This window comes from Papaver somniferum, chromosome 1 (assembly GCF_003573695.1).
Source record: "Papaver somniferum cultivar HN1 chromosome 1, ASM357369v1, whole genome shotgun sequence".
Classification (NCBI taxonomy): Eukaryota; Viridiplantae; Streptophyta; class Magnoliopsida; order Ranunculales; family Papaveraceae; genus Papaver; species Papaver somniferum.
In genome coordinates, this window is record NC_039358.1 from 179,692,473 (window position 1) to 179,764,561 (window position 72,089).

Here is a 72,089-nt window from a genome sequence, read left to right on the forward strand (position 1 = left end):
TGTTAGAGGGCTTAACGCCTTCAGGACGTCACCATACTCATTGTTCCTTGACTATGTAGAAAGACTGTGTGCAGATTCAGGCAGCTCTCTAGACATAATTTTTTGTTAGAGGGATTAATGCCTTCAGGACGTCGACGCTGCACGTTGTTCCCTGACTATGCACCCTTCAGAACGAATATTATGCTTCAACTATCTCATATCTCGATTCTGCAAATAGATTAATTCTATCGTGACATTCATCCACTGAATTCTTAGAAAATAATCTATTATATCTCATTATTCTGTTCCTTGAATCCTCGGCTGGATTCATGGATTAGTAATGGATAACCATTTTATCTCATTACTTCGTTCCTTGAATTCCCCGACTGGATTTCATGGATTAGTAATAGATACTCAATTCATTTTGTTACTTCGTTTCATGAATCATTCTCCGCTGAATTTCATGAATTAGTAATAATTACTCAACAATCGGGCGTCTGGACTATCACCGAGTAAGCCCCAAGAAAATGGTGCAAGTGTACTCAACGATGATGCACGAACGAGCACCCAAATGCACGAATGAGCATTCGAAAATATGGACAAGCGAAGAATCCTACACAAAATAGGAGAGAGAAAATAATAATAATAAAATAAAAAGAGGCGCCTATGGATCGGGCCCACAGGCCGGTCCCCCACGCCTCTTCCTTTATTTTTTTCTTATTTTATTATTTTCATAATCTCATGAAGACTCCTCATTCGAGCAAATTTCCTTGTTTGAGCAAAACTCACGGTTTCTCCATATTTTTCTCAAACGATGAAAAATAATAAAAATAGGGAAGGTGTCACGGGATCGGGAAACCTAGCCAGCCGGCCATGCCCTAGCTGTGGCCGGTCCCACACTTTGCAATCCCTTGTTTTCATAATAAATATTTCCCTCATCTCATGAAACTCCTCCGTTTGAGCAAAAACCTTGATTTCTTCATATTTTCTCAAATATTGCTCAAACCGTGAAAAAGCCAAAAAGTTAAATGGTCACATGACCGACTAGGCTATTCACGAAAAATATTAAAATATTATTATTTTAATATTCTCAAAATATTGATCAAACGAGCAAAGTTCTACATGCTCATTCGAGCAAAATCAAGGATTTCAGTCAAAGATCAAACTCTTCTGAAAATCCAAAATATTGCTCAAACGCACACCAAAAAATACCAAAACTCTCACGACTGAGACATGGACATTACGGTGACACCGACATGCTTCCTTGACCGACCAAGGCCGTCCCTAAGGCTTGCAAGGAGCCGATCCCACACATCTTTATAATTTTGACCTAATTTGCTCAATTGCTCATATTGGGTCCAAACTCTTTCCAACCAACTTGGAATTTGCTCAAACGACCATCAGCTGGTCCCACGACCACCAAGGGCCTGTCTCATGCCCTCTTGGTCGGTCCCTCACTTCTTCATAATTAGGTTTTATCACCTAATGCTCAGACGAGCACTATTCTAATAAATGATTAAACCAGCATTTAATCATCCCTTCACCAATTGGTCAACAAAGGACTTTGGTGCATGCTCACACGAGCACTTGGGAACTACATGGTCTTTTATCATCCCATGTAGCCGGTCCCTCCTTCACTCAATGATTGATCTTCAATAAATCACCAACTGATAAGCAATTGATCAAAATTAGGGTTTCGAACTGAATGCTCTGCAAATCGTAATTTTGAACAAGTTTAAACTGTTAGAGCATAGCACGGTCGACCTCGCATACGTTGCTATATCAAGCATGTTTGTCAATGTTAGTGATCAAAACTATGAGTCTTGATTTCTAGTCTATTATAGCTAAGTCTCGGACTAGGATAGAAAAGTGTAGTTGAGCTCAAGGACTTCATGGCGATTCATCATACAACAACGATGATCTACTCAAGGAACCGTGGAACTTCATCAACAAAAAGGTATGTGGAGACTTGAACTTATCTATCAGTCAAAAGTATATTTATTTTATCTTCTACTTCTTATGAGACAAAAATTCGTATGCTATATAGACTGGATCATACACATTTGACATATCGATCCGAGTATTCACTACTTATCCTTTTCTCGAAATCGTGTGTTGGTAAAGCGTTTCGATTTGACCAAGTTTATCTTCACCTAGTGACGAAAGTCATGAAAAGTTTCAATTACTTTGAGAATTGCTCTGGTGTGAAACGGTCTGTGAATAACGGCTATATAACATCCTCTGAAAATGTCTCAATGATTGGAATGAGAGTTTAGGTTACATAACCATGTATTCCTTAATCCGAAGTTTTTGAACTTTGTTGATTGAGAGAAACCGGAGGAATTGGCTTTGCCAAGTCCGCGAACTCAGTTTGCGAACTCAGTCCGTGAACTGACGGAAGTTCTCTTGCCGAGAATTTCTGCTGGGATTTTCCAAAAACTCGTTTGCGTGTTTAGTCCGCGAACCTAGCGGAAGTCACTTTGCCTAGATTTTCTGTTGAGTTTGGAAAACTCTGCCGGTTGCCTTAAGTCCGCAAACTTGTTTGTGAGCTTAAGTGGTTATGATCTAAAGATGTGCTCTGAACATGAAACTTAAATTACTAAGGAATGCTTTATGCAAACCGTGGCTATAAAGTTCATCAGCCGATTCAATCGAATCGAATTATCTTTGTTTCAATTGTGTCTTGTGTAGTTACATAAGATCTCATAGCAATTGAACAACTCTCTAACTAGTTCATTTGAGTCAATTTAACTAGTTATGGTGAAGAAGAACTAGGTTAATATGAATTGCTCATATGGTTAACCTTTTGGGTTACTATGTTGAACCAACATACACGTACACGTTTGGGCAAGTTTTTCAGAAACCCAGTAAACGTCTACCCAAGTGTGTGTGACAAGCTAAGTTTTCGATCTAACGGTTGAGAAATATTAGCTTGAATCTAAATCAGGTTTTCATCTAACGGTGAATACGGATTGATTTGTAACTAAGGCAAAACCCTGATTTGAAGGCTATATAAAGGAGACATCTAGCATTGTGCAAAACTAATCCCCACATTTCTGTGTGATACTAGTGCGCTCGCTAGAGTCGATTCTCCTTTAACCTTTGGTTTTCTTCTCTAAAACCAGGTTAACGACTCAAAGACTTCATTGGGATTGTGAAGCCAGGACGCTACTACTTTTATCGTAGTTGTGTGATCTGATCTTGCATCTTCTATCGTACGAGTACGATCTATTGATTGGCTTGAGATCGTGAGAGTTCTCCGATAGGAAAGATAAAGAAGTCACAAACATCTTCGTCTCACTATTTGTGATTGCTCGACAAACCGCTTGTGTAGTCAAGAAGGATTGTTGAGAGGTGATTGATTAATCTAGGCTGTTCTTCGGGAATATAAGACCAGATTATCAATTGGTTCATGTTCACCTTGATTTTATATCTTAAGACGGAACAAAAACCTAGGGTTTTTCTGTGGGAGACAGATTTATCCTTTGATAGACTTTTCTGTGTGAGAAAGATTTGTTTATTATCAAGTCTGCGATTTTGGGTTGCAGCAACTCTTAGTTGTGGGTGAGATCAGCTAACGGAATCAAGTGCGCAGTATCCTGCTGGGATCAGAGGCGTAGGAGTACAATTGTACCTTAAATTAGTGGGAGACTGATTGGGGTTCAACTATAGTCAAGTCCGAAGTTAGCTTGTAGTAGGCTAGTGTCTGTAGCGGCTTAATACAGTGTGTATTCAGTCTGGACTAGGTCCCGGGGTTTTTCTGCATTTGGGGTTTCCTCGTTAACAAAACTTCTGGTGTCTGTGTTATTTCTTTTCCGCATTATATTTTTTATATAATTGAAATAATACAGGTTGGCGTTAAAGATCATCAATTGGAAATCCAACCTTTGGTTGTTGATTGATATTGATTGATCCTTGGACATTGGTCTTTGGTACCGTTCAAGTTATCTCTTTTTGATAAAGACTCACAGATTTCCATTTGCTTGAGTAAAGATCAAATCGAGAGATTGAGATATAAACTCTTTGATATGTCTTTTTATTGATTGAGTCTAACTGTCTAGTTGATTCTCATAAAAATTATATTGGAGTTTGTCCATACAAATTGCTAAGCGAAATATTGGGTGGTGTTGTTAGACCCCCGCTTTTTCAATTGGTATCAGAGCAGGCAAACACTGTAAACCTAATAAGTTTGTGTTTGTTCGTTCCTTATAAATTGCCATATGGGAAATTTCTTTGGGAAACTTGCTCCTGACATCTGTAACGCACGCCAGATTTCCTTAAAGATTGTTCAGAGATTATTATGGAGAATACCTTTGGATTCTCATGATAATTCTTATTCATCTAAAAGAGAAGTTTTAGATGTTAAGAATCAATCAGAAGGAAAAAATAAAAAGAAGGAAAAAATATAAGAAGAAGGAAAGACTGAGAAAACGCTCAATACGTTCAAGGATATGAAAACTCACTAGATTGACTCTTGATCTTTTTGAGGAATACTATCGAGATGGATCAATTGATAAAGATCTGTTTGAAGCGTTCGAAGGGGTTTTTAAATTCTTAGAAAAACTTAAATCTGTTAAGTCTAAGAATTATTCCGAAAAGGGTCCTGTATGTGTTAAATCTGTTAATACTTCACAACCCAGAAATCGGAGGTATCCTTCTTCAGGCCAGAACAAACGAAGGAAAGAAAGCTCTAACTGTCCTGACTATCATCATTACTTTGATTATACCACATGGACTATTCACACATATCAACCTAAAATATCGCATGAGAATATCTTTGCACATTCTGCCTCTTGGTAACGAGACTGGCACTTCCCCTTTGTATATATCTTGTAGAGGGGAAAGAAATAGATTGTGTTGTGTACATATGTGCTTTCTACTGCATCCGTTGTTTATGTTGTCACGGGTTGCATAACCTTTAGTGTTCTAATGGCTAAGAAAATCCCATAAGTCTTATGTGGATCACGGTTCGTATTCGGCCCAAGACCATGAATGAGGGATATATGTGTGTATGTGGTCCGCGAACTTTCTTCTCCCTCTTCTTCCCGTCCGCGTACGTGAACTTCTAGGGTTTGTGTTTTGCCTCCATTAAAGCTTCTTTGGAGAAATTGAGAGAAAGGGTATTCAATCCAAGTAAGTATTTCTCTCTTCATCCTTGCTTAGTTCTAGTTCCATGATGAATACTAGAAACACAAAAAGGAGTTCTAAAAGCTCAAAATCCTCTAGCTTGAATCCTCCTCATGATCAAGACTCTCTTAGAATTAGGTTTGTGAATGATTATTGTTCTAGAATATTTGATAAGATTGCTTCAAAAGGTTTTATTCTAGAAAAGAAGTTGGATGTTTCTAGTGGGCATGAAGAGGGTTTGGTATGTTTTTCAAAATTCAAGCTTGGAAATATCTTTGATGGTCTTGGTCAAGGATTTGATTCTCTTACAAGGGTTTTCTATGGCCAATATTCATGATGCGATTATGATAAGATGGAATTCAATCCATGATTGTAAGAAAAGTTTCTTGTTTGATAGAGAAATAATTTCAAGGATTACCGAAATACCGTTGGGTGACGTACGGCTACCTAGACCAAGTGATGAACGTCCATTGTATGATGATATCTCTAGGACTTGTGGAAAGAAGGTTGTTTGGAGTCAAGAAAAGTTCCCGACTAATGATCTTAGTGTTGCTTTTAGCATTTGGAAAACTCGCCATCTCTAACCTTTGTCCCTTCACATTGAGAATGGTGGTGGAGTTATGAGTTTGCGGAATTGGTCTACTTCCTTGTATCCGTTAAGACAAAACTTGATATTTGTGGTTTTATCATCTTTCAAATGATGACGATGACTTCTCACATCAAGATGTTGGGCTACCCTTGTTTGATTAGCCGGATTTGCCGGGATCGTGGACTCAATTTTATTGGAAATTCTCTTGGAGTTCCTAAACTTGTCCGTCCATGTACCTTCCGGCGTATAAGGGAAAATGTTTGAAAGCGACAAAGAGGTACTCCTCTTGATGTTGAAGACCCTACCACCTTGAGGCTTATTCAGAAAATTTACAAGGGTGTGTGTAAGGTTAATGCAAGAGTGAAGTGCTTAAAGAAGCAAGTGTCGTTGATTGGAACCAAGTGTCCCGAGATCAATGAAGAGTTGGATTCAATTCAAGCATCCTGGAAATTATCCGATGATGAAGATGATGAGTAATGCTTTTAATTTTATGCCTAGTATGTCTTCTTTTTGGATTAATTGGAAGAATAACTAGAGCTTTAATAGCGAAGATTGTGACTATACATAGCTATTTTTGTTTTCATCTTCTTATGTTTATTTTTTAGGTTTATTGGTTTTTAAATTCTAAAAATATTTGGAGGATGATATTATTGCAGTATTAATCTGTTTTGAAGTATTGCAATATTTTTATGGGATATGTATTATTTGCGTCCGAGAACTTGAAGGTCCCATATTGTGTCAAAAGTAAAGTCGTTCATAAATTGATATTCGTATTGATGAAAGGACGAATGGACTTTTGACAATTACAAAAGTTATGCCTATGCAGTCATCAAACGAGCAATATTCTCTCAGACGAGCAATATTTGCTCAAACGAGGAATATTGATTTAACCATCAATATTCAATAATTTTACTCAGACACGGGAAATGTTGCTCAGAGTGATAATAATTATTCAACTATCAATATGCAACGATTTACCATATGAGCAATATTTGCTCAGACGAGCAATATTTGCTCAAACTATCATCATGTTGATTCAAGAACTATACGTCTCAACAGACATGTTCAATCCATGAATCACTGAGAATTCGTCAATCATGCTCGATTCAATAAAACTTAGACTCACTGTCTAACCAAGTCGACGACTGACTAATCAAATACACGTCTTCTTTGCAGACTCCACGTTCGCGAAACATCAATCACGTCACATGGGGGATATTAATTAGGGTTTTGGTCTGGAGGCCTACAACATGTGTGTTCATACATGACGAGAAATGTGAGTAAGTCGTGCAAGCAGTTGAGGGAGTTAGCAAAGTAGTGGGTGGACAATCAACCAAGTCTCCGCACGACTTGGAACTGGTTAAACCACGATTTCCCACTTTCCCACTCTTTCACCCGAGCAACCGTCACACTTACTGGAGATCAATGTTTCTACTATTTTGGCAATATAAATAAGTCTCTGAATCCACGATTGAAGGACACACAATTTTTCAAGTAATCACACTCAAGAATTCCATCAATCGACCAAGAACTTATTTAAACTCAACAATTCACATAAAACTTGCAGAAACCCACAACACATCCACAATCCTTGATCATCATTGATCTCACACACTTCTCAGCTTCCCTCCTATAGATCAACCCATCTCCCACTTTGTGATCGAATTGATTCTGGAACGACCATTGACTTGGTTTAGACCGGAGTCCTACATTGATCTCTCGAACTCAAAGTACTCTCGTGCAGTGCATCTGTTTGAGGTTAAGAAGTTATCTCGGTTGAGGAGTCTCGTCCGCACGGTCGCCTCTTCACTTTCCTAAAAAACCAGCAAATCATTTTTCCCCATCAACAGACACCATCTCCACCAAGATGAAGATCCAATTTTAAAGGATAAGCCATAATTAAACCTCCTTTTACCTTTTCTCTACTCCTATTTTTCTATTCTTCAATCCACTCTCTCCACCGCAAACTTTCAAACTTAACCCATAAAAAGTGTAAAATATTTTTCAAATCAAACTAGCTACAACTTTTGTCTTGTTTAGATCTTTTCCAATAACAAAATTTCTCATGTTCTTCTCCGTTTGTACCCAGAAATATTTCCAGGCACAAAACACAATCGATTTGGTGATGCTCCACAAAACAAGCATAAAGATGATAGACACGAATTTTACGTGATTCAGCATAATTTGCCTACAACTACAGACGAATCCCCGTATGGAGAGATATTTTATCGATGTATGGATTACAATGATTTCTGATCCTTTCTAGGGTTTGTAGGTATATTTTTTTCTATCAGGGCCTCTCCTTTTAGGGTTGAGATTCCCCTCTATTTATACACTTGAATACATCGGTTAAACCCTAATTTCGAGATAAACTTCCTCTGCAAGTAACTTGGTCAGCAAGTCATCCAGAAACTTCCAGAATCTTCTTCCAGGGTTCTTGAACTAGATCGATGGAAACGGGTTAAATTGGCATGGGCTTGCGGGTTTGACCATCGACCTTGACTTTGACTGGCAGGGTTGACTTTCGCTGTTGACTGCGACTATCGATCTTTGACTCGCAAACTGCCTTGACTGGAGACATGGCTGGAGACTGGATGGAGGCTGGATGACAACACAACTAACAACATAGATGGAGGCTGGCTGGTAGCGCGGCAAAGTACTTAGTTAGAAACTGGTTGGCAGCACCGCTAGCAACATAGCTGGAAGCGCGACTGGCAACATGGCTTCGACAGTTGAACCGACGGTTGACCGACCCTTGACTTTGACGGTTGATCGAAAGTCGACCTTGACCGATGTCTGATCATTGACTTTGACCATTGACCATTGACCGGTCGTTGACTTTGGCCATTGACCGACATTGACTTCATGGAGCACTGGGCTAGATGGTAGCTACGTCGGTTGGATGGATGGCAGGCTTGGATGGGGGCCAAATGGTGATTCAAGTAACAAATTGGCCCATTATGTGGCATTTTTACTCATGATACAAACATTATCGAACCTGTTATAATAGAACTAGCAACAGATGTTGGAAATCAAATTAAACAAAAAATAATGAGTACAAAAAATAAATTCTCTCTGTTGTTGGATTTGTATACGGGCAAGAAAATGGCTCTGAGTTTATTGGTGGAGAGATTTTTATCGCAGGCATTGTTGTCGACTTTGTAAACAAAACCCCAAAAACAAATGAAAGAAGACTGCACATTCACAAACACGTGACATGAAATTGGATAAAAATAACGAAGTAGGTGCAAACTCAAAATTAGTGGACTAGGTGCACCCCTAATAACTAATTACACCTAGGTGCAAGAACTAAATACCGCTTAAATATAATATATTAATTCATCTTCTTCTAATTAAAATTCTAGCTTCATTCTTGATTTGGTACCCTGTGAAAAGCCACAGTTCGCCTAAAACACCACAAAGAAAAAAAAAAAAAAAAGAAACAAGAAGAAGCTGCCTGACCATAGCTTGACCGCTCGATCATAACAGAGCCGAACGACTATGTGATGCAGGGCGGAAGCATTGAATAGAATTAAAATCTAAAATTCATGTTTCCGAGATACCACTCTCGAGGAAAACACTACTTTATAATTCATCTAAAACTGTTTAATATCAAAACAAATAACTCTTTATATAGATAACTTTTCTCATATTTTCTAAACTACCAAAATACTTATTACCTAAAATAAAAGATATTTTTAAACTAATAAATCCCTACATAGACAATTATATTACTAAAATATTCTTAATAAAAAAAAGATAACTTAATTAATTATAATATTATTTTCTAAATAATAATACCAAATAAGAAAATAATACCAATAAACAAATATATTTCTTTTTCCTAAATACTCCACCATTCTCCCCTTCCCAGAAAAAATCCGCACTCGAATTTTGCCAGTATAATTACTCGCATTTAAGGTTCGGTGAGGAAACTTATATAATCCTCCGGCAAATCCAAAATTTTGCAAAGTTATTTTTGGACACAATAATACATGCAATGAACTAATCGTACAAACTTCATCATCAAAATTACTAAAATATTCTTAAAAGATGAAAATAACTTAATTAATCACAATATTAAATAATAATAATAATATAATACCAGAAAACAAATATATGTTCTTTCCCTAAATACTCTACCACTACGGGACTATAAGAAGTAATTCCGCAATTAATACTGACCATTTCCATGTCCTATTTGATCGTCTAGTCATCCCACAGTCAATTTGATATCTCCATCTGACATGTCTTATATCATGCACAAAATTGGTCAATTAGCCTTAAAAACAACAATTTATGGGTGAGAAAGACATGTAAAGTTTGATATTGTTCTAATATCCTAGAATCTAAAAGATATTGTTTAAATATCCTGACCTGGGTATTTAACCCAAAACTCAAATTTAGTTTTCCCACATTTGTCGAAAATACCCTTCCTTCTGCCTAATTGTTATAAGCAAAACACAATAGATTTTTTTATATAAATGTCGTCTTCTTCGTTACTACCGTCGTCTTTCTTCGTTGTGACCACCGTATCCACCATCATCACCACAACCACTTGTTTAATCACTTCTTACAGTCAATCCAACCCTACTAACTCAACTATTGAAAATCCAATTTCACCAAATCTATGAAGCTAAAAGAGGGAACAAATGCAACAAATTTACGGAATTTGAGATGTATTCTGATTCGAGAAATTGTGTGAAAAATCAGTGTGAATGTGTTGTTTCCGTCGTTGATGTTTGTAGTCAATTGAAAGGGTTTCAAGTCCAATTCATGTTCTGTTTGGAGAGGGGAAGAATGGGTTGTGGTTGGATAAATTTTTTAAGAGAGATTAAGTAGTTCTTATGGGTTCTATTGGAAGAGCTGAGACTGAGACTTGATTTATAATTAAAGAAGAACAGAAAATATTTTAGTTTTCTTTTTCAAGCAACCGTTAGACCTGAGAAAAACAACTGAAAAACAATAGTTGTGGTTGTCGATAATGATTGGAAGTGAATAACCAAAATCTTGAATGATTCTGTGTATATGAGTGCTTAGGAGACTTTTCAGGGAAGGAGTGTTATAAGTAGAGGCCGAAAATACCACATCGTACTCACCTCTTCATCACCATAAAAACCCCTTCAACCTGTTCGATGGAGTTCCTGGAAGAAGAGCAAAAAAGTGTTGGAGTATTAGGACATTAGTGAACTGAGTAGAGAGTGTATGGTGTTCATGATTGATGTATGGTGTGTATCACTTTGAAGTAACACTAGTTGATTTCCAGTAATGCTTTCTGGTTTCACGTTTATGATATTGTGAATGATTCAACGAAAAAAAAGATTGCTTACATCATAGACTAAAGTTGGATGAAACCAGCATACTCTGATAAAAACTGATTTTTGGGCAAGATGAAATTAGTTTCATCTTGCATACTCTGACAACAACAACAACAACAAAAAAATCATCTTGCACGTATGAAAAAAAATGGTTGGATGAAACCAATTTCATCCCGTAGTTTGACAAAAAAATAAAAATTCTTCAGGATGTTTCTGGTTTCATCCTGCATAATCTGACAAGACTATATAGTGCAGGCTAACTTAACTAGATTTTTTCCCGATTAATTGACCTGTAATTAAGATACATATACATTGTTAAATAAATTTAAACTCATCAACGTAAGAAAAGATACATTTTTTACAAACAAAAAACTTAAACTTAAACTACATCAGTAGCTTTTTTGTAACGACCTATTGCTAAACAACCTTGTATTGAAACAACGATATTAGTTCGTTCAACTACCGATTACTTCGTTCATCATTAAGTATTTCTTGTATGAGATCTACTCGTTTTGTGCTCATCATCTTCCTTAGTATTGCTTCGCCATTCCACGATCATGACTGCAAAAATAAGTCTTGATTCAGTTTGTATTTTATAAATGAAAAAAGTTCAATAACAAATGTGAACACACGATGAAACATGGATGAAACCAGTTATACTCAGTATTAGCATAAGATATATTAAGGTTTCATTCAATGGAAAACACATTATGAAACCAGTTGCATCCTTGTTTAAACTTGGATGAAAACAATTTTAGTTCAATCCAAAACAGGATGAATCCAGTTTCATCTTGGTGTAAGCATGGACGAAATTAAAACAAATTCAAAAGAGATTGTATCAACACTTCAGTAGATCTATAAAAATCATAAATAACATATCCAATTAAACACTTGAGTTTCATTTGACAAGATGTACAAAGGTTTCATCCAACGACAATTAAGATGAAACTTTAAAAATAAAAGAAAGAATAATAACAATGTCAACACATGATGAAACATGGAAGAAACTAGGCTTATCCAGTGAAAACACATGATGAAACCAGTTTCATCTTGTAATAACGCAGGATGTACAAACATTTCATCCAATGGCAATTAAGATGAAACCAGTTTTTGCGTGTCAGTTTTGGAGACAATATAAGAATCACATTATCCAACTACGTAATGCATAAGCAAACAAACACATAAGATGGGTTTATGCCCCTGCATCAACATACACTAAAATATTTCGTCATATTCTAAGGCCATAGAAACTCAGTAAACATTCCAAGTCCAAGAAAAGTTGTTATTTTCTAGGCTTAGTGATATATACATAACCTAGCTATAGAGATGCTATATGGATCACATTTAGCTAACTAGGTAAGGCTATATAGATCACATTTAGATGTAGAGATGCTATATATATATATATATTATAAGCCGTAGAAACTCCCACATACATTATTACAAACACGCTACAAACAAGTTTTACCATAAACATATTTTTGGCCAGGGCGAAACTGATTTCATCCTCCATATTTTGAAGAAAAAAAAAGATTGGTTAGGGTGAAATTGGTTTCATCCTTCGTATTATTAAAGAACAACTTTTTTTTTATCCAGGGTGAAATTGGTTTCATCCTTCATATCTTGAAACATAAACATTCATAAACCTATCGAACCTGCACACTCTGACGAAAGTAATTTTTGACGGGATGAAACCAGTTTCATTTTCTACCTATTTTGACATTCTTACAAACACCCGATGAGCATGATTTCAATAATGGAGAATAGCTTTCTTCTTATTAATTTTTAACCCATACAATACGCAAACCAGTTTCATCCAATACTTATAACCATTAAGTTCATTACAACAATCAACCAAAATTCAATTACATCCAGTGAAATGAAAATAAAATTAACCAGTTCAACAAATCAACTAAAATCCAGTTAAGTGGAAATAAAATCAACCAATTAAACAAATCAATCATGAAATATTGAAAATAAAATTAAAACAGAGTTAGGGTTTGGAAACTTACTAATCCTAGGAGACATTTTGTGAAATTGATCATTTGAAACCCTAATTTTGCTAGGAATTTTTCATGTTGTAGCTAGTGTTGGTGTTTGTAGACTGTAGAGAGACCAATTTCAACGACGATGTTACTGTTAATGGTGCAGACGGTGGACAAAGATGATGATATTGTTGATGTCGTTGATGGTGAGCAGATGATGGATCGATGGCAGAGAAAGATGATTACGGTGGAGCAACGATGGAGAAAAATGATTTTGTTGAAGCAACGACGAAGAAAGGTAATCTTGGTACTGCTGATTTCTTTTGGAGATGTTGGAGAGAAAGAAAAGATCGGCAATTTCTAGGTAGTGACAAGATCTGTTAAAGGATAAATCTGCCAGTTTAACATTTAAATAATTCCCGTCCATTTCACTCATGTGAAAACTTACCCGTCCATCTGAACCGGGAGGTACACTGTTCTGGGAAAATGACCCATTTCTGTATATCATGCTAGTATCTTGGATGCACATAAAACAAAACAAGCCTAGCATGTTTGGATGTGTACTTTAGAAGTAACTTTTTGATTTCTAGAAATCAAAAAGCAAAAAGTTAGCTTGTGTATCAAATTTCCAAATGATTTTTAGAAGCAAAAAAGTTAATTTTTTTGTAAAGCAAAATAATGACTTGTGCAATTCAAAATCTGACTAAAGGATTTGGCCTCCTTGGCCAAGATATCTGCTGCATTATTTGCAGCTCTAGGTACATAAAAAAAACCTAAAAAATTCTGACAAAGATTAAATTCACTATTGACTTCATCCATTATGGCTTGATTCTGCCATTCAATTCCTGATTCTTTCCCATTCAGATAGTCAATGAGGTTTTTTCAATCTCCTTCTACCAAAAAGTTGGACAGTCCATGTTCAACTGCCCATTTCGCTCCATGTCTTATACCTATTGCTTTCGCTTCTTCAGCGGTAGAAGATGAGAATGGTCCTGCCCTGCTTTGCTCAAATCCACCTGCATCATTTCTGAGTATTAAAGAAAACCTGCAGACATAGTTATAGAATTCCAGGATGCATCTATATTGATCTTCAATTGATTTTTCTTTGGTGGGGACCAAGTACTAGAAATCAAGTTGTCAGTTTTCACCCGAGGAACATAATGGTTACCTTTACTCCAAAAGTCTAAGTATCTTTGTATTTCTACACTTAATTGAGCACTGGATTGATTAGTTTTTTTCAAAAACTCTACTACATCTCTCCTTCCATATGAACCAAGCTTTTGTTAAAATTAGTTTTATAAAGATAATTGGATTTAATTTTCCCATCCATTGCTTACAAATATCCAAGAAGGTTATAGAACTATGAAAACAAGGTACTACCGGGTTTGGTTCTGCAGCCCAAACAACTTTAGCATATGGACAAAAAATCAGAAGATGTTCTATAGACTCTTCTTCAGTGCACCCAAAAGAACAGTTTGGATGAACATCCTCCATAAATTTAGATAATTTCAAATTTATGGAGAGCACATTTTGTAAGCATTTCCATGCAAAGATTTTTATTCTGTCAGAAATATCTAGACTCCATAGCCTTTTCCAGAAAGAATCGGGTTGTCCTAAGTTATAATGATTCACAGTTTTCTCATTCAGATTATTATACATGGATTTAACAGTAAAATACCAGACTTAGTAAGAAGCTATCTTAGAGTATCAGGTTTGCCTTTTGCTATCCTAGTATTAATGATTTTTTCAGCAATATGAATAGGGAACATTTCCAAAATTAAGGTAGAATTCCACTTCTCTGCGATTGGATCAATAAGATCTTTCACAAGTGTTAAATGGTTGTTTATGTCTGTTTTCCAGTTACTGAGATTATTTTCCAAGTTAAGGATCCACTTGTCCTCCCAAATATTAGTATTGTTACCATCCCCAATTTCCCAATACTATTTTGTTCCACTAATTGGATACCTTTATATATGCATTTCCAAATCCAAGAGCTAGTTGTTGGCTTCCTTGCCTTGAAGGGTGAAGTGTTTCTAAAATATCTAGGTTTTAATTGAGATAACCATAGTGCTTTTGGTTCCGCTAAAAGTCTCCAAGCTAGTTTAGTTATCATAGCTAGGTTAAATCTATGAGCATTTCTTAGACCTAACTCTCTCTTGTGTTTAGGTTTACAAAGACAAGAATAAGATCTAGGATAATATCCCTTATAGTCTGTTTCTTTGTCCCACCAAAAATCTCTCTGTAAGGCATCTATTTTATTAGTAGTTTTCTTAGGTAATATGAAACAGCTCATTTGATAGCTGACCATACTTGCTAAGGTTGTCTTGTTAAGGACAAGTTTGCTTGTTTGAGCAAGCATTTTTCCCATCCAAATTTTTATTTTATTTTCCATCTTAGAAACTAAGTCATCAAAAAGTTTTATTTTTTCCTTAGTAATGAAAAGAGGAGTTCCTAAATAGGAATCTAGAGGGTTAATTTTTTTTATTTTTAAAAGTTTACTTATCATGATCTTGAAGTAGATAAATCTAATGTTAGGATGGATAACCCCAATCCTACATTTGATGGCTCTACTTATCATGATGTAAGGGTTTCTAACTCCCTAAGTTAGTTCTTTTTGAATGCACCTAACTTACAAAAATAAAATAAAGTAAAATAACGACTTGTGCAAAAATGCATCTACTTACTTCTGATATTCAACCGCGCTATAAATAAAGGATGAAATCCCCTGTCTACTTGAAAGTGGAGACAGACAATTCTTACTCGCCAAAGAAATTAAGTCAGACAAACTGACTGGTTGAGACACCGGTAGGGCAGTCAATGGATAACCGAATATTCGATATCCGTTCGAGTCCTTCCGAATCATTAGGATATTATCCGAAATTTCGGATAACGGATATCGGATACGGATACCTTATCGAATATTCTTACTTTAACGAAACGGATAGGGAAAAGGCATTATCCTATAGAATAATATCCGATATCCGTTAAAGAATGCATATGCAAAAAAATTTATATTTTTGTTGAGTAATATATTTAGGCCTTGTTTGGCAAAATTTATGATTATCTATTTATGATTATAGATAATCAAAAATAGATAAATGATTTTAGTATAATCATTTTTATAATAAATTTTCACAAACACCTTTATCAAATAATTGATTATCTTTAAAAAATGCTCCCTAAAGTAGTGGAAAAAATAATGATCTAGAACTTTTTTCTAAGTTCCCTAGTGTTTTTTTAACCCTCTCTTGATAGTTTATAGAAAATAAGAGGAATAAACACAACTCAATTTTATTAAGAAAAAATAATTGATTATAATAATTTTTAAACAACTTTTTTTTGTTTATGGAAATAATGGATTTTTTCAATTATGATTAAAATAAGCAATTATTATAATGGTTACCAAACACATATAGAATCCATTATAATCTGCATAATGGATTATGGGATGATAATCCATTAAAATAATGGTTACCAAACAGCCCCTTAGTAGTTAGCTTGGTAGTATGTGAAGAGTGGTAGAAATAAAAATATTATGTAAGAACAAAAACACAACTAATTTTTATTGCTTGTGAGAAAAGCGGAGAATTTTTCAATATTGATGGAGAAGATTTGAGTTTTGTTTAAATCTAATTTAATGTAATGATTTTAAAGTCAAATTGTGCATTTGATCAAGGTATTTGGTTTTGTTTAGTTGAATTTCCTTAGGGTTTCTTTGATTTTTTTTTTGTAATTTATGAAATTAGAGAAAGACTAAAAAATAACTTACATTGTTTTTATTATAATGAATTACTATCGGATATTACCGGATAACTGACATTATTATCGAAAGGATAACGAAAATAATTTCGAATATCAGTCGGATATTATCGGATATCGAATATCCGGTAATCTATCGGTAACGGATATGGTAGATGCCATATCCGTTTCGATAGCTACCGTTGACAGGCCTGGACACCGGAGCATAAAAAGGAGAAAGCGAGGGAACAAATTTATCTATTTTTTATTTTTAGCTACAATGTTTTCTTTATTACAAGATCTTAAATCATTATATACCAAAAAAGGAAAAGAAAGAAAAAGAATGTAATTTTTTTTCTCTTCAAATCTCATCATTCTTAGTATTATTATCCTGACCTAATTTCTTCACGTTTAGAGAGAGATTGATCTGAGTATTATTTGTTGTTTCTATTTTCTAGGGTTTCGAATCTGAACCAAATATAACTTATTAGACAGACAGAGAGAAAGAGAGAAATAGAGAGAGAGGGACGAAATGGATGGAACCCAAGAAGCGGCAGCTACTGATACGGTGATGGGAGAGGCACCGTCTGGGGTTACAGCCGGGGAAGGACCACAACCACCATCAGCATCCGAAGGTGGTGGTGGAATGGAAAATATTCCAGCGACCCTAAGCCATGGTGGGAAATTTATTCAATATAACATATTTGGGAATATTTTTGAGGTTACTGCTAAATACAAACCTCCAATCATGCCCATCGGCAAAGGCGCCTACGGAATCGTTTGGTAATCCTCATTTCATTTGTTTTCTAATATACACCTTGGAAGAGAAGCAAAAAAATTATTGTTTGAATTATCATTCTCGTTTTTTTTTGAAAATTTAGTTCGGCTTTGAATTCTGAGACTAGTGAACAAGTTGCAATTAAGAAGATTGCTAATGCTTTTGACAACAAGATTGATGCCAAAAGGACTCTACGTGAGATTAAGCTTCTTCGCCATATGGATCATGAAAACGTCAGTGAGTACATTCATTTATGATTTTTTTTTCATTCATTACAAATATATGCAATGATCAAATATTTTTAATATCCATTGGATTGAATTTAATGTCTACTGAGGGGGCTACCCTGATTTAAAATGTCACTTGGATGTGCAAGAAAACAAACATTTTTTTTTTTTTAAAATCTCACCATTTCATTGAAAATCTTGAATCTTGTTTGACATGACATTGGTTCAGTCACATTTTCCTCTCCTGCACCCACCTTACAACTTATTCTCATTCTAATACGTTGCCCAGTTTTGTGCCAACATACATTTGCCACTGTCGTTATAACATTATTTAGTTCCGATCTTTTGTAATTCCGAACCTTGCTTTTGTTCATTGTTTCTTTCTATTTTGATTCTATCTAAAGATATTAACCTTACTTATGTTAAACTATTACCATATATCAACATCTTAATTGAATTTGTGATCCGCATTGTACACCTCTTAGCACTTGAAACTTAAAACATGAAATTGGAAACCACTGTCATTTGACGTTTCTAATGTTCAGTTGGTGTTTCCCTCTGCGTTTAGTGATAAAACAACTAGATTGGGTGACCGTCACACATGTGCATTGAGTGGAAATATGGTTTGTGTTATTTCAATTGAATTTAGGTCAGTGAACAATAAGACGTTTACACTCTACACCTCTGACAGGTTAAATTGTTGGTCTGAGAGGCATAACGAGCATTTTTTTTCTTACTCGTGACTCATTTGACATTTAGATGTATATTATGATTTTCATTTTTTACGAACACGAATGCCATGTATAAGCTCTCTTCTTTTTCTATATTTCTCTCTATCTTTAAGTATGTCTGTGCTTTTCTTTTTTGTCTGCTGAAAGTAAAGCTGATGTTTGGTAGACAACCTGTTCGATACTATACTCATCTTTTGGAGACAAACCCCGGTGTCCTAATTACCTTTTCTAAGCACTATCTATAATCCTTTTCAATGTACTTGGGGGTATCTGGATCTAGTTTTAACTTTAATGAATCAAACGTCCACCTAAACTTTTTTGAATCTTTTTTCCCAGATTAAAAGTAGATTTTTGTTGGGAGACATGAAAGTTATACTGGCCATCTCTAATTTTGATTATTGCAGAATTTCCCTTTTTGTATTGGTAATTAATAATTGCTTTCAGTTTTTTCCCAATTGATATACGTAATTCTCTTTTAGGCAGCCAAGTACCACAATGGTAGCAATTATAGTCTTGTAACCGAGTAATAGTCGAGAAATTTCTCAATAACTCGTTGTCTTGTTGTGAATTGGTTTCTTCAACTATTGAGTGACTCAATCAGTGGAGAGTGTGAGTGTCTTTTAGATTTTGAGTCTAAGTCTACAAATTAAAATCTATAGCTGTGAATATTGGACCATTAGGGAGTATTGGAACATAAAAAGCAAGTTTGAAACCAACAATGTGTAAACTCCTTTTTTAGGCTATCTTGTTCACGCCCATTGTCGAACTTTTTATATTATATCAGCAAAGAACCTTATGCATTTTGACTGCTCACAAATTTAGAAAAAGCTGATGCTGTGTTAACTGATGGAAATTGTATTTGCCTTATAGGTAGTGGCAATCAGAGATATAATACCACCACCTGATCGAGGGGCCTTTAATGATGTTTATATCGCATATGAGTTGATGGACACTGATCTTCATCAGATTATTCGTTCAAACCAAGCCTTATCCGAGGAGCATTGTCAGGTACTTTGGTGGCTTATGATTATTACTTTTTTCTTTTTTTTTTGTCATTAATAGGTTGTATTTTTGTTTTGTTTGTCCAGTTGTCCACCGACCCGTAGTTAAAAAAACCCAAGATTAGAACTGACCTGTCAATTTACTCATCCAAAACCCTCGAGTATGCTTCTTGGTGATATATTGTGGATTTCTGATTGAAGCATACAGAATTTTCATCAGCTAAACAATCTCTCTGCTGAGTTCTGGTCTCATGCATAAATGGGTCTCTAACTTTTGGTACCTCTGATACAAACTGAGCAAAAAGATACAATAAGTAGGAAGCACAACCCCAAAAAATTCCACGAATGCTTCGAAAAAAAAAATCCACGAAACTTCTGTTAAGGAACCTAGCACTAGCGGTTTCAACAATTCTTGTACTATGCTTGGACAGTAAAACCTATACGCGTTGGATCTTTCATGTTATCCAAAAAAGAAACCACTCGTGGTTCTAAGATCCAAATTCTGTTTTCCGTGCATTAAATATTCAAGCTTTCACCGCGCAACCCCGAAAGTCTCACAACACTTTACTCGCATTGTATATATAATAGTCAAATAGATATAAGATTTGTTTCTCTTTCTTTCTTATAGACCAAGTTACTATCCTTATTCTTAATGAGGAAATTGTAGTAATATTCTGTTATGAGCAAGCAATTAATCTCTCTAATATATATAGCTCTCTCACTATAAAAAAAAACAGAGCAATATGAAAAGGCACTCAGCGTTGATACCCATCATATGAGATTCATCTCAGGGCTCATTCAAGCTTGGGCACTTTGTACAAAATGGAGATTACTCTAGAGACATAATGGATATTATGCTCCAGTCTTCAGTCATGGTGCCTAACTAGAAACTTTTTTGAAGGTTAAGTTCCTAGGCAATGTAACAATAACAATGAATTCTTCAAGTTTAATCCCTTTATAATTTTTGATGCTTGTTTAATGTATGGGGCCAACTCCTAAGCATGTTCATACAGTTCAATAGTCATCATCCCTGATGCCGGAAACCCATCAATCCCTCAATAGTTCATACCCATTTTCTGTGTTTACTATGTGTATAGTTTGTATATTTTTTTTGTTCGACTTCTATTCCTGGATTTTTACTAGAAACACAATTGACACAGTTTCTCTTCAATGTTTTATTGTCCAGTATTTTTTGTATCAGATACTCCGTGGATTGAAATACATACACTCCGCGAATGTTCTGCATAGGGATCTGAAGCCTAGCAATCTTCTCCTGAATGCGAATTGTGATTTAAAGATTTGTGACTTTGGACTTGCACGCATCACTTCGGAAACTGATTTTATGACAGAGTATGTTGTAACAAGATGGTATCGAGCACCAGAACTCTTATTGAACTCATCAGAATATACTGCTGCAATTGATGTGTGGTCTGTAGGCTGCATTTTCATGGAATTGATGGACCGTAAGCCTCTTTTTCCCGGTCGAGATCATGTGCACCAGCTACGTTTACTGTTGGAGGTAGTAGCATTATTCTATATCAGTTATTACCTTCAGCCCACCCTAACAACTATTTGACCGTGAAGTCCTATATTACTTTTAACACTGCATGTATGCTCTTATCAAGTATGCAGAAGCACCATGGTAAGCTTAAAAAGAGTTAGTGTTAGAATTCGCTTAACGTCTCACTTCAAGTATTCATACTTTAAGAAAGAGAGTGTTAGACTACAGTCACGCTCTTAGAATGTCTGAATGGATTTTATTATAGAACTTTGACGAGTAGGAAATTGAGTTATATGAAATGTGACACTTTTTTCGCATGATAAGTTTAGTTACAGTCAGTGTAACTGTACGACATAGTGTACTTCATGTCGGCTTTGTCAAAATTTCTCCACCTTTCGGACCATGTGTAGTCATTTTTCTTTTTTGTTAGAAGTACAGTACAAACTTATGTAATGACTAGTTTGACCTTCACCATGCACGGGGAGATTGTGTTTACCCACTTAAGCATCTTTGAAAATGTGAGATTTGCTATAATTTGTTGATGTTGAGAAATCTAGTGAATATTCTGCTTTTGCCTCAGATGATTAATGTTCTGAATCAATCTGTTATTACTAACCCGAACATTTAAACATCTGGTTTCGCAGAACCCACACATCTAGCCTGAGATTTTCACTTTTCTAGTGCTTGCATTTGGTTTCTAATGGCCTTACCTGGCATGCTTGGGATTACTTTTACTTTTTTCATGTTTGTTAGTTCTTGCTATAATTTAATTAAGCATATGGATAGACATAGATTCGGGTAGCCAGCGTAATTTTTTTTTTTTCATGCTCTTTATACAGAAAATCTATGAATATTTCAACATCTCAAAATATATGCTTTTGGCTGATTATCTGTCCTCATTATTGCTGAGAGTAAGAGTGTTTCACATGTACAGCTTATCGGCACTCCATCTGAAGCTGACTTGGGATTTGTGAATGATAATGCAAAGAGATACATCCGACAGCTTCCTCGTCACACTCGGCAGTCACTCACTGAGAAGTTTCCTCATGTTCATCCGTCTGCTATTGATCTTGTTGAAAAGATGCTAACTTTTGATCCTAGAGTTAGGATTACAGGTAAGCTTGCTAATTCGTGGCTTCTATCTTTCTTAAGAGTTTCTTCTTCAGATATTGTAATGCTTACTGAATTTGTTTTCTTTTGGTGGTGGTGGGTGTAGTTGAAGATGCATTGGCTCATCCATATCTAGCGACCTTGCACGACATTAGTGATGAGCCAATGTGCATAACTCCTTTCAATTTTGATTTTGAGCAACACGCATTGTCAGAGGAACAGATGAAGGAGCTCATTTACAGGGAAGCCCTTGCTTTTAATCCCGAGTATCAGCCATAGTAGTAAAAACCGAGTTTGTTGTTCATCATCAACCACCAGATTTCATATTTCACCCAGGTGGGTATTCTCGACATCTGCCACCTACCTTCTTAAAGGCAGCCAAAAAAAGAAAAAAAAAAGGAACTGAAAGGAAAAACAAGAACGGTAAATTGGTCCCCATGATTTAACGGTTATGTAAATATGTGCGTCCAAAACATTCATGTTCTCTTAATTCCTTCTCTTTTGAAGATTGTAATGATTTCTGTGAGGGTGATCGAGGTTAATATTTTTCTTTAGGGATTTGATGTTGGATGGACCAACAGCGGACGATGTATGTTTACATGGTTGTTGTGGATGGACCAACAACGGACGATGTATGTTTACATGGTTGTTGTATCGAGGTAGTTAGTTTTTTGGGTGATTTTCGTAGCATCTAATTTGCTACTCCCTCCGTCATAGTTTACTTGTCAAAATTTGGGATTTTTTTTGTCTTAAATTACATAATTACATGCCAAAGTTTCATATTTTCCACTTTTTATTCTAATTTACCCCTCTGTTGGAATCAGGTCATATTATTGAGAATTGTATAATTCTATTTCCCATACGCAATTTTAAATTCTCCTCTCTCCTATATCCTTTATTTTTTTTTGTTTTAAATTCTTTAAGTAAAGACCGGAAAACTAGATATGTAAAAAACGGGTCACTCAGAAGTAATATCAAAAACCCCTTATCTCAAATAATTTTGTAATGATCGAATAACCCTTTAGTTAATTTTAATTTTATTTAATTTAATTAGATAATAATTAATTTCTACGGTTGGAATCGATCCAAACCTGGACGTAAAACCAATTTCTACGGTTGGAATCAATCAAAACCTGGACGTAAAATCAATTTCTACGGTTGGAATTAAAAGGAACCTGGACGTAAAATTGAAATTTACGACTAGATTGACGAAAGGAAAATTTAGTAAACTAAACCTAGACGTAAAATTGAAAATTACGGTTGAAATTCAACTAAATCTAGACGTAAAATTGAAAATTACGGTTGGAATTCAACTAAACCTGGACGTAAAATCACTTCTATGGTTGGAATTAAAAGAAAACTGGACGTAAAATCGGATTTTACGGTTGGAATTAAAAGAAACCTGAACGTAAAATGAGCTTTTACGGTTGGAAACTAATCCAAACCTGGACGTTAAACTACATGCAAATAAAATTTTACGGTTGGAATTAATCCTAACCTGGACGTAAAATCACTTCTACGGTTTTTAAGTTTTATTTTAGTTAAAGGGTAAGCTAGACATTTTGTATATGTGTTAGGATATCCCATAACTACTTTTTTGGACATTAAGAATCCAAGTGAAGCCCCTCTATTGGAGTGTGACGCCCCAATAATAACCTTCAAAAACTATGTATCTTAATTACTAGCTTGGGGTAATTTTGGAAAAAAATCTACTCTCTCTATATTTCTTAATCTGTGTGCAAAAATCAATTTTGGCAAGTAAATTAGGACGGAGGGAGTATTTATTTTCCGTAGCATCTGAAACCGTAGCATCTACCGGTCTTAATTTCGACGGTCAGAAATCCGCCGATTTTCAGCGGTTCATTTTCGAAGTAGTAGTAGATGGTGGTGTTGTACTTCTCAGAATACGCTCATTTTTGGTAAGAATGTAGAGATTTGCAATAGTAACACCCAAAAATATTAGTCTCAAATCCGTTACGATTTGGTTTTTATTCGCAAAAATGACGCCCTACATGTGAGATAGTGTGATAATAAAAGTGTGAGGGAATCCCTCCTCGTATTTACAATGTTTAAGTCATGTAATGTTAGTGTAATAGAAGTGTAAGTTGCTAGTTAGTATTATTTATGCTATTCATGTGTCTCTTGCCGTAGGTAATACGTAGTCATAGTACACTGATACATCAAGTATAATCGGGAAAGTGCGATGATGTAATTAGCAATTAAGTTGCAACGAAAAGAAACAAGTGAGAAGAGGCTATGAACTTTCCGATTTCTACACTTAAAAATTAGACAGAAAATGGGCTATTTAGCCAAAAGGATATTTTTTTGGGTCAAATGGACGGGTAAACATTTCACCTGGGTCAAATAGACGGGAGAGTTTTTTAGTTGAAACGGACGCAACTACCCTTTTGTAACTGCCACATCCACCAAAACCCACCACATTCTCCCTCTCTCTTCAACAAAACCACTAACGTCCTTCATCTTCATCTTCTCACAAACCAGTAAGTTTTCAAACCACCAAATTCCTCCACCGTCTCCCCACACCCAAAACTACCAGAAACTAGTTTCATCCACCGTCTCCTAACAATCATCACTACCAGAAATCGTTTTCCTCCACCGTCTCCTAACAATCATCACTACCAGAAATCAGTTTCATCGACCGTTTGCTCAACATCAACACCGTCATAAAATTGGTTTCATTCACCGTCTGCAAACACCATCAACACTACATCATGAGAGGTTTCTAGCATATTCTAAGAATTAGGTTTCCAATCATTTCAGTGTATTGGAAGAGTTAGGGTTTCAATCGATCCACAGAATGTCTCCTAAAACTAGTAAGTTTTCAAACCGTAACTTTGTTTTGTTCTTATTTTCAGAATTGCATGATTAATTTGTTGAATTGGCTGTTCTTATTTTCATTTCAGTAGATTAATGTGTTGAATTGCTTGTTTTATTTTCATTTCAATTAATATGTTTTAGATGAAATTGGTTTGCATATGGTTATTTAAGTATTTTCAATGTTAAATTGGTTGAAGTGAAATTGAGTGAATTTGGTTTTCATCTGGGTATCTGAATTGTTTCAGCAGGTTTAAAGCAGGATGGAACTGGTTCCATCCAGTGTTAATATGCAGTGTATATTGTTTCAGCAGATTAAAACTGGATGCAAACAGTTTCATTCAGGTTTAAAGATACATCTGCAGTGAATATGAGACTAATAGCATGATAGTATTGTATGTTGTGGATTTTGGTCGTAATTTTAACAGGATTTAATTTGGTTGTTGTATGAAATTGTATGTTATGGATTGCATCTGGATATGTGTTGGATTGATTGCGAAATTGGTTTGCATTTGGTTACAGAATAGGCATAATCGAAGTGATGCTCAGCAGGTGTTTGAAACTGGTTTTCATATAACTTTAAGTTAGGATGTAACTGGTTTGCATCTGTTGGTGGTCTTAAATTTAATGATTATGGGACTAATAACATCATACTGTTGGTGTATTTAGGATGTAGACTAATTTCAGATGATGGATGAAATCTGTATAGTTAGGATGTAGACAATATGCGTTGATTCATTTTGGAAAAACTAAACTAAACATCTCAGTTTAAGTTAGGATGTAACTGGGTAAACACGATGGAATCTGTGTAGTTCTTTGTTATTGGGTAAACACGATGAAACTGAACTAATCACAACATTAATCTGTATAGTTGTTTGTTTTGGTTAGTTCTTTGTATCTGATAGGATGTAATTGATTTATTATGTTATCATGGATGATCTTACTGATTACAAGCCAAATAATAGTTTGTATGTTATATTCATGGATGTAACTGGGTTTCATCTGATACCTGTAGAAACTGGTTTTCATCTAGCTTTAAAGATAGGATGTAATTGAGTTTCATCCAGATTTAAAATATGATTTAACTGGTTTCATCCAAATTGTTGCAGGAAACAGTAGCAAGAAGAGTAAGAAGAGAGCTGGTGCTGAAAGAAGAACCAAGAATAAGCATGATGTGAACGTGGGTGGTGAATCAAGCACAAGGAATGTGGATGATGTGGATGCCGAAATGGATGAAGACAAGTCGGATAAAAAGGAAGGGAAGAAAACGTTCCGATCAAACATGAAACCGACAGTTGATTTGCTGGGTTCACTGGTATTTACTAAAAGACAAGAGGATGTATTAAGGAAGACTAAATTTTGGAACTTTATTGAGGCGATCACAGAAGGAAAGCTGGGCAAGGTCGAATGTAGCAAAGCTCCAAGGGCGTTAGAGTTCATCATAAGAAGTTTTCACCCGAACGAGTTAGCATTCAAGATTGGTGATCACGTTTTCAAGACCGATCCAAACCATCTTGCTGTTATTTTCAAAATACAGAGAATACGTATGAGTGAAGACGATAGAAAACTTTATGGACCAAAAGAAGACCCTAGTTTGAAAACTTCTGCATTTTACACAAAGTACTTTCTGGAGCCAAAGAGAAGGGATGATGAGATGAAAAGGGAAGGTGAAAAGAAGAAAACTGGAGCCAAATAGAAGAAAAGGACATACAAAGAGAAGAATACTGGGGACAAATTGGATAAGATCTACATCGTTGAAGGAATAAAGGCTGTTATAAATGAAGAAGGCAAAGAAGAAGAGTTGGTGATACTTTTGTTGTTGTTCATGTTCTGTACAATCTTCTTCATAAACACCGGAGGTATGTCTATCAACTACAAGTATTTGAACTACCTACAGTCAATCGATAGCATTAATAGAGTTTCATGGCCGGATCTTATCCATGAGCATCTAATGCAAAGTGTTGCAGTCGTACACAAGACACTTTACTCTATCAATGGCTGCAGCTTCTATTTTCTGGTGAGTATCATCTTCAATCTTTTGAATATATATTTTTTTTACATTAAATGAATCATGTGGTGAGTATCATCTTCTATCTTTTGTTGTTGCAGTTATGGATTTTTGAGCAAATGAAAGACATTAATAAGAAAGACAACAGTGAAGCATGGCCAAGGTTTGCAAGATGGGACTTGTATAAAGTATCTTGCGAAATTGAGGGGAAGCTTGAAACTCTTTCAAGCAATCAGGTAAAAACCTATCCCTATTATAACCGGATGAAACCAGTTATTTCTTATGTTGATTTAGTTTAGATTCATTTTAAAAAATCTATCCCTATTATAACTAGATGAAACCAGTTACATCTTATGTTATTGATGGATGAAAACCATAAAACCAAGTTGCATCATGTGTTATATGTGGATGAAACCCAGTTACATCATGTGTTATCATATGATGAAATCAGTTACATCCTGTTTAACTGAAATGAAAAATATATGTTTATATGTTTGCAGGTTGTTGATTTTGTTGGCAGCTGGAGTGAAGAGGAGAAACAATTATGCTTGTTTGATAAGGAAGAAGAAAACAAAGATGAAGATGATATTTCCAAGTTGAAGAATGAACTAGAAGAGAAAGATAAGATTATCTGTCACTTGAATGCTGAGTTAGGAGCAAGGAATGCTGAGTTGGAAGTAAAGGATGTTGACTTGGAAGCAAAGGGTAAGACAATCTCAGACTTTCAAAGTCAAGTGGAAGCCTTGAAAGCACAACTCAAGCCTCAACCGAAACTCCGCAATCTTCATCTCTTGAGATTGTTGTTCATACTACACTTGAGAACTTTTTCAATCTTAAAATCACTCAAGAGATGAAAAAACCAGTGGAGGGTGTTGTTCCTTAAGACGCTAGCAAGGCAGGTGAAACCAGTGGAGCCGTAAATCCAGATACTGACGATATTCACGAAGCAGAACCGGTAGCACCAGTTCCTCTAGCAGAAATCATCGAAGAAGAAATTATCGCAGCAGAACCTCTGACAGTTATGAATCAACTTGGATCGATTGAGAATAGAGTGAAGAATGTATATAAAAGGAATAGAAAGAATTATGGTTCGGAGTTTGTAACCGTTGAGGATGAGCGTGCAGAGAAGAAGCTAAAGGAAGATAAGTTCAAGAAGTTAACAAAGAACAACAAGTTGTGGAAAAATTACTTGAGTGGCGGAGAAAGAGAAGCTGAATAAAAGTTAATAAATGAGTACTTTGGAACTGGAAACTTAAGGTAAGTACACACATTCTTTTGTTGTTATTTTTTTTCATTCTACCGCAAGTGTTTTTGTAAAAAGACTGCTAAGTTTAAAATACGATGTATCTGGTTTCATCATGTTAAAAAATGAAACCTATGTGCTTGTCTGAAATTGGCTGAACTTGTTTAAATACAGCAACTACGTTTGGAAAAGAAATAGAGGTGTATGTATTACTGGAGAACACATCCAGCAACTTGTTTTCAATCAGCCATTGGTGAACACTATTATGGAGTTCAAAATCACAAAATGGAGACAAATGTTTGAATCTGGCGGTGATACCAAAGGATACTTCAAGTCGATCTTTCTCAGCGCGCTTGCATGGGTTAAACCTGATTTAAAACCTGATATAAACATTTGAATCCTACATTTTAAAATGAATGAACTAAGGTCTGCAATTTGTTTTCAGCTTGATGTCATTGCGGGAAATGAGATGATGGCGGCAGAGATGATAAATGCTGAACTGGAGAATATTGATGTCGATACACATCACTTGTTCATCCCGATGGTGAACGCGAAAGAACATTTTACATTGCTTTACTATGACATCCATGACAGATCTTGGACACACCACAATTCTCTCCTAGATTCTTCAAACTATTCATAGGATGCTAAAATAATGACACAAAGAGTAAGTCAGCTCCTTAGCATTCGCCTTGAAAGTAGTAGTATGGATGACATTGATGTCGTCGTGAAATCAGATTGTCCACAACAGGGTGAAAGGTAGGTCGTTAACTCTTTGAACTGAAAAATTATAACATACAAACTGAAATGAAGTTTGAACTGACATTATTTTTTTTTTTCTAAATCATATGTATATTATTACTAAAACAACAAAAAGTTTTACAAAAAATTATGTTTGGACAGGCCCATAACAGAATTTACTAAATGAAAACAAAAAGAAATACATATACAGTTTAGCCCAACTTACAATAAGCCCAACAAATTTAGCAGAACCTAAAATAAGATTGATTTTTTCCATTCTAGAGTTCTCAAGAATATAGGTTGCTCCTCATATGTCTTTATTTCTCCTCTTCTTAATGAAGATCCTCTCTTCGCCATTTTATCTGCAGAAAAATTTATTTCTCTAAAAGAGTGTCTAAAGGAAATGTTGTGCAGCTTTTCCATTATTCTTTTCCATATGTTTGTTACTATCCAAGGCACTTTTCCTGAGCTGAAAGCCTGCAATATTTCTTTTGAATCCAGGATAAAATAAACATTCAAGAACTGTCTTCTTACAGCCCATTCACCTGCACAGATTAAAGCCATCACTTCTGCAATGAAGTTGGTGGCTATGCCCAGACCACCAGCCTTTGCCCCAAGATAACCTCCAGTATTACTCCTTCCAACAAATTCATACCCAGAACTTCCAGGATTCCCTTTTGATGCTCCATCACAACAAATGAGCACTTGATTTAGTACAGGGAACTTAAAAATGCATTCTTTTACCACTGTTGTTTTAGCTTTCACTCCTCTGATACCCAAAGATGTCATAATGCTCATATCATACATGGATCCATTTATTCTACCCTTCATTCTTACACTGTTCTCTTTTGTAAATTGCATTATCCTGACTTTGAATTGTACCAAGTTGGGATCTTCATCATCATAACATGCTCTGTTTCTGGTAAACCATAGTTCCACCATTACAGTGAAAGCACTTATAAACCAAACTTCCCTTACTGCTGGGATTTTCTTCTGAACACATTTCAATACATCCATGAATTTGCAAGGGTTCAGAAACTTAAATATCCCCCCAAGCCAGTGCCAGATTTTTTCACTAAAATCACAGTGCCACAGTATATGGTCCATTGTAGCTTGCCCATTCCCACATAAGTAGCATTTTGAAACAGTGTGGAATCCTTTGTTTCTATAATTCTCCTCAGTTGTATATGCTCCTTTAAGAATTTTCCATACAGTAGTTGAAATCTTAGGATGAATAGTTGAATTCCATACCTGTTTTGCCCAAGTAACATAAGGAAATCTTTTTCTGATTAATTGCACTGCACCTTTTACTGAAAATTTTCCATCCAAATCATTAGTCCATATGAGTTTGTCTTTTCCATGGCCAATACTTGGTAAATCTACTAGCTGAAAGTAAGTAAACATTTCTGCAGGTATATTCCATTCCCCATTGGTAATCAGTTCACTGACTTTCATATCTCTGTGATGTGTAATGAAAGAATTATTTGGGTACATTTCATTTAGAGTATATTCTTTAATCCACTTATCCTTCCACACAGAATTTTCTTTTCCATCTCCAACCAGCCACATACTTCCTTTTTGTACTTCATTCACAACTCATTTTATCCCTAACCAGATTGAGGATTTTCTATAATTAGTTACCCATTCACCATTTCTATCTTTATACTTGGCATTCATGAAATTTGTCCACTCCACCTCTTCTGTTTGCATCTTTCATAGTAACTTCGTGAGGAGTGCTTTATTAATTGTTTCAAATCTTCTAATTTCCAATCCACCTTCAGTTATTCGAGCACAAATTTCCTCAAACTTCACTGTAATGACCTTCCTAACTGCATGATCTCCAGACCATAAGAAGTTTCTTACTATATTTTCACATTCCTTTATGACATTCTTTAGCCACTTATACACAGACATGTTGTAGACAGGTACATTGCATAACACAGACTTCACCAATGTTAATCTATCAGCAAAAGACAACAATTTTCCCATCCATCCAGCTAACATTTTATGCATTAACTCCACCATACCCCATACTTGATAGCTTTTTACTCTACCAGGACATAAAATCACTCCCAAGTATTTGTCAGGAAAGTTTGAAAGTTCCATCTGTAAGCTTTCAGCTATTAATCTTTTTCTTCTTTCAGTTACTCCACCAACAAAATATTTACTCTTCATCTTATTTATTACTTGACCTGGAGCATTCTGGTAATCTATTAACATCTTCATTAAATTCTCCAATGATTTTTTTTTGTCCATTACAGAAGACAAAAATATCATCTGCAAAAAGCATATGTGAAAGTTGACACCCATTTCCATTAACCATTGGAAAAATCTTCCTTTCTTGTATGAGTTTAGAAATGCTTCTACTTAAAACTTCTTCAGCTATCACAAATAGGATTGGAGACAAAGGGTCACCTTGTCTAAGTCCTCTTCCCACATTAAAGAACCCACAAGGACCTCCATTCACTAATACTGAAATTTTTGCTGACTCAAACAATATTCTAAGCCATCCAATTCCTACTTCTGAGAAACCAAAATGTCTTAATGTCTCAAAGAGAAAATTCCAACTCAATGAGTCATATGCCTGTGTAATGTCCAATTTTAGACCTATATTCCCTCCTCTTCTTTTGACATCCAACTCATTCACCATTTCAGAAGCTAAAACAATTTTCTCATGAATATTTCTGCCTTTGATAAAATCTCCTTGTTGACAAGATACTATTTTTCCATTCAAAGTACTGATTCTTGATGTTATAATTCTTGTTATAATCTTGAATCTAAAATTAGCAAGACCAATAGGTCTGAATTGTTATGCTTTCTTTTCACCTTGAACTTTAGGGAGAAGAAATAGAAAATTTGAGTTCATACCTTTGGGAATGAACTTACACCTCCAACAATATTGAATGGCATTACTCAAATATTTTCCAACTATACTCCAGGAAAATATGCAAAACTTCCAGGAAATCCATCTGGGCCTGGAGAATTATTTGCATCCATTCCATATACAGCCTCTTTGATTTCTGCAGTAGAAGGAATTGCATCCAGAAACATATTGTCTTCTTCAGATATTATCTTTGGGATCACCTCAAAAAAAATTTCATCAAAGCTCACTGTTTGATAGTCAATTTTTTTTTTGGAAATGATTAACTAAAATATCTGCTATTTGGGCTTGATTAGTCACCATACTTCCATTATCATCCTCCAGTTCCACTATATTGTTGTGAGCTTTTCTGATTTTTATAGAAGTATGAAAGAATGGTGTATTTTCTCCTCGTCTTTTACCCATTTGACTCTAGCTTTAGTTCTCAGAAGTTCATTAAATTGTTGGGCAACTATCTCTTGTTTTCTTCTAGCTGTTATTAAAACATTAAGTAATTCAATATTCTCTGGATTTGTATCAGAAACCATTGCTGCCTTTTCCACCTCTTCTTCAGCTTGAGTCATTTTTACTCTTAAATCACTAAATACCTCCCAGTTCCACTTTTTAATAAATTCTTTGAATCTTTTTAACTTGGCCATGAACACAAATGCAGGATTTCCAGTTACACTTTCTTCCCAAGAACTTTTGATTACATTAATAAAATCAGGATGAGAAGTCCACACAGTTTGATATCTGAAGGGAATGTTTTTTGGTTTAGGAATCTCCACTGCCTTCCCCATTATGGGATCATGATCTGAAGTCCCTCTAGTACCCACCTTATATTGCCATCCATCAAATTTCTCCAGCCACTTAACATTAAAGAAATCTTTATCTAAATCACATAAAATTCTTTTCTTCCCAACTCTGTTATTGCACCATGAGTATTTTATACCAGTTTTAGGAGCTTGTATTAGTTCACAACTATTTAAACACTCTCTAAACTCTTTCATACCAATCCTTAGAGGTCTTCTACCACCAATTTTTTCATCACTACTCAAGACTACATTAAAGTCACCAATTATAAGACATGGCATATTCATATCTTGAATCTTCACCAATTCATCCCATAATTGTCTTCTATCTACAGTTAAGCAAGCTGCATGAATTCCAGTTACAAGTACTTCTCCAACTTTAACAGTTATTGCTTGTGTTGTTGTTGATATAACATTTGGAGTAGAAATGGAATCATGCCAGAATAACCATATATTAGCCTTACTACCATTAAATGCATTATGTATAACCATCTGATTCATACCTGGCAACCTCAAATTCTTAACATAATTTCGAGAAGTCCTAATTTTAGGCTCAGCAATCCAAAGTAATGAAGGATTAAAATGTTTAACTAAATTTATAAGTTTATCTTTGGCTCTCATTCTCTTCAAGCCTCTGATATTCCGGAACATGACTCTCATTGATGTAGTGTTGTTTGAGAAGATCCAAGACTCCTCAATTCTTTGTTTTTTTTAACTAAATTCCTTAAAGGTTGTTTTCTGGTTGGTGCAATAGTACCAGAATTCTTACCTTTAACTGTTTTGTTCAACTCAGTTAAGCTTGTCCCAGCTTTTTCTTTATTAACACTTATCTGCTCTTCCACCACATCAACCAACACATTAAACTTACTTGGAGATCCAAGTGCAGAAAATTCTTGTATTTCAGCTCCACTGACATTTATTTGTGTTACCACATTTTCATCTTCTCTATGAAATGGATTAGCACTCACCAGATTAGGAGGAATACTCTTTGCCACATTAAGTAATTTCTCAACATATAATTCAGTAAAATCCTCTTGAGAATTACTATCCCCAAAGAAAACTGAAGATTTACCACCATCACTAGGAGGTATAACAACATCAACTTCCTCATTATCACTTAATAATTCCTCATGAATTGAAGAATTAACTTGTGAAGAGTTGCTACATTTATATTCTCAACTTCATTAAACTTTGATGTTGAGCAGATATCAAAACCAATATGTTGTTGTTGCTTCTTTCCTTTTTCCTTCAAATCTTTTTTTGTACTATATTTTCATTATGTACTTCCTCTTTTCTCATCACTCTACACTCTGTAACTAAATGTCCCACCACCTTGCAATGGATGCAAAAACCTGGTAATTTAGGAATTTGTACTTCTTGTTCAAAACTACCATACTTAGTTTTCACCAAAACATGATGAGGCACTGTATTTGCTAAATCCACTTCCACAAGAACACTTGCATAATACCCTACTTCCCTTTTGAATGTTATTTCATCAACCTTAATAGATCTTCCAATAGCATCACCCAATGACATAAGAATTTTATCCTTCCAGTATTCAATTCCCAATCCTAGAAAATTCACCCAAACAAAAGCTGAAGTAGATTTCTGAGCAGCAGGATTGAAGTTATGCTCCCATAATCTTAGTTTAAGTATCTGAGTATCCACTTTCCAAAACCCATTCTAGATATATTTCATATCAACTTCATTTGTTAGCTTAATAATGAAATAACCTTTTCCCAAAGGAATCAATTGATAATTACCTGATATTTTCCATTGTTTTTCAGAGATTCGACAGCAACAACAAACTTAATCTTCACAAAATCCAATCTCCCAATTAGGCTAAATTTCCATTCATCTAAACTTTCATGAATATCTTCATCAGGAATATATAAAGATGGAACTGCTGAAGTAATTACACTCTCAACTCGTTTCTCATTAGATCCAGAAGAAAAGAAACTAAAATTATTATTACTCATCGTCGATCCAGAATGCATCGTTTTCCAAAAAAAAATTCAAAAACTTAATTGAAATCCTTATTCAGACCAATAATGAAAGAAAAATCATCACCAATCATTGAAAATATTTGCTGAAATCACCTGAAATAATGATGGAGTTGCTCTGAAAACGAGAAAGTTGAAGAAAAAATTCGCCGATTCCATCGCTGATTCGCAGAGCAGAACTCACTTCCCAACCGTGCTTAATTTTGAATGTTTGTCTTCAGAGCAACTCACTTCTCAAAATTAAGTAGATAATTTTGAACTGACATTACATATTCATTTGTCTTGCAGTCCCGATTCTTTAGTGTATGTTATCTACTTCATGGAATGGGCAATGACAAACGGTTACTCTTTTAAAGACAAAGATACTGTATGAGAGGAGATGAGCGCAAGACGAATATATCTCGCATATGAAATCCTCACTGATGATAATAGTTGCTGGAAAGATTGATGTATTTAGGTTGTTTATAAATTTTTTATCAATGTAGTTCATTTGGAAGGACTTTTTTTTTTTTTGAACTCTGTCTTCGCATACATTTATGATCCAGGATTCGTCTATATCTTAATTGCAGGTTAATTAAATATGAAATTGTTTTCTGAAAATTGCATATACTTCAATTTTCTAATAGTTTTCATGTAATATTGTGATGGAATATGCAGAATGAAACCAGAATGATTACATTTTTTTTGTCAGAATATACAAGATGTAATTGGTTTCATCCTGTATAAAACTATTTTCAGAGTTTGCAGGTTGAAAATATATATTTTTTGTCAGAATATGAAGGATGAAACCAATTTCACCCAGGCCAAAAATATAATTTTTTTTTCCAGAATAGGCAGGATGAAACTCGTTACATCCTAGCCCGTATAAAACTATTTTCAGAGTGTGCAGGTTGATTTTTTTTTTGTCAGAATGTGAAGGATGAAACCAGTTTCACCCTGGCCAAAAATCTCATTTTTTTCCTACATAGGAAGGGTGAAACTGGTTACATCCTGTACAATTAAATGTGAATCTTCGCAAACATTCAAATTTTACAGTGAAAACTGAAGGGAATGGTACAATTAAAAAAACAACAGAAGACTATAAGATATATACTATAAAACTGAAGAGAAATACTTGAAAAAATAATTCCACAAGATATGTTTTTATGAACAAAAAAACAATTCAAGGTAAATACTAGTTGCAAAAATATAATTCCCGGTAAATGAGTCTTAAATGTGCAACAAGAGGCTGCAGAGAAGAAAAAACTAATAAAGATATCATAGTAAGACGCTGCACAGAAGAAAAAACATGTTCTTAATCAGCTTCTTAATGTTGCTTTTTTGCGGGAGGATGAGGACATGTCGTCTTGTTATGACGTACCTGAGTATTGCAGTTACCACACGTAATTGGTCTCTTGAAACTTGCGCTACCAGTGTTAGGAATCCGCTTCGTCTTCGGCCTACCAGGTTTTTTTCCTAGGACAGTTGGTGGGTACACGAGCTCTCCAGCAGCAACATCAATAGGCTTGTCGTAATCGGGAATGGGCTTGATAGGACGATCATACGAAGCACTGAAGCTGAGAATGCTAAAATACGGATTAATGTACTCGTAAACATTGATGTTAGCTGAAACCATACAGCAATAGCGTGATCACAAGGGAACTGCTCCGTAAACCAAACCCTACAGCTGCAGGAAAACTTCGCAATATTAACAGCAAAAGTGTACTTGTCGTCCTGTACTTCCCACTCCATGTCACCAGACATGGTTATTATCCACTGAGCACCATCACGAATGGAAGCCTGCACTTTTTTCTCTAGCCTGGGACAAATGAATCTTTACACGCCGCCCCCTTCGACTTCCTTTTACTCATCTGATCCATTATCTTAAGTCTAATCCAGTTAACTAGTGTTGCAATAGGCATACCTTTCGCAGTCCTAATCCAAGCATTGAATGACTCTGCAATGTTTGAACACATGTCGCCATAACGACAACCTTCACAATGTGCATTGGACCAACATTCCACTGAAAGTTCACTCAAGAATTTGTGAAGACCATCACATCCCATATCTTTCAACTTTTGCATACCTTCACGAAAGCCTTCATGTGTTGATGAATAGAAACATTGTTTGAACAAATCCATTAAAACACCATGCTCTCCCTTTTTCTTGTTGGTCTTACGGTGGACATTGTTCTTTAAATGCTGGTAACAAAAACCATGATGAAAAGTTGGAAAAACATCATGAATCCCTTGGATCAAACCTTCATGGCGATCCGAAATAAAAGTTAGTACGCGAGGACCCAAGATAGATTTTAATTTCTCCAAGAACCAATGCCAATTGTCAATAGTTTCACTTGAAACTATACCGTATGCCACAGGAAATATTCCTACAGAAACAAAACAAACAAAAAATAAATAAAAATCATTAAACTGACTGAAACTTCTATTGTACAGAATGAAAACCAGTTTCATTCTCTAATATGACTTCACCAATTAAGGATGAAACTGGTTTCATCTATAATCTGACATCAAAACAAGCTCTGGATCTCTTTCAAATTTATAATCTGACATCAAAAATGAATCTAAACTAGAAGACATACCATTATTCGCATTCTTCCCGGTAGCCGCCGTAAGACAACCCTTAAATTTTCTAGTTAGGAAAGTAGCATCCAGGAACAATACCGGGCGACAATACTCGAAACCCGAGATGCAACCATCGAAGGCTAAGAACAAACTCTTAAACTCGTCACCTTCAATAACTAAATCATCCCGACTTCCTGGATCGTTTTTCTTCACAGCTTCACACCACCAAACCAAGTCAGTGTATGATTTAGTGTCCTCACCATACAATTCCTTGAAACATATTTCTTTACTGGCATGCGCCTGATCGTAGCTCAATGTTAACCCATAATCACTTTTGAAAACATCAACAATATCCCTGTATTTCTTGTTGGGATTCTGTTTGATCTGGTCATATATTAAGCTCTTGACAAGTTCGTGCGTAACTGGATCATCCTTTGTTCTGTCACTATAACCAGCACAACATGTATGTTCCCCGTTATAGCTTTTGAGGAATAAATGACCCTTCACATTGGAAGTCTTCGGAGATGCATGGAACCTCCAGTCGCAATCCAATTTCCCCTTGTAAAAACACTCCACAGTATACCGTTCTGGATTTCTCTTGACGACTCTGACCTTGCGACCAAAAAAATGGTTATATTTTTGAACAACAAGACGAGCTTCATCTCGTCCTCCATTAAAATCTTGACCAACACCTTTTATAATAAACTCTCATTCAGCTGCCTTGCAAGATTTTTTAACTGACATCTTTCCATTAAATGCACGTTTTTGAGACATGGGGATATCTTGAGACGAAGCAAGTTCTTGAGAGGAAGGAATAAGTGACTGATCTGAGCTATTGTCTTTACCTAAAAGCAACTCCATCATTGTAGGTTTACGAATCACTTTACCGATGTTCGGAAGATGACAAGGAATAACCAAATGATATGTGCTAGGGTCTGATGCTAAACGCAACTCGCTCATTGTAGGTTCACGAACAAAATCAGGAACACGAAGAGGAAAACGTTCAAATAAACGAAGCTCCAAGAAAGACAACTGCTTAACAATACACAATGATAAGAAAGACTGAAGCTTCACATCACTGAACAACCATGCTTTTCCCCTCGTGGTCAAATACAAACTGAATTGAGTCTGGTGAAATATTATTCCAATAAGAACACACATGCGACTTCAACTCATCAACTGTTGACTTCATATTAATTTGGTATGGACATGCATTCGTATCCTGGATAACCATACAAAGAATATGAAGATCCATCTACAAGGAACATATAAACAACATTTATGAATCTGGATGTATTCAATTGAGAATAAAAAACAAAATACAAAACCAAATTAAACAAACAGGTTGACTAAAAGTAAAGGATGAAGCTAGTTTCATCCTGCTTTAAAAAACTGGAAAATAAATCAACTAGCCTAGACTTCACCATCAGGTGCATTCACTACTGGTGTAAGACAAGCTAAACTATTACAATAACCTAGTAGTTATAATAGTTCATTCGAGGATTCCAGACATCGTGCTGAGTTCTGTAGAATTGTGACACTCATACTCATCATCCCAGTTAGAGCTTTCTTCTATGCAAAAAAAGTAAGCCAATGCAATGACTGATGCTAGGAAAATTTCTTACCCACAAAAGCAGTACATAAAAATACTAATTCAGTTCACATCCAAATTGAACAGACAAACTAATCACTGGAAATTCTAATATGAAACTGATCTCAGGAAACTAAGTACATGATGATATTATACCAAATTGAATACAATAACATAAGAAACACACATGATGATATTATACCAATTCAGTTCACATCCAAACAATGAAAAACTAAAATCACTTTAATCAATTTGGTTTGCATCTGTGTATATTACATTGAAAATAAGATTACTAAACCCTAGAAAACATGATTCGAGACATGACAAATATTATCATCACGTTTAGAAGCACCAACTAAACCCAAAATTGGTTATTAGTAAAACCCTGGATAATCAAAATCAACAACTAAAACCAAAAATTAACAAAAATCCCATCATAAAAATTGATAGAGAAACTTCAAAATCGACAAACACAGATACGCGTTACAACAATTAGACAAAAACCAAATCAAAATTGGATCAATTGAAACTTCAAACTTACTGATTTGATGATATTAGATGATTTGAAAGTAGAGTATTCTAAACTTCGTTAATCACCATGATTGAGCTCCCAGATCTGAAAAGGAAACGAAAATCGCTCTGAAAAAAGGAACGAAGCTTGCAGGTGAGGAGAGAAAAAACAACAACGAAGCTCTGCGTGTTTGTTGCTTCACGAAGAGAAAAAAAATATGTTTGAAAAAAAGGGTTTAAAAGGTTAAGGGGTATTTTAGGTAAAACGTATTATTTTATTTTATTTTTCCTGGGTGAAATATCCAAAATGGATAACTGAACAGTATTTTGTTGATTCTATTTCACCCAAGAATTGTTGGTTTTGGTCTTTTTGACTAATTTTGTGAAAATTAGACCCAATCATGTTTACCCAAACTGGTAGGGAAAAAACTCAAGATATAACAAAGAAAAAAAAGCTCTAAGATATAACAAAGAAAAGTTAGAGCCTGTTTGCAAGGGGTTTTAAGAATTATTTCTAAATTTAATCTATTTGTTTTCCCAGATAAAAACATAATTTTTTTATTAATGAAAATTCAAGGTCAGAGAGAGTTTAATTGGGCCGACCGACCGGAGGATCCAAAAGACCCGTAGGGAGGGAGTCAGTTTTATGGAGCCTAGCACAAATGTGCAATTTGGTAAAAAATATTGGAAATAGTTTGGTAGTTTGCACTTGATAATACCAAAATACCCCTTTTTTTTAGTCCAATTGTTATAACTCCATATGTATCATATTTTTCCTAATTGATGATAACACCCTCCATCTTTTCCTTCTATTGAATACATAGTCATTATGCAATCAGAAAAAGTGATACTTACATACCGTGTCAGGAAAAATGATACTTTCGTCCCGTTTCAGGAAAAGTGATATTTTCACCTGTGTCAGGAAAAATGATAATTTCACGCCGGGAAAAGTGATACTTGCAACCGGTGTCAGGAAAAATGATACTTTCATGTCGTGTCAGGAAAAGTGATACTTTCACCCAGTGTCAGGAAAAATGATACTTACACCCCGCGTCAAAAAAAATGATACTTTCACGTTGTGTCAGGAAAAGTGATACTTTGACCCCGTGTCAGGAAAAGTGATACTTTCACGTCGTGTCAAGAAAAGTGATAGTATCAGAAAAAGTGATACTTTCATGCTGTGTCAGGAAAAATGGATACTTTCACGCCGTGTCAGGACAAAAAATACTTTCACGCCCTGTCAGGAAAAGTGATACTTTCACGCCGTGTTAGGAAAAGTGATACTTTTCGATCGGCCCTCCCTATCGTGGCAGCGGTGTTCTAGTATTAAAAACCAAAAACTATAAAAGCATATATTAAACGTACAACGCTGAGAAACCAGACAAGGAAAAAAAGGTTTACCTTGGATTTTTTTTTTGAAGCATTAAGATAAATAAAAACTAAAAAACGGGGGTCTAACAACACCACCCAATATTTCGATTAGCAATCTGTATGGACTAACTCCGAAATACTTTGCTAGAGAATCAACTAGACAGTCAGACTCAATCTAGATAAAAGTATCTCAAGGAGTTAATATCTCTCTCTTGATTTGATTTTTACTCAAGCTAAAAACAATAGCGAGTCTTTATCAAATACAAGGAATACTTGGACGGTACCAAAGACCAATGTACAAGGATCAATCAATATCAATCAACAAGCAAAGGTTGGATTTCCAATTGATGATCACGAACGCACAACCTGTATTATTTCAATTATATAAAATATAATGCGGAAAAGAAATAACACAGACACCAGAAATTTTGTTAACGAGGAAACCGCAAATGCAGAAAAACCTCGGGACCTAGTCCAGATTGAATATAGACTGTATTAAGCCGCTACAGACACTAGCCTACTGCAAACTAACTTCGGAATGGACTATAGTTGAACCCCAATCAGTGTCCCACCGATCCAAGGTACAGTTGTACTCCTACGTCTCTTATCCCAGCAGGATACTGCACACTTGATTCCCTTATATGATCTCACCCACAACCAAGAGTTGTTGTAACCCAAAATCATAGACTTGATAATAAACAGATCTGTCTCACACAGAAAAGTCTATAAAAGGATAAATTTGTCTCCCACAGATAAACCCTAGGTTTTGTTCCGTCTTTAGATATAAAATCAAGGTAACAAGAACCAATTGATAATCCGGTCTTATATTCCCGAAGAACAGCCTAGATTAATCAATCACCTCTCTACAATCCTTCTTGACTACACAAGCGGATTGTCGAGGAATCACAAACAGTGAGACGAAGATGTTTGTGACTTCTTTATCTTGCCTATCGGAGAACTCTCACGATCTCAAGCCAATCAATCGATTGTACTCGTACGATAGAAGATGCAAGATCAAATCACACAACTACGATAAAGTAGTATCGGTCTGACTTCACAGTTGATAGACACATTTTTGTGTTTAATTTGATCTCAATACTATATATTGTTGGCACTCGAGTTTGTACTAATTTTGGTGTTTTATGTGTTTGTAGGCACCTTTGGAAAATAAACATTTTTTTGGAAAATTCCGCTCGAAAAGTTGGCAAAAGCCCCGGAGGACACGTGTTATTCGGACTCTCACCGTTGGATGAGGGGAAGCTCAATTACTAAGGGGCACCCCAGGTCACCCCAAAAGGCATCTGCTATTCTCACCCCAGTACAGGATTAGGGGGAGGTCATCTTCTCCATTTGAATTTTGTTTTTGGCGGGAAAATGGAGAACACTTCTGCAGATTTTTGATCGAATTGTTGGGAAAACAAAGTCAATCTTGGTATCATAGCCTGGGTCAACCACATCAACCAGAGGATGGGTTTCTAACAACTGAGCTTCTCTTTGGACATCATTAGGTTCAGGAAAAAGTATACGAAGATAATCTTATAAGATGGTTGAGGCACAAATGTCAAGTCCTACACGAGGGAACTTTTTAAGAGTTAAAGCACACGGAGAATGATAATCACCCCCAAACTTAGAGTTTTTTGTGTCTCTAGAAAGACTAGTCACAACTTCTCTAATTTCTAGGTCATCGGATTCCCGAAAATGGTCAATTGATTCTTCTAAGTCGGGTTTATCCTCACTCATCTCTACGGGTATATCTTCTTCATATAATACTATTGTTTCTAAGTCGCTATACTCTAAAACAACATTTTCGGAATAAACCCGTTACTCTAAACCACTATCGGCTTCGTAATCAAAAGGAAAAACTACATCGTCTAAAACGGTGGTATCCCTAATCAAATCCTCGTCCTTTTGAATAGGTGAATAATCATAAAATTTATTTGGATTTGAACTAGAAATAATATAATCATTATAAAGCTCAATTGGATTAATAGATTCCTGATTACTATGCCTACATATTTCAGATTCTTCATTACTACTATCCTCATCATCATAATAGTACAAAGATGATTGAACCTTATCTAAATAAGTAGTGTCTTTTATTATAGCCTCGTCCTCTAAATTAGGCAAATATTCACTATTGATATCAAGGGTAGAGTTAGAAACCCTATTTTGGAAATTTAGATTATTTCGAGCAGCATTAGCCAACTGTTCATTTTCTGCCTCTAGAGGTGCCTGAATTTCACTGAGTATAACACTTATACGTTTACCACTCTCGTTTATCATCTCAGAATATCATGTACACTCTTCTTTTGAACTATTCATTGCAACTAAACGTTTATACGTCCTTTCAATCCGTTGTTGGGTCTCTTCTAGAGATGGAACAGGTTCAGAAATATCATAATCAGGACTAGTTTCCAAAAACGAGTAACCAATACTATAGTGTTCCTGATTTTCTTGCTCGTAAGACCAATTCGCGTGTGGATAGTAATTGGCCTCACCATGGTATGAACCATAACCTTGAAAAGGTTGGCGTTCCCAACTACTATTCCCATCATGGTCATAAAAATGATGATGTCCATATTCAAATTCAGATCGATACTCATTGTATTGGCTTCTGTCATACCAGTTCGACATTCTTAATTGCAAGGGAATTCTACACAATCACAAACAAGGCTGACTCGACCAAATCAAACCTACTGATTTCTAGCAAACAAAAAGCATGATGGCTCTACTTAGATTGTTTCTAGACCAACTTCTAATCCTTCGAAAGGGAATTCGTTACAATTTAAGCAAACCCCTCTGGAATCAATCCGAGTCAAAGTAAGTTGAATTGAGGCGAGGGAAGCTCAGTGGAGATTTGATACCCAAGGCCTCACCGCTATCACAAGGAAGCGCAGTCACGCATTCAACTCACAGAAACCATCATGAACTTCGAAGTATGCTAAAAGAGTAACCAATATTTTTCGAACGACTTTCCTACTAAGATCGTTACCCTATCGGTCTCGTTCTAATCAAATTTTAAGCTTGGGTTCGCGTTAGGTTTCGTTTACCTAAGGTGGGCAAGAAGGGAACGGTGATGAAATCCGAACCCTTATCTTATATGGCCAGTTCTTGCCCTTTACTAGGAAATTAAAGCAGCCGGTTCAGTCCTCAACATACAATCACCTTAAGGCAGACAGTAAACCCGCTGACAGGAGATTCGAGGGTGTTTAGAAGTTTACCTCCCGTACCAGACGGGCGAAGAACCGTTGTAGTCGACTCGGGCCACTGACTCCGGTGTCAGTGTGCGAACCCGAGGGGCCGAGACGATATTGTAATCGTCGTCCTTCCCTGCAAACAGTTTATATATTTTTTTTATATAACCCTTCCGTAGGGTTTAAAATTAAAATAAATTATCCAAAGTCCAGTCCAATAAAAAGAAATACAAAAAAAAATAAAAATAATAATAATTACAAAAAAAAAATGGAAAGTCTCTTAAAAAATAAATAAATAATTCTCTCTCTCTTTTTTTCTCTCTCTTTTTTCTTTATTTTTTTGCTTTGTCTTTTTTCCTTTTATTTTAGCTTTAAGCTTTGATTCCAAGGTCTTTAGTATCCAACTTCAAACCTGTAATACAAAGACACAACCAAAGAGACGTAAAAAGAACAAATGGAATAATAAAAAACAATAAAAACTTAAAAATTCTACCTAAGCACAAATCCGCGTCGGCGACGCCAAAATGATAATACTTTTTGATGATGTTGTAGTAATGAGGTTCAAACTCTCGGACTTGTGAAGATTAAATTTAAATATTTGATAAAATTATACCCAAGGCCTCACCGCTATCACAAGGCAGCGCAGTCACGCATTCAACTCACAGAAACCATCATGAACTTCGAAGTATGCTAAAAGAGTAACCAATATTTTTCGAACGACTTTCCTACTAAGCTCATTACCCTATCGGTTTCGTTCTAATAAAATTTTAAGCTTGGGTTCGCGTTAGGTTTCGTTTACCTAAGGCGGGCAAGAAGGGAACGATGATGAAATCCGAACCCTTATCTTATATGGCCAGTTCTTGCCCTTTACTAGGAAATTAAAGCAGCCGGTTCAGTCCTCAACATATAATCACCTTAAGGCAGACAGTAAACCCGCTGACAGGAGATTCGAGGGTGTTTAGAAGTTTACCTCCCGTACCAGACGGGCGAAGAACCGTTGTAGTCGACTCGGGCCACTGACTCCGGTGTCAGTGTGCGAACTCGAGGGGCCGAGACGATATCGTAATCGTCGTCCTTCCCTGCAAATAGTTTATATATTTTTTTTTATATAACCCTTCCGTAGGGTTTAAAATTAAAATAAATTGTCCAAAGTCCAGTCCAATAAAAAGAAATACAAAAAAAAAAAAATAATTACAAAAAAATAAAATAAAAAATAAAATGGAAAGTCTCTTAAAATAAATAAATAAATAAATAAATAATTCTCTCTCTCTTTTTTTTCTCTCTTTTTTCTTTATTTTTTTGCTTTGTCTTTTTTCCTTCTCTTTTAGCTTTAAGCTTTGATTCCAAGGTCTTTAGTATCCAACTTCAAACCTGTAATACAAAGACACAACCAAAGAGACGTAAAAAGAACAAATGGAATAATAAAAAATAATAAAAACCTAAAAATTCTACCTAAGCACAAATTCGCGTCGGCGACGCCAAAATGATAATATTTTTTGATGATGTTGTAGTAATGAGGTTCAAATTTCTTTCCTTAACCCTTTTGCTTCAAATGGTAACAGTTTCTCCTTGTTCACATGCTTTTAATTTTATCTTTAGAACATTGAGGACAATGTTAGATTTAAGTTTGGGGGTATGGGAGAAACTTTTTAGTTGCGTTTTTGAAACTTCTAGCTTCACATGGTATCCGGTTAGCTAAGTTTACATACTGTTTCTCACCAAAAAGATAGAAATTGGAATGCTAGGGATAACAACTTATTGAGACATTAGAGAAAAAGACATTGAGATCCTTGAAATTCAGAAGAGAACTTGTTCCTTTTAGAGGGTAACCGTGATTGACCTAACCATACATGATGGAAAGGAAAGTAGGTCAGGGAAATGCCAGAAAGACAAAGCAACCTCATAATGTAGTCTTAGTTACTGGATTGCGACTCTCTCTCAGTAGAAACTTATCATCATCAACAAGCGGAGCGACCTCAAAATCTATGAAGAAAGTGAAGACGTTTTAGGTTTAGAAGCAACAATAGAAGAGAATAATTCAAAAATCAAAGTTGAAGTTATAAGAGCAAATGATATAAGTTGTTAGAATCCATGATACCAAGACATCACAAGTTGTGAAGATCCAAGTTTTGAAAGTCCTTCTCTCATGGCCATGTAAATTTTTGTCTTGTAATTTTTTGTTCATCAAAAAAAAAAATGAATGAAAAAAATGAATGAAAAATGAAAAAAAAAAAGAAACATCATTACGTTCTTTTTCTTCAATAAGGCCATATGGAAGAAGAAATTTATAAGTCAAGCAAGAAATCGAATAGAAGAGTTAATTGTCAAGGTTCTATGAGGTTCGAGAGTTTATCATCAACAGTTGAAGACCGAAGAAGACGTTATTTCTACTGAGCACTGTGAGAGAGTCGAAGAAAGATGCATTTTGGTTGCTTTGTTAGTCTGCTTTCAATATGGCACAAGATCTTTCTAGCACTGGATTAACTCATCACACGTAATTAGTCCAGCTGTTTAGCAGATGTCCCTCTCATTTTTATCTCTCTCCTAATCTTATCCAGCTGTAAAGCAGCGGACACATCTTACAATGTTTATCTAGCTGTGTAGCGGATATCTCTTTATCTAGCAGTGGTGCGGATGTGTCTCCCCTTTTCTTCAGTCAGCTTTAGAGATGACACCTTTAATTTCTCTGGCATTCTATTTACTTGGAGATAGGTTGAGAATATGTATGTCCTCATATCTCTTTGGATACTTGTGACCAATTAGGAGTAAAGGTTTTGTGGGTACACCTCTGGTAAACCCTCCGGAGACAACACTCCGCCGCTAGGGCCACCTAGCGGTTTAACGGCCTACTGCACGTGCTAAGTGTAGTCTTTTTATCTTTTCAAAAATAAATTTTGCTCGAGGACTAGAAAATAATAAGTTTGGGGGTATTTGATAGACACATTTTTGTGTTTAATTTGATCTCAATACTATATATTGTTGGCACTCTAGTTTGTACTAATTTTGGTGTTTTATGTGTTTGTAGGCACCTTTGGAAAATAAACATTTTTTGGAAAATTCGGCTCGAAAAGTTGGTAAAATCCCCGGAGGACACGTGTTATTCAGACTCTCACTGTTGGATAAGGGGCACCTCAATTACTAAGGGGCACCCCAGGTCACCCCAAAAAGCATCTGCTATTCGCACTCCAGTACAGGATTAGGGGAAGGTCATCTTCTCCATTTGAATTTTGTTTTTGGCGGGAAAATGGAGAACACTTCTGCAGATTTTTGATCGAATTGTTGAACGTGTTCTAGGGAGATTCAATGGCTGATTTTTGGTAGATAGTTGTGATATGGCCTATTAAACACACTGTGGGCGTTTGGTTCGACCAAAATTGGCTAGAATCAGCTAAACAATTCACGGGTTGAAAACAGGGCAGTTCGTGTATATCACGGGTTTCACCTGATTTGGAGAAGATTCAACGTGTTTTGTGCGTGCATGGAAGACCCTCATAGCCTGTTGGAGCGTGAAGGAGTTAAATATGGTAATTTGGAGGCTTGAAAACGCGTGAGAAGATGAAACATGAAAGAAAATATTCCCAGAAATATTTTCTTTACTGCCGAGTTAAAGAGAATTATATGGAGTGAATGAGCGAGATTCGATGGTTCTGTTGGCTATAAATAGGTTGCTGGGGTTGAGTAGAAAGGGTGTCGAGAGTCTAGGGGGGCTGAGGAGAGCCAGAGAAGAAGAAATTCGAGTTTTCCCAAACTCGGTTTCTGCTGCTGCTGCTGCTGAAGAACATGAAGAACACGAAGAACGGACCTGCACCAGTAGTCGTTTTTCTACAGTAATAACGACTCACACCTGTGGGTCGTACATCAGGCAGACTTATTTGCTACAGCGTTTGCGACACATCTGCAACAGTCTTATTTTGTCACTGAGGGTCGTAGTTCTCTGGTTTGTAACAAATATAATTGTTACAAACCCGGTTTTATTGTATTTCTCATATTCTCATCATTTGTAAACCATTTTTGAGCATCAATGAAATATTTTGAGAGGTTTTCCAACATGATGAGCGGCTAATTCCCTCGTAACCAAGGCAATGGAGGAAGCTATTCACGCAACATAAATGGGTAACTATTTCATTTAATTATATAATTCACCTAATCGCTGCTTTTGCAGAGTTTTAAATTATTTGAATGATTGTCTTAATTATTTGTTATTCAGTTTGATAGGTTATGCTTGGTTTAATCTCTTGATAATCTATGCTTAAGGTTTACAAATAATGTTTGAGAATCTGTATGATTGATAGTGAATTAAAGATAAAAGAGGACTTAAGAATTGAATAGAGTTTTGAAATATTTATCATTCAATTTTGCATAATAGTGGAATCTAGTGTCTTGGTTACCTCTCGCACCCATTGTTAATATTTTTGTATATATAATTTTATCAAATTTTTAAATTTAATCTTCACAAGTCCGAGAGTTTGAACCTCATTACTACAACATCATCAAAAAATATTATCAACAATCCCAATGAAGTCTTTAAGTCGTTAACCTGATTTTAGAGAAGAAAATCAAAGGTTAATGGAGATCGACTCTAGCGGGCGCACTAGTAGCACACAGACGTGTGGGGATTAGTTTTGCGCAATGTTAGATGTCACCTTTGTATAGCCTTCAAATCAGGGTTTTGCCTTAGTTACAAAGCAATCCTTATTCACCGTTAGATGAAAACCTGATTTAGATTCAAGCTAATATTTCTCAACCGTTAGATCGAAAACTTAGCTTGTCACACACACTTGGGTAAACGTTTTCTGGGTTCGTGAAAACCATGCCCAAACGTGTACGTGTATGTAGGTTCAACATAGTAACCCAAATGGTTAACCATATGAGCATTTCATATTAACCTTGTTCTTCTTCACCATAACTAGTTCAATTGACTCAAATGAACTAGTTACAGAGTTGTTCAATTGCTATGAGATCTTATGTAACTACACAAGACACAGTTGAAACAAAGATGATTCGATTCGATTGAATCGGCTCATGAACATTATATCCAAACAAGTTCACAAACAAGTTCATGAACATTAAAGCATTCCTTAGTAATTTAATGTTTCATGTTCATAGCACATCTTTAGATCATAACCTCTTAAGTTCACAAACAAGTTCGCGGACTTAAGTCAATCGGTTGAGTTTTCCAAACTCAGCAGAAATTCTCGGAAAGAGAACTTTCGCCAGTTCGCGGACTGGGTTCGCTGACTGAGTTCGCGGACTTAGCACACAAACGAGTTTTTGGAAAATCCTAGCAGAAATTCTCGGTCGAGAACTTCCGACAGTTCACGGACTGAGTCTACAAACTAGGTTTGCGGACTTGGCAAGCCAATTCCACAATCCTCCTGATTTCTCTTGATCAACAAAGTTCGAAAACTTCAGTTCAAGGAATACATGGTTATGTAATCTAAACTCTCATTTCAATCATTGAGACATTCTTAGAGGACGCTACGTAGCCGTTATTCATAGACCGATTCACGTCAGAGCAATTCTCAAAGTGATTGAAACTTTTCATGACTTTCGTCACTAGGTGAATATAAACTTGATCAAAGCGAAACGCTTTACCAACACACGATTTCGAGATAAAAGATCAGCATTGAATGCTCAGCTCGAAATGTCAAATGTGTATGATCTAGTCTATATAGCATATGAATTTTGTCTCATAAGAAGTAGGAGATAGAAGAGATATACTTTTGAGTGATAGATAAGTTCAAGTCTCCACATACCTTTTTGTTGATGAAGTTCCACGGTTCCTTGTATAGATCTTCGTCGTTGTATGATGAATCGCCATGAAGTCCTTGAGCTCAACTACACTTTTCTATCCTAGTCCGAGACTTGGCTATGTAGGCTAGAAATCAAGACTTATAGTTTTGATGACTAATATTGACAAACATGCTTGAGATAGCAACGCATGCGAGGTTGACCTAGCTATGCTCTAACAATCTCCCCTTTGTCAATTTTAGTGACAAAACTATTAATACATATGAATACAAAAAAGATAAACTTTAGTGGCTCATATTCCATAGTCTAATCTTCAACGCTCCTTGAAATCTTCGTCCTTCCAAGTACTCTAATTATCCCAAAGGTTGTAAGTTTAGCACCATCGTTGTTGAAGATCTGTAGCTATAACAATGAGAGAAATCGAGATTCTCGATCATTATTATACAGTGTCATAGTATTATTATATAACATCAAAGTCCAATTGTATCACGACTTTAACAATAATACTACGATGATATGTATCACTCCCCCTTAGTCAATACTCCATCTCGATCATGGAAACCACTCCCCCTTACACAATGATCCGAAAACCATATGTATTTGTAGTGTGAACTACAATATTTCTCCCCCTTGTTGTCAATAAAATTGGCAAAGGTACAAGAATGGGATCATAATGAAATTTCCACAAGAGACATTTCATGACCAAAAGAAAAATACATACCAACTTAATTTAGATGCAATCTAATATCCGTAGCTAACAACATTCATCAAGGAGTTTTAAGATACAAGATAACCCCTATGAAATTCCGCAGCCGCACTCTCCGCAAGATATTACCATTAAGTACAAGTTCAACATTTGATGTCATTCTCGAGAGAACAACAAGAGCGAACTTAATTTCGAAAGAAAAGAAGGATTTTTTATTGGACACCAAAAACCATAGGAATGATTTTCTATATCCAAATCTCAACCAAATTAATCACAAGTAAACCCATGATTAATTCAATTGGAATACGCAACTAAATCAAACCACAAAAGTGATCAATTTAATTGAAAGTGCTCAACATAAGTAAACTCACAGAGCTACGACTAAGTCAATCACACGGAGATGACTAACTTAACCGTTCACATACTCAACATAAGGAAAACCTTACGTAATATATGACTACATTAACCAAAGAACATGATTGTGTAGCCTTTCATATACTCAACACAAGAATTTGTGGAATATATGAAAACTCAACTAGATTAATTACAAGAGAACCTATAATTAATATAATTGGAATACAAATAACCAAACTAATCACCGAAGTAATCAATTTAATTATTTTGGGCTCAACATAAGAGAACTTATGGAACCCCGACTAAGTTCATCATAGAATATGACAACCTTAACCGTACATGTACTCAACATAAGAAAGAAAACTTATGGAGTACTAACTAAATAACCAAACTAGTTGATTAATTTAGTTCCTAATGCTCGACATATATCATCTTATGGAACAACCAACAAAGCCAAGGTAAATCGACTTAGTTGTAAGGTGCTCAACATAAGACACACAATGGAGCCTTCACGGTAAAACATAATAAAATGGATCAATGAAGATCAATACCGTGGATAACATACAAGGATTTATTCTATTTTCCATCATAACGACATAATAGACTTTATCCTTGTTGAACAAAAGATTTTATCATATTTTCCATCAAATTAATGATTACATAGGCTTAACTTTTGTATATGTCAAAAGTCCATTCGTCCTTTCATCAATAAGAATACCGATTCATGAACGACTTTACTTTTGACAGCAATATGGGACCTTCAAGTTCACGGACGTAAATAATACACATCCCATAAAAATATCACAATATCACAAACCATTAAAATACTGCAATAAACATCATCCTCCAAATATTTTTAGAATTTAATACCAGTAAACCTAAAAATAAAATAAGAAGATGAAAACAAAAATAACTATGTGTAGTCACAATCCTTGCTATTCAAAGCACTAGTTATTCTTCCAAATAATCCAAAAAGAAGACTTACTAGGCATATAAGACTCAGCAAAAACAGATGACAAGCTTAAAGGGAAATGGATCCCGGTGTATCCTCAACAGCGAACAGGGACACATGAGGTACATAATCCATATGAGAGATGAAGTCTATGAGCTTGTGATCGACAGCCTTCTCAGCATCAACGGAGAGATGATTCTCTTTTCGAATATCCTTGATTTGAGATTTTATGAGACCAAGGTCAGACACAACCTTTTCCAACTCAGTTTTCACCATATCAAGATATTTAAGAGTATCAACAATTTGTTGTTTTGCTTCCCCAAAGTACTTAAGAAAGTCATGAACAACTTCAGCATAGAACATATCATCCTTTTCAGCATCTTTATGAGTATAAGCAAAGAAGCATGAGGCATTGGGATGATCTTCATCTAAAAGTGTTCTCTTCCTCTTAGATTCAATCTCAACACCTTTGTCAAAAAATCCTTTTGCAAAACCACCATAGCAAGAAGAGGAGGAAGACATTCTTGAAAATCCAAAAACCACCAGGAGTACACGTACGTGACTTTTAACCCTAAGAGGTTGGATATTTTATCCTTGGGGACAACAATTTAGGGTTTCAAAAAAAAAACACTGTTGACTCGGGCCAGAACGGAATCCGTTCGAGTACAACAAATACCCAAGAAATAAAGTCCTTCAAACATTTTGAGAACATGACCTAAAAACAAAATTTAAGACAGTATGCAACAACTTCTTTTGACTTAACCAATTCTTGATCTTAGCGAATCTGCCAACACAAGTTTAGCTATGAACGATAAGAAAATAGCTTAACTTAACAGATGCAAGCAACAAGTATACCTGTTTTTAACACAATTTACTCAACAGGATTTTATATGAGTAAGTTCTCGAACCTTGTGATTAATTAGCACAAGTACGAGCCCCAGGCTCATTACGAGGTTTATGTCTTTGGTTAAGCTTATATTTCCTCTTAGTCTTAGAGAGGGATCCTGTTTGACATGATAAATTATCATAAAATTTACTATCATCAAAATAAGAGACATAGTTAGAGTTCTTACCAGAAGTGTCTTTCCATGAGGAAGAGGACAATCTGTCGACAATCTCTTTATATCTTCCAACTATCTTTTCTCATCTCATTGATTTTCCTTTCTTCTGGGATGACTCTCTCAACAGGATCAACGTTGCTTTCAGAAGCACAACGGTTAACTTCCTTAGGATGATGTTTATTAAGTAGTCTATTATGCCTTTGAACATTGGAGGAACTCACTATACTGACATTCCTGGTAGCATTCACAGCATAGGTACGAAAACCAATTGGCTCAATCATACGTATGTCAGTCACACCTTTGAGAATCAAATCTAGGGTGTGTTGAAGTTGAACTAAGGAGTCTTTATTCAATTTAGGGTTTTTGTTTTGTCTAACAGAACTCTTGGTCTCACAGACGAGACATACCTTTTGATCATAAGAATGATTGGAGGAAGTCGTCTTAATATCATCATCAGAAGATTTGTGTTTTTTACATAATGTCCTAAGTTTGGTGGAAATATTAGGAACACCTGTTTTTACTTCTGAATGTAAAGCATCATAAGTTCTTGATATATTAGATTTCTTTGAACACCTTGAACGGAGAGTTTATTCAAACGACGTTGAATATCCAAGGCATCCTTTTCGAGGCTGGCCTCAAGAGTTAAGCACGAAGACTGATCTTCAGCATTGCCATGGACTTTGGAATCTCTTACAACACCAAGAAGAACATTGACATGGTGTTTTAGCTGATCCAATCTGACAGCTTGAATTCTAACAAGATTTAGAATCAAATTACTCTCTTCCGCTGTATCCCACTCATTAGGAGAGAAGTCTCTTTCGAAGGGAGATCAACAACACACCTGCCATTGTTTGTCTGTCTCGTCGAACCACAAGGTTTTTCTATATTCGAGATAAAATAACTTTTCTCTTTAATATAATTAGAAGAGAAAGAATCTTTATTACTGGTGACGCGTTTATCAGAGATAGTACTCTTTCCCATAGAGTAAGATCGCTACAAACACAGACTGATGAGGTCTTAAACGTGTTTGCCTGCTCTGATACCAATTGAAAAAGCGGGGGTCTAACAACACCACCCAATATTTCGATTAGCAATCTGTATGGACTAACTCCGAAATACTTTGCTAGAGAATCAACTAGACAGTCAGATTCAATCTAGATAAAAGTATCTCAAGGAGTTAATATCTCTCTTGATTTGATTTTTACTCAAGCTAAAAACAATAGCGAGTCTTTATCAAATACAAGGAATACTTGGACGGTACCAAAGACCAATGTCCAAGGATCAATCAATATCAATCAACAACCAAATGTTGGATTTCCAATTGATGATCACGAACGCACAACCTGTATTATTTCAATTATATAAAATATAATGCGGAAAAGAAATAACACAGACACCAGAAATTTTGTTAACGAGGAAACGACAAATGCGGAAAAAGCCCGGGACCTAGTACAGATTGAATACACACTGTATTAAGCCGCTACAGACACTAGCCTACTGCAAACTAACTTCAGACTGGACTATAGTTGAACCCCAATCAGTCTCCCATCGATCCAAGGTACAGTTGTACTCTTACGCCTCTAATCTCAGCAGGATACTGCGCACTTGATTCCCTTAGCTAATCTCACCCACAACCAAGATATGCTGTAACCCAAAATCACAGACTTGATAATAAACAGATCTGTCTCACACAGAAAAGTCAATAAAAGGATAAATCTGTCTCCCACAGATAAACCCTAGGTTTTGTTCCGTCTTTAGATATAAAATCAAGGTAAAATGAACCAATTGATAATCCGGTCTTATATTCCCGAATATCAGCCTAGATTAATCAATCACCTCTATACAATCCTTCTTGACTACACAAGCGGATTGTCGAGGAATCACAAACAGTGAGACGAAGATGTTTGTGACTTATTTATCTTGCCTATCGGAGAACTCTCACGATCTCAAGCCAATCAATCGATTGTACTCACACGATAGAAGATGCAAGATCAGATCACACAACTATGATAAAGTAGTATCGGTCTGGCTTCACAATCCCAATAAAGTCTTTAAGTCGTTAACCTGATTTTAGAGAAGAAAATCAAAGGTTAATGGAGATCGACTCTAGCGGGCGCACTAGTAGCACGCAGACGTGTGGGGATTAGTTTTTCACAATGCTAGACGTCTCCTTTATATATCCTTCAAATCAGGGTTTTGCCTTAGTTAAAAAGCAATCCTTATTCACCGTTAGATGAAAATATGATTTAGATTCAAGCTAATATTTCTCAACCGTTAGATCGAAAACTTAGCTTGTCACACACACTTGCGTAAACGTTTACTGGGTTCGTGAAAACCATGCCCAAACATGTACGTGTATGTTGGTTCAACATAGTAACCCAAAAGGTTAACCGTATGAGCATTTCATATTAACCTTGTTCTTCTTCACCATAACTAGTTCAATTGACTCAAATGAACTAGTTACAGAGTTGTTCAATTGCTATGAGATCTTATGGAACTACACAAGACACAATTGAAACAAAGATGATTCGATTCGATTGAATCGGCTCATGAACATTATAGCCACGGTTTGCACAAAGCATTCCTTAGTAATTTAATGTTTCATGTTCAGAGCACACCTTTAGATTATAACCTCTTAAGTTCACAAACAAGTTCGCGGACTTAAGTTAATCGGTTGAGTTTTCCAAACTCAGCAAAAATTCTCGGAAAGAGAACTTCCGCCAGTTCGCGGACTAGGTTCGCGGACTTAGCACACAAACGAGTTTTTGGAAAATCCCAGCAGAAATTCTCGGTCGAGAACTTCCGACAGTTCGCGGACTGAGTCTGCAAACTAGGTTCGCGGACTTGACAAGCCAATTCCACAATCCTCCTGATTTCTCTTGATCAATAAAGTTCGAAAACTTCGGTTCAAGGAATACATGGTTATGTAATCTAAACTCTCATTTCAATCATTGAGACATTCTCATAGGACGCTATGTAGCCGTTATTCACAGACCGATTCACGTCAGAGAAATTCTCAAAGTGATTGAAACTTTTCATGACTTTCTTCACTAGGTGAAGATAAACTTGATCAAAGCGAAACGCTTTACCAACACACGATTTCGAGATAAAAGATAAGCAATGAATGCTCATCTTGAAATGTCAAGTGTGTATGATCTAGTCTATATAGCATAAGAATTTTGTCTCATAAGAAGTAGGAGATAGAAGAGATAGACTTTTGAGTGATAAATAAGTTCAAGTCTCCATATACCTTTTTGTTGATGAAGTTTCACGGTTCCTTGTTGTTGATGGTGGATTTTAGTTTAGGGCTAAAATTGTAAAACCAAATTTATGCGCTGACATCCTGCAAAGGATAAAGCCACTGATAAGTGATGAATACTTCTTCGCTTTACTAATTCACCTAGAATGGAGCATGTGACAACAATCCTAGTATCCTGTGAATTAAATACACAAAATTCATCCAGGTTGGAGCATGTAGCAACAATCCCATATACCCTGTGAATTTATAGCATTATTAATTAATGCGCGATTAGCCTTATATTTCCTATGTTGTTCCCGCAGAACTCTCATTATTGGTACGACATGACGACTGAGTGTTGCTCTCAGCAGAGTAACACCAATCTCCAAGTGTCAATAATGAGGCATGCACGAAATACCCGTACAAGCTACATCTCTCGGTGTGTTATACTAGCCCGATTGAGCATACATCTCTCGGTGAGTTATACTAGCCTGATTGAGCATATTCGAATCTGGACTGTCCATATCAGTCTCAGAAACAATCACGGCCACGCAAATTGGCCGCATGATTTAACCAGCCTAGAAAATCCTCAGCAGGCTATCACCACAATGACCACCAGTGGGCCCGTTTATGCCCTGGTCGGTCGAACACATGCCATACTCCCAAAAGTCACCAAATACCAGCCTGTAAAAGGGTGGTCGAATTGGTATGGAGCAGCTTGGAAGAAGCTCATACGAGCAAGACCGCCGACGACAGTCTCAAAACCAGCCATGGCCGTCCAACTTCGCCGGCATGATTGGACGGCGTGGATTATCCCATGACCGGTCAGACAAGCTTGTCCTTCACACCGGCGGGCCCCCTCTCTACCTTCCTGGTCGACCATCTCCTGACCTAGCCAGGGAGAAACGTGCGTTGCCCAAAGTATGGCCGGCGTGATGCTCAAAGGTCGCGGGAAATTCCACTAAGGTCTTAAATCGATCACGACCATCCAACTTCACCGGCATGTTTGGATGGCTTAGATCAGGCCTATAGCCGTCGAACAGGTATCACCATGTTCACCACCGGCCCAACGTGGGCCCCACACGATCGGCCTCCCCAAAGGAGGAGCATTGCATGCAAAACTGATTGGTTGAAGTTGCACGAGCGTGAACTGTGTAAAACCCTAATTAGGGTTTGCGGCATGTTACATATGTCGCAAATTGATCACGATCGTCCATCTTCGCAAGCTTGGACGGAGGGTGTATATGTAGATTTAAAAAGGCCCGAGCATGTCAACATGATCACCGTGGGCCCGTCTACATGCATGACTGAACGGCCAAGACCGTCCATGGCTGGACGCCTCGGTTTGTGCGCCCAAAGTGAGCATGACGCGCAGATTCCCATTCCTTTGCGGCATGGGATTTCTGTTGCAAATCAATCTCAGTCGCTCCTCTTTGCCTGTCAAATTGAGTGGCTTAGATCACATCTTCATGGGACAATGAGGTACAGACGTGTACACCGGAAAGACGTCTATACACATGCCCGATCGGTCCTGCCAAAAACGTCTCCCATGCTGGGATTCGACCAAGCTGAAGAGTGATGCTTGCGCACCTCTTCAAAACCCTAAAACTTCCTCAACGGTCGCAGATGAGCGTCATATATCATCTCGTCCGTCCAACTCTACCAGCTTGGTTAGGCAGTCCAGGCTAGGAGTTAGTTGGCCAATAAGGTGTCGTGGTGATCACCATCTTTCACTCTACCACATCATGTGATCGGCCAAGGGAGGGATTGCCTACGCAGCCTCCAAACGATCACTTGAAGGTAGCTATGCGTGCAGCTGTTTTGAGACGCTTAATCCGCGGCTTACTCCAATAAGCTTTAAAACAGCGAGGCTTCATGCATATTGAATATATCCGATGCATTACATGCATAGAATACACACGATATTTCGTAAATATCGATTTCCCAAATAACTTAGTTATTTAACCTAGCATCGTATGCTACTTTCTGTGGGTCCCACGATCCACACAATCGAGACATCGAGCATGTCACAAACTGGGGGATACATACTGGGGTATTGGTATGGCGGTTTACAGCATGCAGGGTGCAACGCGCCATCACAAGAACGTGTCAGTAAGACATGGACGGTTAGTGATGATGGGAGAAGTGGGCAAAGACTGATCGTGTGACACTAACATGACTCCACTACTCCATCACTCCACTTCCTCCACTTCCCACGAGAGACGAGGGTTGTGCTTTATGACTTGTATAAATAGGTTCTCCTCCCTATTTCCACAACAGACAAGACAAAAACCAAGTGTTGATACAACGTATTCAAACACACAGAGCTTTCCTTACATTTTTGCAAGCCAGTTCAGTATTCTGATACTAGTCAAAAACAGCCAACACCTTCACGATCTCAACACCTTCTTCGCTTACCTCCCTAAAATCAACCCCATCTCCTTCACTTTGTGACCGAAGCAAGTCTGGAACGACCATTTCTTGGTTTAGGCCAGAATTTTACAGATTGATCTCTCGAATCAGAAAACACTCCCGTGCAGTGCATTTGTTTAGCGTTTAGATTCATTTCTCATCCACACACCCCAAATTACCAAAACCAGCAGAAATAGTTTCACCCATAAACACTTGTATAGATCTTCGTCGTTGTATGATGAAACGCCATGAAGTCCTTGAGATCAACTACACTTTTCTATCTTAGTCCGAGACTTAGCTATGTAGGCTAGAAATCAAGACTTATAGTTTTGATCACTAATATTGACAAACATGCTTGAGATAGCAACGCATGCAAGGTTGACCGAGCTATGCTCTAAAAAAAACAGACGTAAACTAAAATTACATGTGGGTATCTAGTACCCATAGAATCATTTAATAGAATTTGGTGAAGAAATGGTGGGATAGCGTGGTCCTAGATTGTTGTTGAAAAATCTCCGGCTTGGCTTACATCCGCTGCATGGTTTGCTAGACCATCTGCTACTTGATTCCGTTCTCTGTAGTTGAAGTTTATATTGCACTGAGGCATTTGTCGCATTCTTTTTTTTTTATTTCATCAATCATTCCAGAGATATACCAAGGAGCTTCATCTAACGATTTTATGAAGCGCACGAGATTTTCTGAGTCAGTTTAAATTAACACCTTCGTCTATTGTCGCTCCGCTGTTGTCCTTGTTGCCCATGTTTCAGCCATTAGCACAGTGGTGATTCCTAAAGGTTGTGCATAAGGCATCACAATTCGCGCTTTCGAATCCCTGCAAATGAAACCTGCTCCTGCCATTCCTGGGTAACCCCTCGCAGTACCATCAGTATTGATTTTTATCCAATCTAATTCTAGTGTGGACCATCCTGCTGATATAATTGTTGTTGTTATGTTATTGGTTGATGCAATTCCGGAGGGTGATTCTCCAGGGAGAATCGGGGATTTATGCCCATTCAAATTCTTGTTGTTGCGCCAAAGATCTTTCCAGGATATCTTCTGGAGGAGCATGAAATTGTTTGAAAATGAGATCAATTCTAGTCGTCCAAAGATTCCATAATAGGAAGGAATATGCCGTGATAGAAGAGTTAAGTCCAGATTCTTGTAGAATTTTGAGATGGTTGTTTAAGGTGTTAAAGTGGTTTTGGAGTTGCGATTGGAGGGATGGTTTGATGAAAGGAGATTGGAGAGGTTGTTCCAGGTAGTTACTGAATCTGGACATCGGATAAGCAAATGCTCAGCTGTTTCGGGTTCTGTGTTGTACCGGGGGCATATGTTAGAATCTGTGAGGTTGATGTGATGTGATGTAATATTGAAAAGGTTGAAAGAACTTCATTGATAGCTTTCCATAAGAAAATCTGAATTTTTGGTCGACATGGTAAGGTCCACAGAAACTTGGTGATTGGTAGGGGATTTAGGTGCAGGTGGTTGTCTTGTTGGATTAAACAATTGTATCCGGATGTGGTGGTGTATTGGCTCGATTTCGAATGCGACCAAATGATTCCGCCCGGAGGTCTATCTAGAGGAAGGTGTGCGTTTATGATGTGTTGGACAACATCAGGTGGGAGGTTGTTTAGGTGCTCATGATCCTTATTATGTGTAAGCGGGTCAATGAGATCATCTACAGTTTGGATAGGGTAGCATCCGTTAGGGTCCAGGTTTTGAAAATGAGGTATACAATTGGCTTGGATAGGAGTCTCTAAACCGTTTCCAATACTGTGAAAAATTAGTTATTTGCATGTAAGTATCAGGGAGGCCATTTCCATTACGGGCTGGAGGAAGCAGGTTTGGGAGCTGTTCCTTGGAATATTGGTTGATGTTTGAGATATTTTTTATTGTATAGGTGGGTGAAAATGGAGTTTGGTTTGGCGTGAATGTTCCAAATTCTTTTCATAAGTAAGGCTTTGTTGTGATGGCTACTTTTCCTTATTCCTGGACCCCCTTTTGAGATCAGTTTGTTCAGTTTGCCCCATCTTAACGGGTGAATTTTTTTAACTGAGGAGTCATGCGCCCAGAAAAATTCCTGGCTATCCGATCTATCTGTTTATGCACATGAATGGAGAAGATATATGTTTGTATAAGGTGGTTGGAGGTAGGAATCAATGAAGTTTTAATGAGTACTAACCTCCCAGCTTGAGTCAAGAATTTTTTCATCCATCCTTAGGATTTTTGCGCCAACTTTTGAAGCAGTGGTTCGAATATGTGACAGGAGGTTATCCCGTGCTTGAAATAGACCCCAAGGTATATAGGTGGTGTCGATGTGGTGGACATGTCAAAGAATTGATGCAGAGTATTTATGTCATGTGGATGCAGTCTTGGATGGTGAATGATTATAGATTTTTCCGTATCGATTACCTGACCTGCCGAAGAGCTGTAAGAGAGGAGTAACCTCTTGAGGTGATTGTTACTTTCATGGGAAGCCTTGTAAGTAATGAGGAGGTCGTTCGCATACATTAGATGTAAAATAGGTGGAGCCTTTTGCGATATGCGTAAACCTCCCACATGATTTTCAGCTTCCAGGTTTCCCAAATTTATCGATAGATTTTATGCATATATTATAAATATGTAGGAAGATAGAGGATCTCCATGTCGAATGACTCTCGTAGGAGCTATATATCCATGAGGAGTACCATTAATGTTGTTGACTGAGCAGGTAACTGTAGTGATACAAAGCATGATGTATTCTATGAATTTGGTTGGAAATTCTAATTTAGTAAAAGTTGTTTTGATGAAGTCCCAATCCAAGCTATCATATGCTTTCTGAATGTCCAATTTAAGAGCCACCTTTGGGTATTTTGTGAGACCGAAGTTTTGATGTAATGGAATAACTCCCCTGCAATTGCGATGTTATCGTGTATGATTGTTGTGGGACGAAAGCACTTTGATATGGACTTATTATGAAAGGAGAAGAGGTCGAATTCGATTTACCAGGATTTTTGGATATAAATTTCTATGCAACATTGCATAGGCTGACGGGTCTGAATTGGGATGGTTTTGATGGGTGGTCTACTTATGGGATTAATGTTATGTTTGTGTGATTCAAGAGAGGATGAATGTTCAATGTGCTAAAAAATCTTCTTACCATGGCTATTCATTGAGGGTGTGTGGTTTCCCAAAAGACTTTGAAAAACTTACTAGTATAACCATCCGGGTCGGGAGCGCTTTGTGAATTGATGGAGAGTGGTTAGCTATTATGAGAGAACATTTTCTAGATGTTAATCTGGGTGTGATTTGCGCTAAAATTTCTTCAACTATTGTTGTGCTTTGGGCTGTGTATTGATTTGTGAAGTGCTCCTGGATGATCCGAATTACCCAATCTTTACTGCTAACCCAGTTATTGTGTGAATCTTGCAATTGTTGGATATTTTTACAACTAAGATGGATGGTTTCTTTCGTCTGGAAGAATGTCGTGTTGTTGTCTCCCGATGGCAGCCATTGGATTCTATACCTTTACTGCCAGTATGTTGCATGACATTGGAGTAGCTTTAGGTGATTATTTCGAAGCTGCTTTTCTGGTTTAGACAGTAAACATGTTCATCACCGGTTGCGCCATTTGAATTTGCGCTGTTGATTTCCGGATCAGTTTTGGAAGTTGTCCAAAAGTTTGTTTATTCCAGTCCATAAGGGTTTGGCCAGTTGAGATTAGCTTGAGATGGAGGTTTGGATAAGGTTCTGTATCGTTTTGTTGCATCCATGTTGTTTCAACAATGTGCTTGAGGTCTGGTGCGTCAGCCATAGATGCTCAAACTTGTACTTTTTTTCTCCATGCCAGTCTATTTCCTTGGTGTGTAGGAGAATTGGTACATGATCAGAAGCTATTCTTGGGAAGATGAGTAACACCCTCACGGGGGTTTGCAGTACACCAATGCTGGGCGGCGACGGATATATATAGTCTTTCCATTATGTTATCTTGTCCTTGTTGATTGTTTGTCCATGTGAATGGATCTCCACGGAATCCTAGATCGATAAAGACCACTGATCTGTCATTATAAGGAAAGGTTGCGTTTGGGCATATGTTACTTCTCTGACCCCCCCCCCCCCCCCCTTTTTTCTGATAGGTTCATAAACCTCATTAAAGTCTCATAATAAAACCCAAGATGTTGCACTGTTGATTGCAGGGAAGATTGTGGGAAAATCTTTCCAAAAATGTTGTCTCGCTTCCGGATGAGGTGGGCCATATATTCCACTGCACAACCAAGGTTGCATGGATCCGGAGGAGTGATAATAACATGGATATAACTTTGAGATTGGAGAATTATCCGGAAATTGAGGTTGCTTTTCCACATTAAACATAATCCTCATCTTCTACCGATCTTAGGAACAGTTGAGTGATTCTGAAATTGCAGAGATTGTGCGAGAGTTTGCATATAATTTTCATTTGTTAGGGTTTCAGATAGAAATACAATGTTCAGTTTGTGAAGGTATATTATTCTTTTAAATGTTGGATGGTCATAGGATGGTTAATTCCTTGGAAATTCCATGTCAAGATTCTCATTTTTGTGAGAGGGGAAATGGGCTTAGTGTAGATGAATAAGGTGAATAGAAGGTTGGTGGTTCCAAATTGAAGAGGTAGTGAATGGACTTGTTTTTTAATTGCACTTTTGTGGTAAGATATTGGATTTGTGAATGGTTTTTGGATTTGGGCTTAGCTGAGGATTGCCCAACTATGACAAGGTGAATAAGGACTTCGATTTATCATGATGAACTAGTGGAAACGTGTTGATACCACTAAGAATGAGGGTGTTATAAATGTTCTTGGGTCGATGATATGGGTCTGTAATGGTAGTAGACTTTGTAGCAACATATATAAGTTGTATAGTAAATTAATTGAACCGCTAGATGTCTGAAGGTATTATAGGAATAATCAAGGATAAATCACTTTAAGAAAGCAGTCAGATGACAATAGAAAAACGCTAAAACTCAGTTGAAAGAAGCAGTCAGATAAATAATCAGACCCTTATATTATTTTAGAAGCAGTCAGAGAACTAAAATACAAAACCAAAAATAAGAAATAATATGACTATAAATGCAAATAACTAAAGGCTTAACCAGAGCAAAGATGCCTACCAAAATACTAGACAATGCAGTAGAAGAGTAGCCGGATTTATACTAAAACTATAATTAAGGTATAAGGACGAGCAAAAGCACTTTGAATCAGATAACACTAAAAACAAACAATATAGACTTGGAATTTTACAATACTGAAACAAAAGCATTTTGTATTAACTGAGAGGACCAGAAAGCACACTAAAAAAAGTAGAACTGAAGCAAACTTAACTCAAAAATCTCCATGTAGAACCAAAAGAATTATAAGCACACGGGTTTTATAATAATCTAGTCAACTGCTAAAAAGAAACCGATCATGGACTAGATATGTTTTCTATGATGAAACTGATTAAAGGTGCAGGGATAAAACTGTAACAAAAAACAAGACAAAGAAGACTGAAAATTTAAAAGGCAGTACCCAAGTAAAGGATATGACGGCCCTTTGAGAACTGCACCTGAGTTACGTTGATTAGTTATGTGACACATAGGGACTTTTATGGGATTATCCTTGAAGGTGATGCTGAATGGCTGATGTTATTGGTGTGCCAGTGATGTTGAAGTAATCTGACTTATGATTAGAACTAGGTTCTCTAGGTACCATAGAACCCGAACTACCCGACGAAATTACCCTGCTTAAAAGTTGTTGGAATACTAAATTAAGGTGGCTTGAGAACCTGAATAGTAGATTAATGCTGAACTGTTAAGCCATGCCAAGAAAATATCAATCGAAGTTCCTCCATCAGAGATTAACTAAACTGCAAGATCAAAGCTTTCCAAATGTGTACCCACTTCTAGAAAACCAAAAGGATACCAAATCTTCAACGAAAGAAAATCTTCATGAACACGTCTCAAGATCGACGTAACACAAGAACCAGCACTGACGAATAATCAACCTAATTAAACATACTCACATCCAACTCTTCTAATAGATAAACCCTCATGAACCTCCCAAACAATTTGTAAAGATTCACAAGCTCTTCAATGCTATTTGACCGGTTAGAGGACGATTTAGCCGATAATGACTCCATTAGTTAAACACGAACATTAGTTAATAGAAAAATCAAACAATAATTTGATCATGAAAGTAGTACCATCGGATAGATAGTGAAAGACTAGGCAAAACCGACTACTTGAATGCATCAATCAGATATCGGACTAGAAAGATATAACACGTGGAAAAATATCTTATCGAAGTTTGACTCTGGTCAATCATGATTGACTTCGGGTTTGACCATGTCTTTTGCTCATGATTACCATTCCAACCCAAACATATCTGACCTTCTCTCTAGCCCATCTATAATCAAGACCTAGGTCCATGTATTTTGAATGTAACTGAGGTGTAAACTTATATTAAAAATGAATATAAAACCAAAGAAAAAGAAGATGAAATACCATAATGATTTAGGATAATCAGGGGTGAAGGAAGGAGATATAGAGACAAGAAGAGGAACCAACATATTAGAGAGATAGTAGTACAATTACATAGGTTACAGTATATACATATAAAGGGGTAACTGGATGGACCACACATTCATGGGCCGTAGGCCCTGTAACACTCCCCCTTGTGCGGTTCAATAACAAAACTTTATACATAGTGCTTCACATATAGTGCTTTGAATGTATTTCTTCAAATGACGTCCTCTCCTTGATGGCTTATGCCGAAATCAATCGCCTCATTAAAACTTTGACAAGTAAAAACCCAGTGGGTTAAAACCTTGGTACAACTCTTCACATGTAGTACTTCAAATGTTATCTCGTACTTTACATGTAGTTCATCACATGCAATACGATCTTCAAGGACCGACTAGTCTAAGTTAATTGCCTCGTTAAAACTTTGTCAGGGAAACCCAGAGGGATAAAACCTGAACTAAACAAAAGGAGTACAATGTTAAGAAAACTTAGAACATAGTTGGACTTGAGTATGTTGCCTCATTAAAACTTTGACAAGGAAAAACCCAGTGGGACAAAACCTTGACGAAGGGAAAAGAGTACAACGTGACAGATGCAAGCAAAGGTGATCCGTTGAAGATGATCACTTTGCTCCGCTGAAGTTGACTATTTGTTTCATAACTTCTAAGACAGAAAATCCTCGTGGGAAAGACAATAGCCTTAGCTGGGAAATTACTTCCCGGTGTTTGTTGTTGTCTCATTAAAAACCTTGCCGAGTAACAAAACCTTGTGGGAAAAAAAGCAACCTCGGTAAAGGAAAAGAGTACCACACACTATTATATTCTCCCCCTGATGGCATACAGTTTCATTAGTCCAACCAAGTCATGAGAGTTCATCACACTTTACTTTGGTGACTTAAATGTTTATAAGACCATGTTGTTGATTCTGTAAGTTACGTTGCTTAACAGACTATCACGTTTCATTTCTTTGATTCAGATATTTTCAGTAATATCAACGCGATCTTTATGTCTTCAACGTTCAACATACTTGATGTTTGTAGTATTGTCTCGCTAAAAACCTCGTCGAGTAACAAAACCCTTTGGGAAAAACTATTCTCGATCGAAGGGAAAAAAAGTACAACATAGCTTCAATTTCGAAGTAAATTATGTCGACATCATATCATCATATCCTTGAATCCTCCCCCTGATGTCGGGATTGCACTTTCATTAGCATTCCTTTTTATGTCTTTGCAGGGATAAAACAAATTTATGTCAATGGTTACTTTTAAGTACATGATTGCATTCACTATACCATTCCAATGACGTTGCGTTGGCGCTGACCTATATCTAGCTAACAAGTTCATTGAGGATGTAATATTTGGTCGAGTACATTATGTTAAATACAATAATACGTCTATTATACTTAGATAAGGAAAGTTCATCTCCCGACCCAACTTCGTCATCTTCCTTTAGACGAATTGGTTATTTATGTACATTTGAAACTCGACTAATCATGGGAGTGCTAGCAGCATGCACGTCCTTGTTAAATTGCCCGACAATGGACATATGCAAACTGGTGGAATAATATACCACAAGCTCGGTATTCTAGTTTAGAACATAGATAAGATCGAGATTTCCCAGGATTTTCATCTCAAATTCAGATTTTAAATAGTTTGTAAGATATCTTATTCCATTAAGAGTACTTATCATGTCCATACCGTCGACATAAATATCTATAATTCTGAATCAGAAACTTATTTAATACGCATGACACGAAACCTTACTTGTTTATCCCTTTCCAATCAAATATTCACTTAGACGGGTATATCACATCCGCCTGATTGTTTAAATCAATACGTGAGTGTTCCAGTGTAACTGCAAACACACTCCGTGGTTTAGAGTCATTCGACTTGGGAAGCAAAAGGCCATCATGCACTTTTGCAAATATCTTTGAGTCTAAATCTCCAGAGATATAACCACATTTACTATGTTTCAAGTTCTTTTGAAACTACCAAGCAAACTAATTAACTGAACATTATGATGTTCAAAAGAGTAAGCGATCCAGGGGTTTGTGAGAAACCTCGCGCCACAAGGTGATTCTTTATAATTTAAGACCTCATTCTTCTCACTACACTTTGTGACAAATAACCACATATGTCCCACGGGCTTTACACTAGGTTGGTTAGCACTACCACACCAAATACCCGTATATTTGTCAAAGAACTAAGTTCGGCCTGGATTGCGTAGGCCAAATATGCTATTTATTTGAAATTAATCAAAATAAAGCATGGTTCGATCTCATTGTGCTCTAATTCTGGAGCAACTATTTATGGATTATATCATCATTGTGCACGCATGATCCTTCCATTGACTCATATGCATTCTCATAATCCGTCAGGATTTCATTGTTCTCTAGAATCATTTAAAACTTCGGAGCGTCCTCCAGTTTGATTCGTGGACATATTCAGAGACAATCTTATGAGATGATTTCTGATGATATAAATAAGTTGTGCCTTACTCACCTACTTTCTCTCTAGGTGAGGATTGATCGAACCAAGTGGTCTCTCCAACTTCCTTCATGGAGCCACGGCCTCAACCACACTTCCATTGAGTGTAGTTGCAACACCTTAGTCTATGGTGTATATCCCGTATTGAGGATTTGTAACTTTGCAGGTAGGTTTGCATCTGGTATGTGTGATCTCATCACTTTAGCAACATCAGTGTACATTTTGAAAATCGAATATTCTTTATCACTTCACATTTACATTTGTGGAGTACAAGAATCAATATGAGACACAATGGGAACACACCACGACAATTCCTGTCGTTCCCTTAGAAAATACTTTTTCTTATCTCCCCCTAACGACAGGAAGACTGTCTCATTAAAGTGATAACCCGCAAATCTAGCGGTAAGAGATCTCCTTCCAAAAGTTTTAAAATGCGGATAATTGTTGGGATCTCATTTCCAACATAACTACTTAACAGTTTTGAAGACCCATCATAGTATAATGTGGAGTCGTAATGGCACATATATAGTGCAACTAAAAATGCGTAAGAACACGAATGCCATGCTTAAATCCAGTTACCAACTGGTACGCAGAAAAGGTTTACTAATATTGGGTTCTAAAAACGAAGTAAGTAAGATGCGTGTAATACTTCATATCCCCAAAGCAATAAAAGATAGGTTGGTACGCATAACCTATTCCCTAGGAACCATCTGTGAATTTTTTGATGGTAGCCTTTGTGAGACCATTGGGCATAAGATGCTCTATATTGATCCTATTAAACATGCAATATTCATCAAGTCCTTTTGATGCAAATTCTCTAGCATTAATAAGGGTGGTGACCTTTGCAATTTGTATTATGTAATATGTGCTAGGAGTTTTTTAACGCAAATTTCTTGGGAACTATAACTAGTCCAAAATGTCAAAACATTCGCCAGAGCCATAAATCACTTTAACGGTCCGCATTCTGCATGAATATTTTTATAAATTTCACCTTGTTATCTTTGTAATATGGATTGTTTACCATTTGCATCTTAGGATGATCTCGATCCTGTTTTACTGAAGACTTTGTAAAATGAGTGATATGCTCTCTTACTCAAAAGCATAATGGGAGGGATGAGGGGGTTGTGCATCTGGTACTTTAGAAAACACTTATTGAGAGATATGTCGTTACTTCGCATTCTGTCAATCTTTTTCCGTCGTCTCATCCACTTAAACACAATGATGTACGTATGAGTCCTTCCAAAAAAAAAAAACATCATGTCACAATCAAAGTGTCTTTATGGTTATGTCAAAGTTTGTATGAGTCAATTTCCAACATTTCATCGTCGGAGTCAATATGGATTCAATAATCCAAATTAATACTATAGTGATTTACATTCACTAAATTGACTCATTAGTCTCTCTAAAGTATGTTTCCTTCCAAATACATTAGTGACTATAAAATATGCAATCAATTACATTATCATCACAGTCAGGTTCCACATGATATCCATTTGCATGGGTTTTTTTGGAATTTAACAAGGTGTGATTATCTTTCGGTACATATAAAGATTTTGTGACGTCTTTGTTCTATCTTGAAAACAATTTTTTTTTGAGCAGTGTTGCGCTCGATGATCTAATCCTCGTAGTCACATTATAAGGAAATAGTTCAACAACTAGTTTAAATTCCTTAAGCTAGTGGAAGAAAAACAACTATGAATTAGACATTTGGGTCTTGAGAGTTTTAATAAGTGGTGTGGCCTTATTACGTAATAAAAGTGGGATTCAACTCAAGTACTTTAGACTGAATATATATTACGTCTCACCCAATATATCTCAAGTGCTTTAGAGAATTTATGCCTCGTGTTTTCATCCATAGGTGCAGATATTGGATCTAGTTCAACTGAATAAGATAGTCAATTGGCCCGACAAAGTTCTTATTGCCATTAAAGTTGATGTGAAAATTGGTTGCTATTATGATACATACATTACATTGTATATATCAACACCTATGACCAGGTGCATTTCCAACTCTTTCATTTATAATGGGAGCTAGAATTACATCTTAGCTTCATCCCATATTCAGCTGATACCTGTACTTTGATGTCATTACTACTGGGAAAACATACATCTTTGTCTCATGATATATATGTCCCTTTTCACATGCTTTATATGAGTCATTACGTCTAACCCTTATTACTTCGGGGTTCTTTCCATTTTCAATTTTGCTACATTTAACTTAATTTGAGAAATTTCTTTATCTCAATAGTCCAAGATAATCTCACTACACATGTCAACCAATTACTTTAGATTGAATAGATTACTAAAGATAGTTCTCTTGTTGTCATATTTCAACATATACTGGTTCGTTAGTATCATGGATGAAGTAGAGAAATGGAAATTTTATGTCTCATATCATCTTTTGTGAGTTCTTCCACAAAATTTGGAATACATGTGATTTTATTTGCAACGTATCTTTTGAAAATACCAACTCTTAATAGTCGAGCCAGTGGATCGCATCCCATGGAACATTTCAAATTTGGGAAGAAAATACCAAGTACACAATAATGGTGCTCAAGTACTTCTAAACCCCAAATAAATATATTGGAATTGAGTTGGTACAACCAATTAAACAAAAGAAACCATTCAACTATAGCCAATATCATATTCAAGATAACAAAATAAAATTAAGACCAAAATTCTTAATGATCAAGATAAGCAATCATAATTTAAATTGACCATTTATATGATATGGACTTATCTTAAGACACAAATTAAAAAACTAGGCATGTTCTACAAACAAATAAACAAGCCTAGCAAGTACTCAATGTAAAAAAAACACACTTTATAGTTATAGTTACATATCTAGGACTTTGGTTCCCACCGTATATAGGCAGAACATGTACAAACTTAGTCGCGCACGTCCCAAAATCGGAGAACAAAGCAGAACAGAACAGAGCAGAACAGGACAGGACAGAGCTGCACCGGGTCAGCTGGAGCGGGTCAGACTGAGTTAAACGGGCAGCTGGATCAGACCGGGTCGTACTGAGTTGACCGGGTCGGGTGGACCGGGTAGAAACCGACCAGAACTGGTTGAATAAGCCCAGACCGGAAGAAGATGAAAAGATGGAAGGTTTTTCTTCCATCTCGGAACGCTGAACAGACATGGGCTACTTCTTCCACAAAACAAGGTGAACTTCACGGACAAATGTTCAGTCACAAATTTTCCTTTCACATGTGAACTTCATGGACAGAATATTGATGCGGAAGATTTTCTAATTACAACCAACCTAAATTTTTTCTTCTTCCTCTTTACAGACCAATCTAATTAGGAACAAAATCTAGATTCAATTCCCTAATTACAAATACCCTAAACTTCTATTTGCAAGTTTCACTTGATTAATTTACAAATCTCCTTCTTAACGAAAGATTGAAAAAGGGGGTGGGGGGAAATACCTAAATCAGTCTATGATAGGGCTTCCGAGATACCGATCGATGAGAACTCGTAAAAAAAAAATCTTTAGCGGTAGGGAAGAGCTCGTGCATGATAACGTGATTTAGGATAATCAGGGGTGAAGGAAGGAGATATAAAGACAAGAAGAAAAACCATCATATTAATAATATGATTTCAGGTGATTTTCCTCTGATGTGGTTAAAATCTGAATCAAGCTCTCTTCTTAGAGCTTCTGGCCCCACCAGAACATATTTAGACCAATAGGAATCTTCCGTTTTTCACACCACCAATATTCGTATTTTCAACACCACTTATTTACTGATTCTTTCTTTTTCTATAACGAAACCCTTATTCTTCCTTTCTTCTTCACCGCATCCGGCATCCCCTCATTTTCCTCTCACGATTCTCCACCGCATCCGGCATCCCCTCCTCTTCCTCTCATGAAATTGTTTCTTCTCACCGTTTCTTCTTATAAATTTTGGGGTTTTAAAGTCGCGGATTCGAATTAACTAACCATGTTGTTAAACTATATACGTATGCTATGATCCCTATTGCATTATAGGTATGTTTTAATTAGATAAATCTCTTGGATCCTGGAAATAAGCATTGAGCTTCGTTTAGCTTGGCCAATTATGTGTTTCATTATCATTTATTTTCTTTGTATGATTCGTTCGTTTGGCACAGTTATAGGAAAAAGAAATTACTCCTGTTGATAGCCAGGAACTTGATGAGACTCTCCACATAGAGGTAAATGTTGTGAAGATTTTACATGTGTCTATGACTATGAGGTCCTTCATTCATGAACCTGATTGTTGTGCCTTTGCTTGGTGATGTGTATGGAGGTTAGCATCAGATATATCCCATGTGTTTCAATAAATTATAAATAACCTACTGCTGAAAGGTACAATGAATACGCATGGAAGAAACATGTTTGTTTCTGGGCATACGAAAATGCTCAGAAATTTAGCCATAGATGTAGATTTGATTAGTGATAGATGAGCAGTTACTTATAACATTTTATGTTAAATGTTGTAGGTTCAAAAACCTCAAATTATTAATGAATTGAATTTTGTCCAAGTCGGGTCATTGAAGCTCGACCTTTTGGATTGGTTATTGGTCAAGGTTAACTTCATAAAGTTAACATTCTGAGAAGTCAAAATAGATTGGTGTTTGGAGGTGCACATTTGAGTTAAGTGTAGCTAAAGCCTAAAGGAAATGAAAATAATGTATGGGTTTCAGACTAAACACATCCATATGCAACTTAAAGAAATTCATTGCTTAGTTGAACTCGAGATTTGAATATGCAACTCAATAATGTAACTGGTAGCTCTAACTGAGTTGAAAATACACAAAAAAGATTTGAGCACTGAG

At 36.4% G+C, this 72,089-nt stretch overlaps 2 protein-coding genes across 3 annotated transcripts; one reads left to right on the forward strand and one right to left on the reverse strand.

The window, feature by feature from the left end:
- The first annotated feature begins 17,016 nt into the window (after window positions 1-17,016).
- LOC113308994 (mitogen-activated protein kinase homolog MMK1-like) lies at window positions 17,017-22,873 on the forward strand. Of its 2 annotated transcripts, XM_026557437.1 has the most exons (7): window positions 17,017-17,081; window positions 17,195-17,519; window positions 17,618-17,747; window positions 19,343-19,480; window positions 20,660-20,992; window positions 21,909-22,089; window positions 22,191-22,873. In XM_026557437.1, exons 2-7 carry the CDS (start codon window positions 17,269-17,271, stop codon window positions 22,361-22,363), a joined length of 1,206 nt encoding a protein of 401 aa, XP_026413222.1. In that variant the 5' UTR covers window positions 17,017-17,081; window positions 17,195-17,268; the 3' UTR covers window positions 22,364-22,873. The 2 variants fall into 2 exon arrangements, with proteins under 2 accessions (XP_026413222.1, XP_026413214.1); XM_026557429.1 differs by having other exon boundaries at window positions 17,029-17,519.
- An 8,966-nt stretch (window positions 22,874-31,839) lies between these two features.
- LOC113355121 lies at window positions 31,840-33,243 on the reverse strand. Its single transcript, XM_026597903.1, has 2 exons — window positions 32,194-33,243; window positions 31,840-31,983 (listed from the first exon to the last, which is right to left on the reverse strand). The coding sequence occupies exons 1-2, from the start codon at window positions 33,241-33,243 to the stop codon at window positions 31,840-31,842; spliced, it is 1,194 nt and encodes a 397-aa protein (XP_026453688.1).
- Window positions 33,244-72,089: the final 38,846 nt, after the last annotated feature.

Bases quoted from the DNA above. Each gene is read 5' to 3' on its own strand.
- LOC113308994 (XM_026557437.1), top strand. From the start codon at position 17,269: ATGGATGGAACCCAAGAAGCGGCAGCTACTGATACGGTGATGGGAGAG. The intron at 19,481-20,659 runs GTACTTTGGTGG...TTTATTGTCCAG, and splicing joins TATCCGAGGAGCATTGTCAG to TATTTTTTGTATCAGATACT. The intron at 20,993-21,908 runs GTAGTAGCATTA...TCACATGTACAG, and splicing joins AGCTACGTTTACTGTTGGAG to CTTATCGGCACTCCATCTGA.
- LOC113355121 (XM_026597903.1), bottom strand. From the start codon at position 33,243: ATGAGAGTCATGTTCCGGAATATCAGAGGCTTGAAGAGAATGAGAGCC. The intron at 31,984-32,193 runs GTAAAAGACGAG...GTGATCCCAAAG, and splicing joins CTAAAGCTAGAGTCAAATGG to ATAATATCTGAAGAAGACAA.